Source organism: Hyaena hyaena, unplaced genomic scaffold (genome assembly GCF_003009895.1).
Source record: "Hyaena hyaena isolate Hyena2069 unplaced genomic scaffold, ASM300989v1 scaffold_4, whole genome shotgun sequence".
Lineage (NCBI taxonomy): Eukaryota > Metazoa > Chordata > Mammalia > Carnivora > Hyaenidae > Hyaena > Hyaena hyaena.
In genome coordinates, this window is record NW_024080636.1 from 6,013,137 (window position 1) to 6,080,205 (window position 67,069).

The 67,069-nt window shown below is 59.1% G+C and overlaps 3 protein-coding genes across 11 annotated transcripts in view; 2 read left to right on the forward strand and 1 right to left on the reverse strand.

Moving 5' to 3' along the window:
• Positions 1-2,524: 2,524 nt before the first annotated feature.
• GTSE1 (G2 and S-phase expressed 1) lies at positions 2,525-22,006 on the forward strand. Of its 4 annotated transcripts, XM_039237153.1 has the most exons (12): positions 2,525-2,592; positions 2,935-3,032; positions 9,706-9,763; positions 9,875-10,469; positions 12,418-12,588; positions 13,218-13,344; positions 14,889-15,272; positions 18,642-18,714; positions 19,506-19,745; positions 20,592-20,778; positions 21,181-21,393; positions 21,831-22,006. In XM_039237153.1, exons 2-12 carry the CDS (start codon positions 3,014-3,016, stop codon positions 21,912-21,914), a joined length of 2,151 nt encoding a protein of 716 aa, XP_039093084.1. In that variant the 5' UTR covers positions 2,525-2,592; positions 2,935-3,013; the 3' UTR covers positions 21,915-22,006. The 4 variants fall into 4 exon arrangements, with proteins under 4 accessions (XP_039093084.1, XP_039093101.1, XP_039093093.1 ...); XM_039237170.1 differs by lacking the exon at positions 2,525-2,592 and having other exon boundaries at positions 2,753-3,032; positions 14,889-15,029; XM_039237162.1 differs by lacking the exon at positions 2,525-2,592 and having other exon boundaries at positions 2,753-3,032; positions 9,875-10,433.
• Positions 22,007-26,257: 4,251 nt separating this feature from the next.
• On the forward strand, positions 26,258-42,832 carry TRMU (tRNA mitochondrial 2-thiouridylase). Of its 6 annotated transcripts, none has more exons than XM_039237352.1 (12): positions 26,275-26,363; positions 28,608-28,674; positions 29,095-29,260; positions 31,504-31,610; positions 33,420-33,542; positions 36,688-36,860; positions 38,266-38,319; positions 38,398-38,464; positions 39,743-39,843; positions 41,303-41,447; positions 41,762-41,844; positions 42,332-42,832. In XM_039237352.1, the coding sequence occupies exons 3-12, from the start codon at positions 29,118-29,120 to the stop codon at positions 42,494-42,496; spliced, it is 1,161 nt and encodes a 386-aa protein (XP_039093283.1). In that variant the 5' UTR covers positions 26,275-26,363; positions 28,608-28,674; positions 29,095-29,117; the 3' UTR covers positions 42,497-42,832. The 6 variants fall into 6 exon arrangements, with proteins under 6 accessions (XP_039093266.1, XP_039093306.1, XP_039093275.1 ...); XM_039237359.1 differs by lacking the exon at positions 26,275-26,363 and adding an exon at positions 28,147-28,173; XM_039237335.1 differs by lacking the exon at positions 28,608-28,674 and having other exon boundaries at positions 26,258-26,363.
• Positions 42,833-47,534: 4,702 nt separating this feature from the next.
• Positions 47,535-67,069, reverse strand: part of CELSR1 (cadherin EGF LAG seven-pass G-type receptor 1) — a 134,352-nt gene continuing 114,817 nt past the window's right edge. The window contains exons 21-35 of the mRNA XM_039237380.1: positions 64,249-64,453; positions 62,844-63,011; positions 61,143-61,269; positions 58,726-58,926; positions 54,371-54,545; positions 53,278-53,390; positions 52,803-52,882; positions 52,156-52,282; positions 51,368-51,493; positions 50,784-50,878; positions 50,413-50,516; positions 50,021-50,170; positions 49,429-49,662; positions 48,620-48,881; positions 47,535-47,885 (exon numbers count right to left, since the gene is read on the reverse strand). Of these exons, the coding sequence (XP_039093311.1) occupies positions 47,861-47,885; positions 48,620-48,881; positions 49,429-49,662; positions 50,021-50,170; positions 50,413-50,516; positions 50,784-50,878; positions 51,368-51,493; positions 52,156-52,282; positions 52,803-52,882; positions 53,278-53,390; positions 54,371-54,545; positions 58,726-58,926; positions 61,143-61,269; positions 62,844-63,011; positions 64,249-64,453 (2,192 nt within the window). The 3' untranslated portion in view covers positions 47,535-47,860. The remainder of the gene's footprint in view (positions 47,886-48,619; positions 48,882-49,428; positions 49,663-50,020; positions 50,171-50,412; positions 50,517-50,783; positions 50,879-51,367; positions 51,494-52,155; positions 52,283-52,802; positions 52,883-53,277; positions 53,391-54,370; positions 54,546-58,725; positions 58,927-61,142; positions 61,270-62,843; positions 63,012-64,248; positions 64,454-67,069) is intronic.

The following is a 67,069-nucleotide window of genomic DNA, read 5'->3' on the forward strand; positions in this document are numbered from 1 at the left end:
TGTCCGCCCCCTCCTGGTTCCAAGCAAGACACAGTGTGGCCCGGGGAAGCTCCTCTGGGGAGCCCTCCACTCATCCGCCGCAGGCTGGCGAGGATGCCCCTTCCTCCCCTGCTGTGACCTCCTCAGGTCAGGGATGGGCTCTGTCTCCGTATCACCCAGCACTGGGCTTGCCCTGAGGACCTGTCAGGGAACGTTGGTGAAGGAACTCATGAATGGATACATAAAAATATGACGCCGAATCTTACTGGGGGAGGGAAGAAATGTTTTCTGATGGGCAGGCTCATGATAGGACAGATGGATGAAGACACTGTTAAGACTCAGCAGCAACAAGCTGTTGATAATCGGGGCTGATACTGAGCACCTCCTCTGTGCTGACATGATACAGGGGGAGGAGCATTGGGAGTGGGTGTTGGGGGCGCTCACCCCCTGCACACATCCACAGGGCTGTGGGGACCTGACACCTGGGCCAGGCGCCCCCTGAGCTCTCACAGCAACTGCCCTGGGGGTTGAGTCAGGCAAGCCTAGGCCTTGGTAAGTGAAGGGAAGCCTGGGGCTCCCAGGTTAGTGGGCGCAGCCTGCCGGAGGGTGTGCAGGACCCCATAGAGGCAGCTGGGAGGCGACCTGACCCTGTGCCCTCCTTTGAGCCCCTCTTTCTATCCAGAGCTGAAGCCAGGGCCATTCCTGGACTTCCCTATTCCTTGAGCTGGTAAATTCTCTCTCTCTATTTTTAATGTTTTATTTATTTTTGAGAGAGAGAGAGAGAGAGAGAGACAGCATGAGCAGGGGAGGGTCAGAGAGAGAGGTAGTCACAGAATCCGAAGACAGGCTCCAGGCTCAGAGCCAGCTGTCAACACAGAGCTTGACGCGGGGCTGGAACCCACGAACCGTGAGATCATGACCTGAGCCGAAGTTGGACGCTCAACTGACTGAGCCACCCAGGCGCCCCTAAATTCTCCTCTTTCTAAAGCCAGCTTGAAGCTGGTTTCCGGTTTCTTGCGACCCAAATGCTCCTGACTGACACCTGCGGCTGGGATTTGTACCTGGGTCAGCTTGGCACTGTCTTTCTTCTGTATTTAAGCAGGAATCTGAGCAAAAGACAATGGGATTCAGAAAGGACCCACTGGACAGAGGCTCCGGTGGGAAAGGCAGGGCCGGGGGGAACCAGCACATCAGAGCACACTGGGGAGTGAAGACAGAAGCTGAAGGCAACAGAGGGAGCCCTTCAATAGAAAAAGAGGTGTTGGGGACCCCAGGACCAGCCAAAGGGGATGCGGAGGGCCGGCTGGGCTCCTTCCAGGCTGCTAGACTCCCCACCTCCCTTCAATACCCAGCTCTCACACTCTCAGCTCTTGCCTGGGGCCCGGCTCTGGGTTGGGTGAAGCTGGGGACATCACATGATTGAGACCCCACCCTGCCTTTTAGGGGCTCACAGTCTCACGGGGAGCTGAACTCAGGATCAGAAGTGAAAAGGGACCACAGCAACATGGGGTGATTGGTGTGGATGGTGTGAAAGTTCACATGCCAGCTGGCCTGGAGAGCCGCGGCCCGAGAGCCGGGGATTCCGGTGACCCCGGCCGCGGTGTGCAGGCCCGATTCTTGGCATAGGTCCTGGGTCCAGGATGGCTGGTTTCTGGACAGTTCTCCACCCAACCTGTCCCAAAGAAATAGCTCATTATCACGCCTGAAAGTGGTGCTCTTCCTCCTGGAGCTCCCTCCTTCTCAGGGCAGACCCTAGGCGTCATCCCAGGCTCCTCCTTCCCACATCCCGCGACATCGACCAGTCCCAGACACCCAGAGTAACGGCTCCATGACGCTGCGTCCTGAGCGGACCCCTTCATTGCACTGTCCAGCGCATGAGGCGGACAAGGCTCAAGTGAGACCAGTCTCAAGCTGCGCGGATTGACCCGTTCCCCAGTCAGTGCCCCGCGTCGCTCAGATGAGAGCCCTTGCTCCAACGTGTGCACTCCCCATGCCGACGCGATCACCGGGCCACCGGGCCCTGCGCACTCCTACAATCTGCCCCTGCACCTGCCCTCCGGACAAACCCGGCTCCCCAACGGCTGTAAAGGCCGCAGTCTCAGGCCTCTTCACTGTCCTCCGCCACCACTCAACTTGCGCCCCAGGGTCACAAACCAGTCGCCCGGCGCGCTCCCCGGGGCAGGGGCCCGGTCTTCTTGCTTATTAGCAACCGGTGCGCACCGCTTTACAAAGCAGACAGGTGCACCTACTTCGTTCGGTCTTCACATCGACATCCTACTGTAGGGAATGAAGTCCCTCCGTCTACGGATGAAGAGCGGGGACCGGAACCAAGTCTCCGGTCACGCGCACCGAGCCGGAGCCAAGCCGGCCGGACGCCGCACGCGCTCCAAGGAAGCCCCGCCCCGCCCCGCGCGCCCACCGCAGGCGCAGCCCGCACGCGCGCGGAGGCAGTGCGCACGCGCGCTGCCGTCGGCCGCAGCCCCCAGGATGCACCGGGCGCGGCGACGCTGCGCAGGCCATTCAAACTCGCCAATGGGCAGTCGGCGCCGCGCTCGCCGCGCCGCGTTTAAATTCCGGGCGGAGGTGCGGCTGCCGGGCGTCGCCGCCGCTCGGGTGAGGGGCGGGGAGGCTCGGGCGGTGGCGTCTCCTCGCGCGTTCCCTCGGGGCTGCCGAGGGCCCCCACCACCGGTCCGGCCCGAGAGCCGGGGATTCCGGTGACCCCGGCCGCGGTGTGCAGGCCCGATCGGGCCCCCGGAGCTCCCGGCCTGGGGGGCGGCGCGGAGGGTCTCGGGCTGTAGCTCAGGTGGCCCCCGGCCGCCATTGCCCTTCCTGGCCCGGCCGCGGGCCCCTCGCTTCCTGCGCCCCAGGCGGTGCTGCAGGGGGGCGGAGGGGCCGGAGGTACGGGGAGCCCGGGCCCCGACGCTTGCTCACCTGCTGGCCCCGCCCTCCCCGCAGTGACTTCCTGACAGCCCTCGCCTTGGAAGGAGGACACGCCGGCGACCGACGCGCCTCCAGCCAGTCGGGAGAGGCAGGGATGGAGGTTCCCGAGGATGGTAGGTCCTTGTGGCCGCAGCGCCGCCCGGCAGGGAGCTCCGCGAGGATGCGGGTGGCGTTCCCGCTTCTGTGAGAACGGAGGCCTTCGTTTAGTCGGCTCTGTGCCAGTGAGGCTCCCGGCCCCTGTCTTCATGGGGTTGGCGTCCATCCAGCTTCTTTTATTTTTCCGTTTTCTGCAGCCGCGTCCCCTGTCCCCCCGCCCAGCTTTAGATTCCCATCTAGTACCGGGGTTTCTCTCCAGTGTCACTCGCTGTGTGTACCCAGCGCCCAGAACACCGCCTGGCACTTCGTAGGCACACACACCTGTGCGAGGGAATTCGATGCGTTCTTTCCGTGTATGGCCCGGTTTCTGTTTGCCAAGGTGTGTTTGGAATCTTGGCAGCTTTCCTCTCTGGCTCTGTCCCCGCCTGGTTCCAGCATCAGGGGTGAGAATGCAGCCTCGCAGAGTGCGGGAAGGGCTGCACCCTCCTTTTCTCTTAAAGCATCTTGACAGCCCGTATCCTTTGTTCCTGACGCACAGGGATGGGGCAGGTAGAAGGGGTACCCCGGTCACTTCTGTTTTCCTGAAACCCTGTTAAGGACTTTGCCCCTCTCCTCACTAATTCATTGGGTCTAGAAAGGGATTTGCCGCTGCAGCCCCTTCTCCTCCCTTTCAGATACCAGTCCCTTCCCTGTGCGTGTAGAATCCCCATTGCGGCTCCTGGGGACGCCTCCTGTATCACCCTCTCCCCGTAGCCTCACCTTGTGCCTTTCTGTTCATCCGCTTGTGCTCGTCATTGACACAGATATGTTCTGTTCCGTGACTTGTCCCGGTATCCTCCACTCCCTCTCAGAGCCCGCCTTCCAGAGCTTTCTCTGTTTGTTCTGCTGTTTTCCCGCGTTCTTCACCTCCTGCCGACCCCGGGTTCCCACTGCTCTGTTTAAGCTGCTCTCATCAGTTACAACATACGTGTTGCCAAATCTGTTGTCACTTTTTTGTTCTTGTTTAATCAACCTTTCGATGACATTTGACCTCTCCTTCTGGAAACTTCCTTCTCACTTGGCTTCCAAGGCAGCCTTGGTTTTCCTTCCGCCTCTCTGGCTGGTTTATCCATCTCTTCTAGGCTCCTCTTCCTGAACTGTCTTCTGAAGCTGATCGTACCCAGGACCTGGTCTCTGGGGTTTCTTTGTATCCACACCCCAGGGTTCTGAGACACTCCCTTGGCTTTAAACCCCATCTGCAGGGCACCTGGGTTGGCTCAGTTGGTTAAGTGTCCAACTCTTTTGTTTGTTTGTTTTTATTGTTTATTTATTTTTGAGAGACTGAGAGAGACAGAGCATGAGCAGGGGAGGGGCAGAGAGAGAGGGAGACAGATTCCAAAGCAGGCTCCAGGCTCCGAGATGCCAGCACAAAGCCTGACGCGGGGCTCAAACCCACAAACTGTGAGATCATGACCTGAGCCGAAGTCGGGCGCTTAACCGACTGAGCCGCTCACGTGCCCCTACAACTCTAGATTTCGGTTCAAGTGATGATCTCACCATCTCGTGGGCTCAAGCCCCGTGTTGGGCTCTGTCTGTCCCTCCCCTGCTTGCGCTGTCTCTGTCTCTCAAAATAAATAATAAATAAACTTAAAAAAAAAAAAAAGCCATTTTCTTTCTAGTGGTGCCTGCCTTTTGTCTTGGGTGCAGCCTCTCCTCTGAGCTCTGGGCTGTGTATCCACCTGCCTATTTGGGGTCGTCACCTGTCCTGCACTTCATACTCAGTGTGTCCCCCCCCCCCGATTCGTAGGCTGCTCTCTGTCCTCTGGTGAAAGGAAACGGCCCCTCCACTTACTTAGCTGTCTAAGTTGTGAAGGGGCCATGTTTGTTCAGTCATCATTTGCTGTGATTTCCACCTTCCGAATATATTTTGGATCCATCTACCTCTTTCTCCCTCCGCCCAGATGCCGCCACGTGTGCCTCCAGCCATGTTAACTCACCTTCACCCACCTGGACATTTTGCACTTTGGCCAATGTGTGCCTTTGTGATTTCAGGAGGTGCTGCCTTCCTTTCTCATCCACTCTACATAGCAGCCAGCGTAACCTTTTTAAAAAACACCAGTTAGACTCGGCAATGAGAAGGAATGGCATCTGGCCATGTGTAGCAACGTGGATGGAACTTGAGGGTGTTATGCTGAGCGAAATAAGTCAGGCAGAGAAAGACAGATACCATATCTTTGCACATATAGGTGGATTAGGAGGAACTTAACGGAGGACCGTGGGGGAGGAGAAGGGGAAATGGTGGGGGAGAGGAAGAGAGGCAAACCATGAGAGACTCTTGAATGCTGAGAACAAACTGAAGAAGATGGGGGAGGGGGGGTGATGGGCATGGAGGAGGGCACTTGTGGGGATGAGCACTGGGGGTTATATGGAAACCAACTTGACAATAAACTTTAAGGAAAAATAAATAAATAAATTAGTTTGCAAGAATTGCTGATTGATAGCAGAGAAAACGAGAATTTACTAATAAGACTTCAACTAAAACCTTTGCAGAACTGGTTGATGGGACTGGAGAAGAAAATGAGTAATTTAATAGGTATAGCCAACAACAGTGCACTTCTTCAATATAAATCTAAATAGCTTTTTGAAGTACCTTTTTCAGCTATGACAGCTATTAAAATGTGATATCCAAATAAGCTAAACTTAGTACCAGATCTTCAAATCATTATATCACAAGATATTAAACCAGGATTTTAAAAAAGTAATGAATTACCGAGTAATAAAGCATCAAATGAAAAAACAATAAATATAAAAACACCAGTTAGATCATAACTCTTACGCTTAAAACCTTCAGTTTTTCCTGTCGCGCTCTGGAGGAAATGGGAGCTCCTTGCCTGGGCTCACAAGCCCTCCAGGGTCTGACCCAGCCTGCCTCCACCTCCTGCAGCTGCCCCTCCGAAGGCCATTGATGTCTTTGGTCTGTTTGATCTTCCAGAGCTAATCTGGGCAAGAGGAAACCAGTGTGTGTATACACTGTCAGCCGACTGCCGTCTTTCCCTAGCAGATGGGGCCCTGTGCTGCACCCCGGTTTGGGCATCTCATTTATCTTGATCTTTGTAAGTCAGCACACTCGGGGTTCCCATTCTCTTTTGTAGTGGGCTGTCTGGGGGTGGGGGGTGCTGTAATTTCTCCCATCTGCTGTGGGTGCACATTAGTTAGTTTGTGTCCAGTGTCGCTTTTGATCCGACGTGACTGCCTGTGGGTTGCCTGCTGGGCCGGGGGGACACCTGCTCTTTGTAGGTGCTGCCGGGGGACTCAGGAGGGCCCTGCCAAGGGACACCTTCCCCAGCACTCTATGAATTACCCACAGCCTTGCCCGCACAGCACCAGACTTTTTGATTTTTGACAACCTGATGGGTGAAAACTGGAATCTCAGGATTATTTTGATTTTATTTCATCAGTCATTTTCTCTGTTCGTGTCCTCTGTCAGTTCTCCCATTACGTGACTGGGTGTTTCCTTAGCCGTCTATAGACCCTGTTCCTCAAGAGCCCTTCGTGATGTGAGCTGCAAATACTTCTTCCCCTGCTGCTTGTTTCTTTAGCTCTGCTCATGGTGGTCTCTGCCGTACAGGGTTTTAAAAGTGTATTTTAGAGGAGCGCCTGGGGGGCTCAGTCCGTTGAGCATCTGACTTCGGCTCAGGTGATGATCTCTCGGCTCGTGAGTTCGAGCTCCGCGTCGGGCTCTGTGCTGACAGCTCAGAACCTGGAGCTGCTTCTGATTCTGTGTCTCCCTCTCTCTCTGCCCCTCCTCTGCTCACACTCTGTCTCTCTCTCAAAAGTAAATAAACGTTGAAAAAAACATTAAAAAGTTAAAAATTGTTTTTTAGATACTGTACTATCAGTCTTGTATTTTACGGCTTCCGCGTTGGTGTCATAGTTAGACCTCCTCACTCCAGGTTATAAAATAATTTCCTCATGGTTTCTTCTTAGTCCTTTTATACATATTTTCCTCTAAGGGAAATACCATTTATTGAATACTCCATTTCCTCCTTTTACTTGGTGTGCCACTTTTATCATCTTCTGAGATGTCCTTACTGGAATCTTGCGTGTTTCCTGTTGGGTTTGTTCATACGTATTGTGTGGGTTTTGCTGCTAACGTAGGTCTTTGCGGTGAGGTCTTTTCTTCCATCGTGTCTTCGAATTGTTCTTTGTAGGTGTGAACGCCGTAGATGGCCGTGCGATGATTTTGTCCTCAGCCACCTCCTTACGTCCTTTCACTACTCGTAACAGTTACTCATGTGATTTTTCTGGTGTCTGTAATCTTAGCACCTGTGCCCTGTGGTATTTCTGCCTCCAGATTCTTGCCTTTTTCCGTGTTAGTGTATCCGGATCTGTGTCAGGAACTGTGACAGCAGACATCTGCTCCATCTGCCTGGCTTTCCTGGAATTTCCCCCTTAGATTTCCATTGACCCCCATGCTGGCTTGCGGGTTAATTTACATAGAGATGGCAGTTTCTGGTGCTGTTTATCTGTATTTCTGCTCTTTTCTTTTTTCCTCCTTTCTACTTTTTTTTATTCCCCTTCCTCCTGGGTACATGATAGAATTGTACTTGGCCGCCCACTTGAGGCAGGGTTCAGCTCAGGGGACTGGAACGGCAGCCAGTGAAATGGGAATGTGGCTTGTGTGTGTGTTACTTCCGGGCCTTTGAGAACTGGTTTGGGATTTGCTCTTTCCCTTCTTCGACACCAAGACCAGGCTCGCCAGGCCCCTGGGTTGTGCAGAGAGGAGGGCGGGGAGCAGGGCCACGCCCACCCTCAGCAGGATTGAGGCTGAGACTTGGGGGTGGTCGTATCAGCGTGGGTTAACCTGTCCTGACCGATCACATGTACCTGCTCCTGACTGTGGAAGGGGGGCTTCCGATGGGATTTCATTAAATCCCAGTTTGGCTTTGGGCTCCTGACAGATGCTTCCTCGTAGGTAACACATATCCGGTATGTATCTATGTCTTTTTAGGAAGAGCTTTTAAAGTCAACAAAGCAATTTTTTCAAGTGTCTTGTTCGCATAGATGGCTGTGACCCATGACTTTCCTTTTAGATCCAGTAATAGAACCATTATGTTACCAGATTGCGTGAAGTTGAACCATCCTACCATACTCAAGTCCTGAAACGAACTTTGCTTGGTCACGATCTGTTTTTCTTCTTCTCTTGATGTGTCGGTGGATTCTGTTAGCTAATATTCCTATTCAGGATTTTTATGTTAGGAGCCTGGTCTGTGGCTCTCTTTCTGAACTAACTTTAAAGGCTTTTGGTATGGTTATACCTGCTTCATAGAAGTGAGTTGAAAGGTTTCTTTTTTCTATCCTGGGGAGCAGTATAGTTTTGGGATGATCTATTGAAAGACATGACAGAATTATTCTGTGAAACTGTCTGGGACTTGGGTTCTCTTGAGGAGAATAGCCCTTGAATAAATCAGTGCAGTTATTTTGTGGTAATTGAACTGTTAAGATCTTTTCCCTTCCTTCTGGAGTCCGTTTTAGAAATAAATCAAGTGATTTAAATACAAAAAATAAACTCTGCTTTCTAGAAAAATGATCCATTTCAGCCAGGTTCTTAGGTTTATGTGTGGAGCAGACTAGCTTATGAATCTTTTCATTTCCTCTCTGATTATTTCCCATTATATCTTTTGTGCATTTGTGCTTTCTACCTTTTCTTTGATTGGGTAATTAAGAATAATTAGAGTGACTAACTAGGATCTAATTAGGATATTAGCATATGTTAAACTTTTATGGTTTTAATAAGTATGCTGCATTGTTTATTAGGATCAAATAAGATGTGATTTGTGAAAGTGCTGTATAAACTTTACACGGTGGAAATACCCGTTCAGAGCATTTCGATAATTATTTGCCAAGCGTCCAGGCCCCCCGCTGGACATGAGGGGATTTGGGAGAGCGGGCGACATTTGCTGTCTTGGAGGAGCTCACGGTCTAGTTGGGGCCCCAGGAGGGTGAAGGGACATCTACAGAACAGCAGGGCTAGTGCAGGGACAGAGGTCAGGTCAAGGTGATATAGGAGTGGGGGAAACTGAGGGGAGCAGGGGTGGGTGGGATGTTCGAGCTGGGGGAGGGAGAAGTTGCCTGAGGCTTGTTGGAGAGAGCAGGCTTACAGGCAGGGCTGGTGGAGGTACTGTGGGGGTACGGAGCCATGGGGGGTACAGAGTGCCCCTTCTGGGGGCAAGGCGGGCTCTGAGAAGAGATGGGAGTCAGCAGTATGGAGGCGCGACTGCGCATGTGAATAGTATTGAATTTGATTTTGAAAGAGCAGTAGGCGTTCAGTTCCATAGCTGTAAGGGAGGAATCTAATTCTAGGAGACCTGAAGCAGGTGGCCTTTTGAAAATGCTCTAACCTGAAAACGGCTTACCTACTCTAGAAAAGCTAGTTCAATGACTTGGTGAATGCATTTGAGATTAGACCTAAGAGATAAGGACTTAGACTTTTGGAGCAGCTTAGCAAATACGCAGTGGCTGATGCTATTTTAAAAAGAAACCGAAAAAGCCAAGATAATCTTGTGACGAGGTGACTGTGAGAATCATGATAAGGCACACTTTGGGGGGTGAAATGTTGTCATTGTTTTTATAGCTGTAGACACCGGTAATGTTTTCTCTTTATCAAGCCCAGCCCTCAGATAACATGGGACTTTCTCTCCACAGGCACAGGCGTGCTTCTCTTGGCTGATGAAAAGTTTGACTTTGATCTCTCATTGTCTTCTTTAAGGTAAACAGATGAGTTTTCTTCCCTTGCCTTGGGCTTAACCACGTTTCTGTAAAGTCTTCCATTTCACGGCCAGTGTCATTAATGATCCATGATCCATTTATTTTAAAACAGTGGAAATGAAGATGATGAAGTCTTCTTCGGACCTGTCGGGCATAAGGAAAGATGCGTTGCTGCCAGTTTAGAATTAAATCACCATGTGTCCGAAGAACCTCTTCCAGCCTTGGAAAGTCACCTCACCTGGAGCCCTCCCACCGGGGAGAAATTTGTGGAAGTGTACAAGGAGGCTCACTTGCTGGCCTTACAGATTGAAAGCAAAAGCAAAAACAGGGCAGCCCTAGCAGCCAGGCCTGAAGACCTTTGGAGCCAGGGCGTGGAGAGATTCATACAGGAATCAAAATTAAAAATAAACCTGTTTGAGAAAGAGATGGAACTGAAGAAGAGCCCCAGGTCACTGAAGAGGGAGACGTATTACCTGTCGGACAGCCCCCTGAGGGCACCACCCAGCCAGACCCCCTTGGGCGGGGTCCCGGCCCAGGCCAGCCAAGCCCTGACGCAGGGACTGTCGCATTCGCCTCGCCTGCCGGTGGACCCCAGTATTGCTCCCCCTCCGAACCAGGCAGGGCCCCAGAAGAAGGTCACCAGCCACTGGGTTCGGCCCCGAGCTCCATCGGTGAGAGGGAGAAACATCCAGGCGGCCGCGGAGCAGGTAGACGCGTCCACGTGCCAGAAGGCCTGTCTGTGGGGCTGGGCGCTCCCTTGCCCTTAGCCCTCTCGGGTTATGGCTCTAGAGGAAGCCGTTGTGGCGAGAAACTCGGAGACGTAGCTGCGATGAGGGCTGGGAGCGTAGGAAGGGCAAGTGGAAGAGGCGCAGCAGCAGCTGCACGGGGAGCTGGGCTTGGGGAGCGCGTGGACGCGGGCGGGGCTGCCTTCCCGCTGGGCTGACTTAGGCACACCCCTTCCTGAATGCCACTGCACGTTTTGTTTCTTTACAGCTTTGGGTTTTCTGCTCCTTAGGGGTTTCATCTGCATTAACAAGCAGCTTCAAAACTTCCCCTCCCGGAACAGCCAGTAGCCAGCTCCGGCCCCCTTACCCGTGATTTTGTTTACATCGTGCTCCTCCAGGAATGAAACGGGGGAGCCGTCCCGGGCAGTGCTAGCGGATGGGCAGGTCTTTGGGGTGCGGTCAGCCCTTGGAGGTTTGCGGGGCAGGGCGCTCGGGTGGGAGAAGGGGAGGGTCACACCACCAGGCTTGGCTGAGCCAGCCTCACTCAGGGGAGGGGGTCCTGCCCCGAGGAGAGGTGGCAGGTCAGAGCCCAACATCCGCTTCTCAGCTCTGCTCTGGACCTGGGCCCGGGCCTCAGCTCTCTGAACCGGTTACTGAGATGCTCTGTGGGGTTGTGACAAGTCTGGGTCCCTGCAGAGCCGCCGTTGAGGGCCCGAGAGCGCCTCCCCCTCCGGGCACATCTTCCGGACCGTGCAGCTCCCTGCTCTCAGGGCCCAGAACTGATCCGAGCTAAAGGCCCTTGTGCGTGGACAGAGGCGGCGTGCTGGCCATCACCTCCCCTAAGTAGCGGGGCCGGCGTCCCTTGTGTCACACAGACTCCTCCTGCCGGAGCCCATTTGGATGCAGATTTCCAAAGTGATGTCCCTGGAGTGAGAGGGACACAGGTCTTCTACGTCATATGTGGCCCCGGGCACGGATTTCTGTGTGTAACAAGCACGTGGGCTGGACTCAGGCAATAAAGAAGTGCAGTATTAGTGCATGTAGGACATGGATGATCCCAGAAGGCAGCCAGACACCAAAGGTCACCTGCCGTACGATCCTATTTACGTGAGGGACCACAGTAGGTGGATTGTATTGGGGGGGCGTGTAGGTGAGCCAGTGTTCACGCGGGCAGGCAGAGGGACTCGGACAACAGGGACAACAAGAATGGTCTAAAATTAATTACACTAACGCTGGCCGTACAGCTCTGAGTGTGCGACAAACCGCTGACCCTGCACACTTTCAGTTGGCGAGCTTCTGTTATGTGGGGTAGGTCTCAAGTCTTAAAATGCTGTAAAGGGAAAGAAAGTGATTGTTTCGTTGCTCTGACCGTATGAGCTGCTGCTGCTTCTCATTAGCGCCCCTTGTTACAAGGGGTTATTTATATCATAAGCAGGGTTAGGAGTGCCCTCCTACCCTACGTCAGAAATGTATTCTTTGTTTGACTCTGCTCTCCAAAGAAAAATGGCTCTCAGCACCCTTCCAAGAAGATTCGTTGCAACTGAGTGGCGCCTCTGGTGGAGGAAATGACCTTTTAGTGAGCGATTCCTTTCCATATGGCATTTACAATTTTTTGTCACTAGAATCAGTTTTGTCATTACCGTCTTTAAATAAGAATCCTGATTATGGAATAGCTTTAGACGGTCTCCTGTAACGATCTGTCTTAGTATTATTTTGCTGTTTTTAACGAGGAGGCAAATGCCACCATCATTTTTGTCCGTGGTAATTCGGTGGAGGAAGCGAACTGCTGTGCTCGCCTCGATCCAGCTGATGAACTGAGCGTGTACGGACAGCATCGGGGACACAGCCGGTGCTCGAAATCGAAGCCGTGGTGCCTCTGCACATCGTCCGAGGCCAGACACTTCTCTCATTTCAAATTATAATTTTTCAGCCTATGAAAAGGATCCCAGCCAGCCCCTCCAGCGCGAGGAACCTAAACGAGACAGAGTCCCATGGGGACGTGCCCCCTGACAAACCCAGCGCTGCCCGGGAGGGCGCTGGCTTGCTAGCTGGGGGCGGCCACTCGGTCCAGGGCAAGCGGTCGCTCCCTGTCCCCAACAAGGTGGGTGTGCTGGGGAGCGAGGGGAATAGAGGGTCGCTTTGTGGATGCTGTAAGTGCCTCTGACTGAAGTCAAGTTGAAGAAGGGTGAAAATGGGATCCGTGAGAGGCAGCTTGCAGTGATGCAGAGAACAGCCCAGGCGTGCGCGGGGCTCCGTGGCCGGGGTCAGGTGTTAGAATCTGGGCCCCACAGATAAGGACTCTGCGCTGGGGTCAGAGCCCCAACATCTGCATTCTAGCAAGTTCCCCACGTTTCTCATGCAGGGCTTTGAAGAGCACACTTGAGAAGTACTGCTTGGCCTTTTACTTTACATTTAAGATGATAATTATTCAGTTATTAAAAATTATTTTTGGGGGGTGTCTGGGTGGCTCAGCCTGTTAAGTGGGCTACATTGCTCAGGTCATGATCTCATGGTTCATGAGCTGGAGCCCCATGTCGGACTCTCTGCTGTCAGCGAGGAGCCGCTTCGGATCCTCATCCCCCTCTCGCTCTGCTCCTCCCCTGCTTACTTTCTCTCTCTCTCTCAAAAATAAACATAAAAAAATATTATTTTTAAATCCTGTTTTTGCATAAAAAAAGTAATGGGTAGATAAAATCTTTGATGGCTCTGTTTTTTAATATTTCCTTTCAGTTGGGGCTGAAGAAGACCCTGTTAAAAGCACGCGGCTGTGCTGGCGGTCTTTCTCGGAAGTCGTCTTCCTCGGGGTCTGGGTCGGGTGGGATTGCCGGCGTGTGCGCCTCTCCCGCCGCCCGCAGAGGTAAGCTGGCCAGGGTCTCCTGCCTGGACGCCAGGTCTAGCAGTCTAGCGAGGCAAGGCCTTGAATGCCGTCTGACCCTCTGGGACTGTTTGCGCAGGGCCAGTACACTCTGCCAAAGGTTCTGGAGGGTTCGCTGTGGTCCAGGGCAGGGGACCTTGTGTCGGGCCCCTGCCCTCACGGGGTTTAACCTCCTCTGAGAAGGGACACACCCAGGCCAGCGGTTTTCATTTGGGTCGTACCAGCCATCCCAAAGCTGGTGGACGCTCCACGTTCCCTTGACACACAAGGAAGCCGAGACCAGCCTGCCCCCGCTGACATGTAATCACACACAGGTTTTAAAAATAGGACTGTTCCGGATAACTTAGGGCACGTGACCCTTTTAAACTGCTTTTTTAAACCCCTGACCCAAACCCGCCTCTGGCTCCCTCCAAGCTTCGCAGGCCGAGGGTGCCATCTGGTGGTAAAGGGGAGAAGCCCTGGTGCGCTGTCGGATTCTCTTCCACGTGTGTTTGCCATGCAGGCATGTGTGTGTTGTCCGACTGCAAAATGTGACCTCTGGGTTTAGACTGATGTGACCTGGAGTCCCCACTGCCAGGTGGTGGTGAAGAGGACTTCAGTTGTTTCTGGAACCAGACAGACCTCAGGACTGAGCCACTCCAGCGGTGCTCTCCCGGGCATGAGAAGGAGTGTATGGCCCACAGCCAGTGTTTGGGGAAAGGAAGTTCTGTCACCTTAGAGGTTGTGAGGCCTGAGTGGCCGCAGGGGTGCAGGGTGCAGGCACTGTTGCACTGAGCGCTGCATTCCTACCTGCTGGAGGTTGAGCCGGATTGAATGGGCCTGGCGGTGTGTATTTCTGCATCATACACACTGGGGAGGCTGGTCACGCAGGACGGTGAGGGGGGAGCGCCGTGTCACTGTTGTGCACTGAACGGTACATGCTGTGGCGTCCGCCTTCCCCTTCCAGGTTTTCTTTGGGAGCTCAGCAGGCTGACTTCTGCCCGGGGCCAATTGGCACCTGAGAGCCTGCTTTATCCTCTTTTGGTTTTAAATGGCTCTCAGGATTGATGTGACCCAGTCTCCTTGGGATTTGAAGGACCCACCAGTCATGGATGCACCTTCTCCCTCCCGCTGGTCCCTCCCCACCTCCCTGCCCAGAGGCATGACCGGACTGTCCACTTCTGTCCACTCAGCCAGTGTAGATGTCTGCTGTTGACATCATGAAGACGGGAGAATTCATGTACACTTACATGCATCCTGGTCATTGTGTCTGGAGTTAGGACCTTACGCTAGGCTACGCCACGAGCAGCCTGGCTTGTCCTAGTTGAGGATGGAACCTGATGGGCGTACGGGATATGCTCACAGGTCCTGTGTTTCTCTTATATGGAGATCATGCCATAAGACAGAAGTAAGTTTTCTTCACTTAAAGACGCTTTAAGGTAGACACGCTAAAGACGGCGTACCTTGTATGTGTTTGTTAAATAACTTCATAATTTAGAAATAACCTAAGCCTCAGCAATAACCAGATTGCATGTCTCCTCTTCCAGCTAAATCAAGTGAACCTGCAAGTCCTCCTGCAAAGAGCAGTTCCCCGCCCGTGTCACGCACCAGCCAGTCAGGCAGAGTGGGACCCGCCGTGTCTCAGCAGTCCCTGCAGGCAGGCCCTGGGGGCGCATCCTGCAGGCAGAGTAAGCGGGCCTCGGTGGCGGAGGTGACGGGGGAGCTGGCCCAGGAGCCCACTCTCGCGGCTCTCGCCCAAGCCTGGACTCCAGAACAGGGAGGCCTGGGGCTGAGCTCTCGTTCCAGCCGGTCACCGCTGCCCCAGTGGAATACAGCCGGGAGCGTGCGAGGGCGTGACTCCCAGCGATCCTTCGGGACGAAGGCGATGCCCACCCCTATGAGTCACTTTAAGGTCCCCAGGTTTTCTACTGGTAAGGAAGGGGGCATTTTCTATATGTTCTTAGATTTTTTTTTTTAAACGCTCATCCATTTTTTAGGGGAGAGAGAGTGTGCACAAGCAGGGAAGGGGCAGAGAGAGGGAGACACAGAATCCAAAGCAGGCTCCAGGCTCTGAGCTGTCAGCAGGCTCGAACTCATGAACCTCAAGATCATGACCTGAGCTGAAGTTGGATGCTAAACCAACAGCCACCTGGCGTTCCATGTATGTTTTTCAAGGGCTGAACAGATTCTACTTAGTTTTCAAAAAAGTATTTGGTGATGGTGGTGTTTGGCTTTCTGTTAAAGTACTTTATTTATTTGTTTTTAATGTTTATTTTTGAGAGAGAAAGAGCACAAGCTGGGGATGGCGGTGGAGAGAGAGAGAGAGAGAGAATATCTGAAGTAGGCTCCAGGCTCTGAGCTGTTAGCACAGAGCCTGACATGGGGCTCGAACTCAGGAATTGAGGTCACAACCTAAACTGAAGTCAGATGCTTAACCAACTGAGTGACACAGGCACCCCTATTAAAGCACTTTAATTGTGTTCTAGCACCTTCTAGCTTGCATGATTTTGGATGATCACTCAGTGGAGTTCCCGTCCTACTTTCTTCCCCTCTGTCACAGCACTGCTCCTGGCCTGCTCTTAGGAACTCCTCTTTTTTTCTTATTTTTAGCATTTTGATTATTATGAATTTTGAAGTGGCTTTTTGAGGGTTTATCCTTCTTGGGGTTTCCTGAGTTGCTTTGATCTGTGGGTTGATATTTCTAATTCATTCTGGAAAAAAAACTTGGCTCTTATTTCTTCAGATTCTGTTTTCTTGCTTCCCCTAGTTACAGGGACCCTAATTGCAGGTGTTCTAGACCTCTCGATGTGTCCTGTAGGTCACAGAGGCCCTGGGTTTCCCCACCTTTTCTTGTGTGTCCGTGTTGATGGCCCTAATGTCCTGTCTTCACGCTCACCTGTCTTTCTCTGCGGTGTGTTTAATCCATAGTTCTGCCCATTCAGTTAATTTTTCCTTTCTGACATTATAGCTTCCCCATCTTTGTCCTTATAATGTTTATTTAAATTCTTGAACGCATTTATGATGGTTATTTTACACTCTGTTTTTTCTAATGCTGCCTTCCTGGTCATTTTGGGGTCCGTTTCTAGTTACTGACTTTTTTCCTGATCACAAACACATTTTCCTGCCTCTTCACATGTAATCGTTGTTTAATTTTTTGGGCAGTACAGTTTAAAAATTTTGGAATATCTGCATTTTGTTGTCTTGCTGTAAGGAGTAGAACCTTGCCTGGGCAGGCATTTAAATTTTTTTTTAATGTTTTATTTATTTCTGAGAGAGAGAGAAAGTGAGCAGGGGAGGGTCAGAGAGAGAGGGAGACACAGAATCTGAAGCAGGCTCCAGGCTCTGAGCTGGCTGTCAGCACAGAGCCCAATGTGGGGCTCGAACCCACGGACCGTGAGATCATGACCTGAGCTGCAGTTGGATGTTTAACCAACTGAGCCACCCAGGTGCCCCAGGGCAGGCATTTAAATCGCAGGTCAACTTGATCCTTCTGAGGATTCTTTTAAAGCTTCGATGGGGCAGGTCTTGAGGGCCTGTACCCTCGGAAGCGGGCAGCCTGCTACTGACATGTGCCTGCCCAGTCCCTGCCAGATGTGCTGCGTGTACCCGAGGTCCCCACTCTGGTAGGTGGGACGTGGGCGTTTCCCAGCCCCGTGCGAACAGTGGCCGTTGCTCCCAGTGGCTGTCCTCACCTTGGCCTTTTGGAGTCTCCCTCTGCATGTGTATTTCCTCTGCAGTGGGGGTCCCGGGCCCCCTCCCCATCTGTGCCTCCGCCTCTCTGGTCGGGCCCCTCAGCCTGCCCAGCCGGGAGTGACCCCGGTGTGACATCTGGCGGGTAGTAGGTGGGTGCTTGGTCGAGGTAGGTTAATCCGAGAAACCCACATAAAGTGGGAAGTCGTACAGAACTGGCTTAAGGGAGAGGATAGTTGTAGCTTCGCTCGAGCAGCTGTGCTTTCTGGGCAGCATAAGTGTCTTGAAGTCCTCCGTGCTGCCAGCCAGGACAGGTGGCCTTCACTGCCCCAAACCCTTTTGAGGCCCCAGCCCTCCTCTGTCTTGCTTTGCCGTGACCGGTTCTCTCCCTCCTGCCCTCGTGCACTGTCCTCCCCGGCGGCACGAGCGTGGGCTGGGCGAAGGGGAGCACGTCCCCACCGTGTGTGCCGCCCTCGTCCCCTCGCTCAGGCCGCAGCCATGTGGCCGTGCTTCCCTGGCAGGGTGCTGGGACGTGCTGTCCTCGACCCGCTCAGCTTTCTTACTGAGGAGCCAGTGGGGATTGAACAGACACCAGCAATCTCAGCCAACCTCAGTGAGTGAGGGGTCACGGGAGAGGAAGACTGAGGCAGCCAGGGGCCAGTGCAGGGGTGCTGCAGGAGAGGGTTTGAGGCAGGGAGTCATGGCCTCCAGCAGATCCCTCCTCCGAGGGACGAACAGGCCCTCGGGGGCAAGAATGGCAGCTGGGAGCCCAGCGGTGATGTGGACGGGAGGTCATGGGGCATGGTGGAGCACACGGCAGTGTGAGAGGGGACACAGAAGCCACCCAGAGGCCTCCGCGGGGCACCCGAGTACTGCGTCCCGCGACCGGGGGTCAGGGGAGGGCTGGAGGGAGAGCTGCCTGGGCGGAGCCCGCTGGCCAGCTTCAACCTTTTGAATTTGGGGTGCAGCACCTCAGGGCGGTGCTGGGGGCCGTGCTGAGCCGGTGGTGGAAGCTATGAGTTTGGGTCCCCTGGGAGCAGTCAGCCCCGGAGATAAAATTGAGGTTTCCAGGGCAGGGGGTTCAGCGTGTCGGCAGAAAGCGGGGCGCGGGGTGTCCACGGGGCGGGGCGTGGGGTGGGCTCGGCAGCGGTGGCCTCCTTGCTTCTTGGACGCCCGAAGCCATGGCTGCCTTCCCTCCAAATGCATGGTCACCCGCCGATGTGTCACCTTGTACCAGTCCCAGTGCCCGTCGGCTGCTGCCCTCGGCTGCCCTTTGTGTGCCCCTGATGACACCTCACACTCCTCTGAAATCGGTTTCTCTTTTCTTCACGGTGTCAGGGACAGGGCTGTCCGTGAACACGGTTCCTCATTCACCCTGGGCCAGACTGTGCCCGTGACCTGAGTGCCGGCGGGGCCGCGGGGAGCCCCCATGCGGTGGAACACACAGCCCTACGACCGTAGCAGCCTGCTCCCTCTGGCCGAGAGCACTGTGGTCGTGACACAGCTGTCCTCGTAGAGCAGACCCGGGGACAGTAGGGACAGCGCCCTGCGGCGGGTTTGTCACTTGATGCAGGTTTGACTGACGGCACCCACTTCCTCTCTCGCCTCAGGTGAGCCCACAGATAGTGCAATGCCCAAGTCCATCCGAGCACAGAGGCCGCACTCCTGCACGTCAGCAGGAAGGTGAGTTGTCTGCTTCCTTTGATTTTACTTTTTTTTTAATGTGTGTTTACTTTTTAAAAATTTCTTATCGTTTATATATTGTTGAGACAGAGACAGGATATGAGCGAGGGAGGGGCAGAGAGAGAAGGAGACACAGAATCCGAAGCAGCTCCAGGCTCTGAGCTGTCAGCACAGAGCCAGATGCGGGGCTTGAACCCACAAAGTGGGAGATCGTGACCTGAGCTGAGGTTGGATCCTTAACCACTGAGCCCCCAGGCGCTCCTCGGCTTATTTAAAATCGCAGTTGACCCCACACAGACCGCCCTTGTCAGTAGCCGCAAAACAGACGGACAGGCAGGACTCACTGGCAGTCACGGCCACACGTACCGCCGGGCTGGAAGGTGGGACGCGGGAGAACTAAGCCGTGGGTGCCCGGATTTACCCCCGTGTGCTCACGTGGGGTCAGGTGGCCTGAGCACTGGGAATGAGTGAACACGCAGTGCCGGCCACCCATGTGCACGCGAGCCCGGGCCGCCCTCGCCGTGGTCCTGGGCTTCCTCGGGGAAGTGCCTACGCCGTCCGAGGCGACTTGTAGATGCCTCCCACGCGGCGCGGTCGCGTGGCACCGCCCGGAGACACGGGGTTGCCCAGGGTGCCGGCGGCAGCCCCGCCTCCCCAGAGCCGACCTGTGGCCGCTCCGCCGGCCGGAGGCTCTTCTGAGATCACAGGCCTTTGTCCCGTGTTAGCGAACTGGGGGAGTCGGATCTTCTCTCTGCTTCTGTCTGCTGAAGCCTCTCGTCTGGTCCTTCCAGGGGGGCCGCCCCCAGCACCCCTGCCGGGAGCTCCTCCGGGGCCGCCTCACCAAGACTTGGAGGCGGCGTGAGGACGCCCGTGAGGACGAGGCGCTTGCCGGCCTGGCCCACGCCTGCCGGCCGCCGGCTCTCCAGCCTTCCGCGGGCGACCCCCGCAGCCGTGCCCGGGGCTCTGGCCTCTCGCCCGTGTGCGTCTGCTCGGAGGCCTTCCTCTGAACTCCGGGAAAAGTCTGCTGCGAGGTAAGAGGTGAAGGCCACGGCCGCAGAGGCCTGTTGGTGGCTCTCCAAAGTGACGGAGGGCACTCGCTTGCTCTGCCACCTCGTTCCCACCGCGCGTCCTGTCCCCCGGCTGGGCTGAAGGGCCGGGCAAGCAGGGACCGTGACGCTGGGCCACGGGCTCTCTGGGAGGAGGAAGGTGCACCCCATCGCAGCTCTGGGGTCTGGGGGGGGTTGCGGCTGGGCCCCCAGGAGAGCCCCGCAGTCCTGCCGCTGGCGTCTTGGCCAGGGGTGACCCCGACTCGCTAGGGCGTCTGTTCCACCCTCCTCTCCTGCCTCCCTTGCCCCCGTCACTTTGCGCCAGCCGCTCTGCCCCCTCACCGCATGGCGGACCCTCCTGACCTGGCCACGCTCTCCGTCTGGGGTGCGCTGTGCCTCCACGATTGAAGCCCATGTTCAGGGGCCAACCTCGGGGACCTTTCCGGAAAGCCCTGCCTCCCCACCCGGTCACTCTCCTCCGTTATCCTGCCTGATTTTGATCAGAGCATTTCTCTCCTCCCTCCCTGAACGTGGAGTGAGTACGTCTCTGTCCACTTCGCAGACTGAAGGAAAGGGAGCAAAACGGCCTGTGTGGGCAGCAGGCCGGTAAACTTTTAGAGGCGAAAGGACCTCAGAGGCCGTTTGGTCCTTTTACTGTATTCACGAGGAATTTGGAGGCTGGAAGGGACTCACGGTCAGAGCTGTGGCGATGGAGCTGGAGCCGCAGCTGGCGCGCTCGGCCCTGTGTGACACGTCTCCTCCAGGGACGAGCCCAGCCCCACAAGCCAGCACCGACAGTCCCTCGTGAGTCCTCCCTTCCTCTCCCAGCAGGGCCGCGCCAGCCAGGGCGAGCAGCAGCCTGGCCGCCTCCCGACGCGGGTCCTGTTCCCCTCCGTCAGCCGTGCCTCAGGCGCTCAGCTTTTCTCCAGAGAAGAGTGACTCGGCGGTTCCGGAAAGTATCAGCGCCGACGTGGTGCTGGGGGCGGCCCAGCCACCTGCAGACGCGCCCCCTCGGGAGGTACCGTGTTCGCCCGCACCACGGACTCTGCGCCCAGGCCACGTGCTCACTCAGCACAGCGGTCCGGCCTCTGCGGGGCTTCATCCGTTGTCCCCGGGCCTCCAGGGCCAGAGGGAGGGAGTCAGGACCTCCGGCCTCACCCCTGCCCCTGTGTGCCGCCAGAAGACGGGCAGTAGGAAGCAGGGTGGCAGTGAGAGAGGCCGGCGGGCTCCCCGGTGTGGGCCGTTGGCCAGAGGGCGGCAGACGGGGTTGGGGGGCCCTGTGGGGGCAGCCGAGGAGGAGAGAACGCCACCTGCCAGTACGGGCGCACCACAGCTAAAGGCCCCCGCCCGTCCTTGGGTTTCCTGTTTGCTCAACATGGACAAAAATGCCAGAATTGCCTTTAAACCTGTTCTTGTCTAGGCTATTCTCGTGGATCTCAGCCTGGATCAACTTGCCATCACCCCAAAAGCCCAAAGCCCAGCCCCTTTCGACCTCCCTCTCATCGACCTGTGTGACACTCCAGAGGCCAGCGCGGCCCCGAGATCTGACAGCAGGCCCCTCAGTGACCTGCTGCTCAACACTCCGGACACCAACAGAGGCGCCGCGTCCAAGCCCGTCCACGAGGTGGCGCAGGTGAGCAGCAGGAGTTGCCGCGTGGGACTTGGCTGCGCGTGGGGGTGGGGGGTCTCAGTTCTGGACTTGGTCCTCCTCCCAGGGCACACGCGGTGACCCTGAGAGCGGCCACTGCGGTCTCGAAAGTGACGTGTCTCGGCGCACCCCAGTGGTGGCACGAGCTTAGGATGCGGCCAGTCGTGCTGCGGGACCTTGCCTGGCGGCCCAGCTCTCCGAGGGCAGGGGCCCAGGTGCCAACTCCCGGGGCCCCCAGGGCCTGATGTGTGTGACGTGGGGGCACACGTGTTTCTTCCCTGTGGCCTCTTCTCCTTCCGGCTTCTTAGACGTGCTGGCTGCAGTTTCAGTGTCTGAGCCACGGCGGAGTGGGGGGAGGGGGGCACGCAGGCCGGAGGGTCAGTGTGGCCGGTCATCCACCCCCTGTCGCTTCTGTCTTGCAGCTGATAGACTTGACTTCTCCTCTGATCCAGCTGAGTCCCGAGGCTGACAAGGAGAATGTGGATTCGCCACTTCTCAAGTTCTGAGGAGAATGACCCTTCCCATTTTACTCTGTTAAAAGAACTGTCAGTCTTACAGTGGTTTTCAACCCATAGAAATAAATTTTAGGAGCCATTGTTTTGGGGGGAAAAAAGCCAATAACCCTAAGTAAAGGTCCCGGCCTGAGCTCACCGCTGCCCCGTGCGCTGTGCTGGAGAACAGAGTTGAAGTCCCTCTGGGTGAATAATTTTGTGTCTTTTGTGTGTAAAATAGCAAGTAACTATTTTTAAATTGTTTGCATGAAAAGGTAAATATTCTAGGTTTAAATTAAATTGGAAAATAAATGAAAATGTATTAAAGCATAGTTTGATTTTTAAGGTTATCTTGATTTTTAAGCACCGATAACTATTTTTGTCACTAAGCAGTATGCAAGATTTATGTTATTCAAACTGTTTTCACAAGTGATTTTGTTTTAGAAGTTCATTTATGTATTTTGAGAAAGAGAAAGCATGAGCATGGGGGGGGCAGAGAGAGGATCCCAAGCAGGTTCTGAGTGACCAGCTTCAGGGTCTGACGTGGGGCTTGAACCCACGAACGGTGAGGTCATGGCTGAGCTGAAACCAAGAGTCAGATGCTTAACTGACTAAACTACCTGGGCACCCTTCCCCAAGTGATTTTCAAAAGTAAGTATGAAGAAATACTGGGGTTTAAAAAATTTAATTGTTTATTGTTGAGAGAGAGAGAGAGAGACCTGGGGGAGGAGGGCCAGAGAGAGAGGGAGACACAGAATCCGAAACAGGCTTCAGGCTCTGAGCTGTCAGCACAGAGCCTGATGCAGGGCTCGAACCCACAAGCTGTGAGATCATCACCTGAGCCGAAGTCAGACGCTTAACCGACTGAGCCACCCAGGTGCCCCAAAGAAACACTGGTTAAATGCAGACCGCAGGCCCCACCGCCCAGTCGGGGACAGGAGTAGCAATCTGAGCTTTCAGTGTACACTCGGGCGATGCAGGCACCCTGGGTGGCATGGGCCACACCTGATAAGAGGCTGTTGTGGGGAGGGGAGCAGCCAGGACGGAGGGGGAGGTGAGAGAGGTGAGGAGGTGCTCGTCTGAGCACCGAGGCTGTGCTAAAGTTGGAGCTCCTGGGTGGAGGCAGGGCAGGGGCCAAGGGCCACCAGAAAGCGTGTTCCATGCCTGAAGCCCTTCTACTATTTTCTAACGACCAGAGGGCCTGGAAGCCACTGGTGTGCATAGAGGCCTCCTGTTCTGCGGGAACTTCTCAGTCTTAGTTCAGCGGCCTCACTGCAGACGGTAGTACGTGGACCTGCTTTTTGGGCGTCCAGGTCTGCAGGGCTGAGCGCAGAGCCGGGGAGCGGGGCCACGCTTGGAGCTCTTTCTGGTTAACGGTTAGCGCCGGGAACGGGAAGGCGACTCTGTGGTGTCTGCAGAGGGGAGGTGGACTCGCGACGAGCTGGGCCGCACCTGCAGGTGGAAGCTTCTCGGTTAAAGGTTGGGCTGCTCGGAAGTGAGAGTGCCTTGCCGCAGCCGTCTGAATACGCCGCGGTGAGACTCAGAGCGCCGCACTTTGCTGTACGAACACCCCCTCCTGCTGGTGGGAGCAGGGCGCCTGCAGGACCCGGCGACCCCCCCCCCCTCCGTGGATCCTGTGCCTGCGGGCAGCGAGAACTCTATGGTCCCACGGGTGTCTGAGGTCTGCTGTGGCCCCTCGATTCACAGGGGAAAACCCCATACCTGGAACTGACTTGATTCCTTCACATGCTGTTTTTTTAGAAGTTTTATGTATTTAATTTTAATTAATCTCTACACAAACCCGAGATCAAGAGTCACACGCGCCACGGGCTTTGCCAGCCCGGCGCCCCCCATGTTCATGGAGACGCCCCAGGGATGCAGCGGGGAGCAGAGTTCGGGCACCCCTACCTAGTGGGGGAGGGAGGGACGTTAAAACTCTCAGCTAACATAAGGTCACCTAGTGGGGATCTGGGCACCCCCCCCAAAGCCAGGGATGGGCTGAGCCTTTGGCCCTCGCCCCGCTCCCTGGCTCCCCTCATCCAGGGCCCCTCCCCTCAGGCTGCCTCAGGAGTGGCCAGGCTCTTGGGGCCCAGGGGCGCCATCCAATCCACAAGTGTCCCCACGCAGGACAGAAGTAACAGGGTTTTAATCCTCGGATCGGCGGGAGCCGGCAGCACCTCCCGCCCCACGGGCGTCATCCTTTTTCCTTCCTGGCTTGATCTCCCGGTCTTGCTGAAGCCGCTGTCTGGCAAGCGTTCCCCAGGCTCTTTTCCCCCTCCCGCTGCCGGGACCTAAGGCGCCCTGTCACACAGGGGCCTCCACAGGTGCTCCTCGCACAGCAGGGTGAGGACCTTGGCTGCCACTAGAGGGCCACCCTGCCGGGTTTAAGAGGCCCAACTTCACGCACTAATGTGGATTGTTAATTTTCTGGTGCAAGTCTCTGAAATCTAATCTTCCATCGCTCTTAGCGCGTGGCACTTAGGTCATTGTCCTTCCCATCGCTGAACCACCCAAAGTCGCTGAAATACCTGGTCTTTAACTGAAGAGCAGCAGAGAATGCTGCAAATCTATCACATTTCAGCCGCTGTGTGCAGCAGGCCTGGACCCAAACGGCCACACCCAGGAAGGGCGTGGACCCCTAGACTGAGCCCAAACACCCCGTGGTTCGGCCATGGCCACAGACTCCACTGAGGGTTCACCCCCAAATTTGCCGAAGGCCAGGTGGCCAAATCCTGCGTTTACTCGTCTCTTCTGGGAAGTGCGAGATGAAACAGATACTCTCATTGGAGGTTTGGTTGGATGACACCCTCTTCTTCAGAAAAAGCAGTCATTCTTGTTTCCCCGAGGGGCCCGGTGACCTGTGAGCTCACCCTGTGCCTGCTCTTGGCGCTGGTGGCCATGACTTTCCAACTGGCAGTTCTCGGCTTCTTCATTTCTCTCTACCTCAGGGCAGTCCTGGCCTCAGGACATTGGCTTGCCTTAATAATCATTCCAGTTTAAACACTTGTGCCCACTGTAAACCGGTTAAGAAACTATTAAAAAACTAGTGCAATTCTAACCTGAGGCTTCGGTGTGTGTGAGTGTTATGGGCTATTTACTTTGCATTCGCTGTGGCATTTTCAGACCAAGGTTCGAGTTCTACATAAAATCAATATAGAGGACTGCACTATGTTAGGATGAAAAAAACCAAACAGAAAATAATAAAGTACGTGGCACATTGCAAAAATTAAAAACCGTTTAGAGAAGCATTCTTTTTTTTAATTTTCTATCTTTTTACATTTATTTATTTTTGAGAGACAGAGACAGGCAGAGCACAAGTGGGGGAGGGTCAGAGAGAGAGGAAGACACAGAATCAGAAGCAGCGCCAGGCTCCGAGCTGTCAGCACAGAGCCCGACGCGGGGCTCGAACCCCCGAACCATGAGATCATGACCTGAGCCGAAGTCGAACGCTCAACCGACTGAGCCCCCCAGGCGCCCCGAGAGTAGCGTTCTTTATTCTTATTCGTGTAGGTAGGGGTGTCCTCTGCGCCACCTTGTAAAGTGTGACGCTGGGTTTGACGCGAATAAAGTTGAGAGTCGCTGATTTCCAGAACGCCCGTATTTTGCTCGTGCCCCAGCCTCTGCTGCCAGCCCGCGGCCCGGCCGGTGGCCCGCCTGGCGCCCCGCTCGGACCGCGTCTTCACTCCCGCCTCCCCGCCGGCGGGCCCCGCGCCGTCCACGCTTCCTACCTGGCGTCCGCCTCTGCCTCCCCCACCCCTCCCGCCTTCCCGCCGTCTTCCTTCGGGCGCGGCGAGGGTCCCGGCTGAGTGCCTGCCGTCTGTCCCCCGCCCGGCTGCCCTCCCTCGGCGCAGCGGCGTCTCCCCAGGCACCTGACACGCCGGGGCCGACCGCGCAGCCGCTCCCCCGCGGGAACGCACACATCCGGTCCTCCCGCAGCCATTCTCGAAGCGAGGCTAGAAGGTTCTACCTGCAAGTACACCTCTTCCCCAGGTGGCCGAGCTCGTCCCTTGCACAGGGCGCCCAGGAGCAGCTTTCTGGTTCCGGGGTGGTCACTCGCCCCGCTGCCGAGACGCTCCGTCTCGTCGAGTCCAGCGCGTCACGGCCCGCACGCGCGCCCCCGGCCCGCCAGCAGGTGCGCACGGAGGCGGACGCCAGCCCCGCCCCGGAGCCCCTCACGCAGCCGCAGCAGCGAGCCCGAGCCGGGGTGCGCGCGCAGGGGGCGTGGGCGGGGCCTCGGGAGCGGAAGCCCGCGCACGGGAGGAACGTCGCGCGCGCGGACACCCGTTTCCGGCCGGGCCGCGTCTGTGACGCCACGGCGGGGGAGGGACTTCCGGCGTGGCGCGGAAGCGGTGGCCGCTGTTGGGGAGGTTGGTGGCGCGCGGATGCAGGCGGCGCGGCACGTCGTGTGCGCCCTGTCCGGCGGGGTGGACAGCGCCGTGGCCGCGCTGCTACTGAGGCGGAGAGGTGAGCGACCGGTCCTCGGAGACCCCACCTCCGTGCCCCTCACACTCCACGGGGTGGTCGGGGGAGCGCGACCGCCTGGGCGCTGCCCCCCCCATCCCGGTTACCGACTCAGTGGAAGGGACCCCGACCCTGGGGGCCGCGCTTCTCCCCGGCTCCGGAGCTCTGTGTCCAGAGTGACGGCGGCGGGGACGGTGCTGACCGTGGGAGGCCGTAGGCGGCCCCGAACGAGCTGACCCTCGCGGGGCCAGGGGACGCGTCGGACAGCCCCTTGTCCTCGCGGTACCGACCCGGTCTCTGGGCAGCGCGTGCGCCGAGATGCCGGCGGATCGTCCGTGCTCGCCGGGCACTGCGCTACAGCCTTTCCTCCGGGTGCTGGCGGCGCTTGCTGCCGTCTAGAGTTTGCCCGCGGTCGGGAGCCGAGATGAGCCGAATTCCCCATCTGTGTGTTCCTTCCCCTTGTGAGCCCTCAGCCACTTGGCGACATTCATGCTGTGAGCTCTTTCTTTCTGGGCACTTGGAATGCAGGGGTGAATGAGGGGTTCCTGACCCCAGACCCCTTAGTTAAGCTCCCCTTGTCTGTGACATGGCGATAACCCCGACCTCACTGGCTTAGTGGAAGTACTTAACACACGCAGAGGCTCTCCCCGGTGCCCAGCACATAACAGGCGTTCAGAAGACAGTAGTGGTTATCAGCACATGCTAGTAAGTGTAGGTTTTGTGAAAGTCATAGTAATAGGTTCTAAATAGAAACATCTCTTAACTTGAGAACTGGGAGATCAGAGCATCACAGAGGGTGATGGTGTTTGAGGCGAGGCTTGAGGAAGGAAGAGTAGGATTTCACTAAGCAGAGGATCGGGGCATGAAGTACGGAGGAAAGTGCTTCCGGCAGAGTCTGCAGCCGGAGCAGAAGGTCAGAGGCGTGGAGGTGTTGGCTGGGTCTGGCCAGACGGAGGTGGGAGGAGAGGAGGGCAGAGAAGCATGTAGGGCCCTGATTATGGAAGCTGTTATTTTAGGGACTTTAGACTAGGTTGCACAGAAGATGCAGAGCCCTTGAAGGTCCCCGGTGACGTGTGACATGTTTTGAGTGACATGGATGACTAGCCAGGGCAGACTAAATGTACGATTTTGTTCTTCAGGAAGGAGACTCCCCCCTGCCCGTCCCAGCACCTCCCCTTCCAGGATCCAGACTGTGTCACTTCCTCATGCAGCCTTACCTGGGGTTTTCTCCTTAGTGGGGGAAGCCGGCAGACTTGGCAGAGGAAGAGCGCGGTCCCCTCCTGGCATCAAGGGCTTTCCTGGTCTTGTCGGAGGCCCTGTCCAGTGTCCCTGGGAAGCTCAGGACAGGCAGGCGCGGAGGTCCCATCCTAGAGTGCCTGAGCCCCGTGCCCCTGTTAGTGAGTCCTGCCTCCGTGAGAAGAATGAGCAGACAGATGACGTTGGAGATGACTGGATTTTTAAAGCTGTGCACGGAGTTCTCTCCATTCCACAAGCACTTTTTTAGCTCCTGTGCTGTGCTGGGCGCTGCTGGGCGCTGCTGGGCGCTGGGACAGAAGTGCTGAATGAGGCACAGTCCCGGCCCTTTGAAGAGCTCCGTGCTTCGGAGACGTGCAGAAGGGGGCCGGCTGGAACACACCCAGCGGAGCCCAGTGTGGTATGAGCTGTAAGGGGAGTCGGGGGCGCCTGGGGGGCTCAGCGGGTTGAGCATCTGACTTCGGCTCAGGTCCTGATCTCACGGTTCACAGGTTCCAGCCCCCCGTCAGGCTCTGTGCTGACAGCTCAGAGCCTGGAGCCTGCTTGGGATTCCATGCTTGTGAGTGTATCTGCCCCTCCCCTCCTTGTGCTCTCCCCCTTTCTCAAAAATAAATATTTAAAAAAAGAAAAGAGAGAGAGAGAGAAGGGAGTCAGGTGCTCTGGGAAGCAGAGTGGGGAGGGCCGGACTAACTGCTGGGTGGGGGTGGTCTTGCCATGTGTCCCTTACTTTTGCCAAAGCTTTGTCATCTAGTCTCTGTTCTTTGGAATCTGTGTTCTGGCTTTTGTTACAGTTGAGGCGCCCATAAGGAAACATTCCTCCTGCACGGGAGGCACCTGGGTAGTTCACTGAGATGGTGTTGATCTTTCCTGTATTTGGTTGGGGGTTTTGTTACAATAGAAAAGGGGGGGAAATGGGTCATAAAATACATGGTTAGTACAGCCTTTATAATAAAATAGCCTAAATTTTAATCGTCTTCTCGTCTGATGACTTAGAGTCGAAGTCTTAGGTGATCATTGGAAACACGCTTGGGACTTAGTTTCTGTCTCTGATAACTGAACGGTGGGTCTGCCTGCTCTGAAAGATGCTGAGCTTCTGCTCTTTGACTCCGCGCCCCTTTGCCAGCCTCCCCTGGTGCCGGGCGTCGTGCTGACGTGGGGCGGGGAGGGGGATGCAGATGAAAACGCACGGTCTTGCTCACCTCGGGGTGGGGGTGGGGGGGCGCGGGCGGACAGTTCCAGTCCAGCCGTGGTGGAGGCCTTTACAGAGCACTGTGGGGGCGGGGCGGGCATGTTGGCCAGGCAGGCCCGGGGTCTTGCACGAAGATGTGAGTCACTCTGAAGGCCTTGGAGCCAAGCAGGCGTCTCCGGGGGAAGCAACGGGCGCGGGAGGGGCCCCCCGGGAACTGCCGGAGCGCAGAGCCCGCTGCCGTCTGGCCCAGCGCTGACGCAGGACCCCGCTGTGTGCCTCCCCCTTCCCCAGGCTACCAGGTGACGGGCGTGTTCATGAAGAACTGGGACTTGCTGGACGAACACGGGGTGTGCACTGCCGACAGAGACTGCGAGGATGCGTACCGGGTGTGCCGGATCCTGGACATCCCGTTCCGGCAGGTGTCCTACGTGAAGGAGTACTGGAACGGCGTGTTCAGGTGAGCGCCGCCTACAGACGCGGCAGGCTCCGGGCCCTCCTCCCGGGAAGGCGTGGCCCTCCGGCCCGACTGGCGCTGTGCAGCCGGTGCTGTTGGTGGTGGTGCCGGAGGCCGCGGGGGAGGCCCCAGCCACCCCCAGGGCTCTTGTTAGAGGCCATGCCCGGGGCCCGGACACCCTATTACTTCTTTTTATAAAAAAAATTTTTTAATGTTTTATTTATTTCTGAGAGAGAGAGACCGCGTGAGCAGGGGAGGGTCAGAGAGAGAGGGAGACACAGAATGTGAAGCAGCTCCAGGCTCTGAGCTGTCAGCATGGAGCCCGATGCGGGGCTTGAACCCACGAACAGTGAGATCACGACCTGAGCCGAAGTTGGATGCTCAACCGACTGAGCCCCCAGGAGCCCCTCTGGCTCTTACTTCTGTGTCATGCCGCCTGCCTGAAGTCCCTCTAATGCCCCCGTGAGCTGACTTGGGGGAGGGAGCTGAGGCCGAGGTCTTCCCCGAGAGGGGCTGCTCGGCGATTCCTGTGCTCTTCAGTGACCAGGGGCTTCTGGGTAAAAGAACCAGGTGACCCGCTCTGTGCGTATTGAAAATACGAAACGCACACATGAAGACTTTAAAAATCTAATAGGGGCGCCTGGCAGCCTCAGTCAGACGAGCACACGGCCCTCCATCTCGCGGTCATGACGCTGGGCCCCACATGGGGTGCAGAGATCACGCACATAAATAAAACTTAATGAAAATCTTGCAGTCCCAGCAGTGACTGGGCAGTGCCGCATCTGGGGATGTAGAGGTAGCACCCTGTGGCGCAGAGATCTCTGAATCCTGTTCAAGGCCCCCTTGGCCTTCAGGGGTCAGCGTGCAGATGTCCTTGCTGCTTGCCGTCTCCGCCGCGGGGGCAGGGAAGGGCTTCTCCCCCTCCCGGAACAGGCTGTGCTCACTGGTTCTTGTTGATGCCACTGGCCTGTCTTCTGTTACAGCGCGTGGTGAACGGCTGGCACGGCTTTCAGAAACCAGTGTAAACGTTTAGCCTCTTTAACATTCACTCGATGCTTGTTACATAGAAAACGTTCTGGGGACCGTGGACATAAGACTAAAGCACAGGTTCTACCTTAACTAGTTTTCAGTTTAATAAAACTCTTGACAACCTTGGGGGCGCCTGGATGGGTCAGTCTGTTAAGCGTCTGACTCTTGATCTCAGCTCAGGTCATAGTCTCACAGTTTGTGGGTTCAAACCCCATGTTGGGCTCTATGCCGAGAGCGCAGAGCCTGCTTAGGATTCTCTCTCATCTCTCTGTGTGTCTCCTCTGCTTGCGCCTACTCTCTCTCAAAATAAACATTAAAAAAAACCCTCGACAAATGTCTAACAATTAAGACATTGAAATATGGAGCAATGCAAGTTTTAGCCGTTCCTGAGTGGGTCACGGGCGGGAGGAGCGCAGTTTGGCATCGCCTCCTGAGGTTGAAGGTGCAGGTGTGACTGTGACCTTGTGCAGGTTTTTAGTCTGTCTACTCGGTCAGCGTTATTGTCTGTCATCGTCGTGGGTCAGGGAGGAGCGACATGAGCCCAAATGCCCGCAGTACAACCTTTAACTGAGTGCACATACAGATAGAACCCTCCAGAAGTGAGGACCTAAGATGGAAAGCTCTTGCTGAGCCTTCTGCCCCATGCGGTCAGCCAGCCGGTTAGAGCCGGAGTCCCGCTGGTTGGCGAGCCGCTGCCCGGGCCGCATGGAGCCCTCCGCAGGGGCACGGCAGCCACGGTGGAGAAGTGTCTATTGGCAGGTTTGCCCCGCGCCCTGGGTCTCCAGGCTGATGGTGGAATAGCTAATAGAGCCCCGGGTTGCAGCCCTGGCTGATTGCGTTCCCCCTCTGTCGCCAGCATGTTCTTCGCTCAAGCCTCCCTTTGATGGCGAAGCCAAGGGAGGCTGGAGCCAAGAGAGTCACTCCCGTCCCATCCAGCGTGCCCTGTGAGCCTCTGGAGGGGGGGGTGACAGAATGGCTGCCAAGCTGTAGTGGCAGCTGATAGCCTTTCTGTCCAGGTTTATTCGTTATAGATTCAGATGAAAAGTGCTGTGGCTTTAAATGAATGTTTGATGTAAATACCGAAGCTCCCCTGTGTTACAGAAAGTTACAGCTTTGGGAAGCGGAGGAGAAGCTAAGTTAAGCAAGTGATCTAACAGAGTGATGTTTTTGAGGAACGTTTTGCACTTAGAAATGAAAGTCTTTTTCTTCTCTTCCAGTGACTTTTTAAGTGAATATGAGAAAGGAAGGACTCCCAATCCTGACATAGTTTGCAACAAGCATATCAAATTCAGCTGTTTTTTCCATTATGCTGTGGACAATCTTGGTGAGTAGTTTCATTGTTGCCATTTAATCTTTGGAAAGTCAGAAGGTTTTCAGAGGTAGAAGACAGCTCCTCGTAAAGTCTCATCTTCCAGAAGGAAAGGGAGCAGTGAAAACGATAATATCCTGTATCTCACTGAGTAAGAGAGAACTCTCTGGCAATATGCACTGACAGAGTTGCAGGGAGGAGAGCCCGCGTCTTCACTGCGGACCGCGAGGGGGTGAGGAGTGTGCTGTCGATCCAGGAGCCCGGACTTGAGGATGTCCTGAGGAAACACAGGGTCACCGGGGAAGGGCTGAGAGCTGAGGCCCAGTCTGCTCGGAGCCGCGCAGGTTCCGGGCGTGACAATGGTCAGCGGAATCTTCCCGAGCTGGAGCTTAGCAAGGCCAGCGTTTGGTTTCTTGCTGGTCCTCCTTTCTGCTAGTCTTGCTGAGGCTTTCTCTGGCTTTCTGCTCTGCCCCGAGAACAGGTCTGGGTCTGTACCTCATTCCGGGTCTCTGTTTCTCTGGATTTGAAGCCACGTTTTGGTGTTTTGTTGTAAAAGCCCATCGAGGGAGCCTGCGTGGCTCAGTCGAGCGTCTGACTTTTCATCTCTGCGCAGGTCATGATCCCGGGGTCATGGGATCGAGCCCCGCATAAGGTTCCGTTTGGAGTCTGAGGCTGCTTGGGAACCCCCCCCCCACCCCCCGTCCCTGCCCGGCATGCCCACGCGCTCATTCTCAAACAAAAGACCCATCAAGGCCCTGCTGCCTGTAGACAGCTGACCTAAAGATCGTGTCTGTTCTGGTAGTTCCCCTTCCTCATTTCCGTCTGCCCCCTGGGGAGCCCCTCTGCCTCTGCGTGAGCCTCCCCCATGCTGACCTGCTTGCTCGGGCCACCTGTGGGGTCTGCCGCTGTGAGGCCCACGTCTCGCTCCTGAGTCCTGCCCTTGCTGGGGCTCCTCATTCCGGCCCCTCCGTTCGTTCTGTCCTGTGCGGCTCACCCTGCCATGTCCGCCACGTGCCAAGACATGTTGTCGTGACGGTCATGGGCCAGTGGCCCAGTGGTCGCTGGACTGCTGGCCTCTCTGTCCTGTCAGTGCTGCATAGTGACTGGCGGGTTGGTGGCCCAGAGCAGGCTTGCAGATCGAGTGTACAAGTGACCGCAGCTGAGGGGACAGCAGAGCATTGGTTCCCAGGCCATGATGATGCCTGCAAAACAGACTTCAAAAGTCTGGATCGATTTGAGTGACTAATGTGAGACATGAACGACGCAGAGATAAATGCAGATTTGCTAACCGGGCTCAACGATCAATTCTCGTAGGCGACTGGGTGCAGATCTGGGGCCCCCGCCGCCTGGAGCGGCCGGGGAGCCTGCAGGCTGGTGTCCGCCGCCCGCCCACGGCCTGAGCTCACCTGGTGGTCCGGTGTCAGGAAGGAAAGGCATCTGCCATGCCCCGCCCCAGTGGGCCACGTCCGGGGGGCTGACATTTAGCTCCGGTTTATTCCGGCAGGGAGGGACAGGTTCCTGGATTGTGCGTTGACTTTGATTTTGAGTGTGTGGAGACAGGCATCTGGTGTGTGATTGCTGTGGGCTCTTAAAGATTCTTAAAGCTGCACTGAAGCCTTGTAGCCGGTTGGTGTCAGTGTAAATGCAGAGTTAAAGGTGAGCCTCCCTCCCCTGGACCGACCTCAGTCGGGACGCGGACCCTCTGCAGACCGTCCAGTCCGAGGCCTGGCGTCTGCGGGCGTCATTAAGGTCCCCAGGCCCGAGGAGGCCACGGCCGGCCACTGCACGTCTGAGGTTTGACCTTGTGCTTTTAAAACCTCACAGGAGCAGATGCAGTCGCCACGGGTCACTATGCCAGAACGTCGCTGGAAGATGAGGAAGTCTTTCAGCAGAAGCACATTAAGAGGCCAGAAGGGCTTTTCAGAAACCGATTTGAAGTTAGAAATCGTAAGTGTACACGCCCAGGTCAGCCCCGAAGTAGCTGCGCACAGAGGGAAAAGTCTTGGGCAGGGGCAGGCGAGCCCTCCAGGTCTCTGTGTTCCGGACTAGCTTGCAGCTTTCTTGTTTTGAAAAAGAACGGTTACCAAGAGGGCTGTGCTCTTGGAGCCCGGGAGTGGGCAGCCTGGGCACCCACCGGCTGGAGCCTGCATCTGTGCTGGACGGCCCAGGTCTGCACACTGGGTGCCAGTGGTTTGAGGGTCCCCGTGATATTGGAGGAGGTATCTGGTAGCCGACATGCTCACAGGCCCTGTCCCTTACCGTCAGGTTCTCGAGGGCTTGAGACTGAGGTGCGGATTCAGTGTGGCGCAGGGGCCTGGTGCTCAGGCGGCAGAAAGTCCCCGTACAGAGATTATGTGTGCACATCAGTGTGTCCGTGTTAGAGGGAGCACGGTTCCACCTTTCTAGAAAAACGCCCAACTGCTGGCTTGCCCTGGTGTACGTCTATGCATAGGAAAGAGGAATTCACGTCACTGCAATGAGAGGCAGAACGGGGCCCAAAGCCGTGTCTGAGGGAGAAGTTTCCATCGTTGTGGGAGTGCTAAAGAGCTGGCATCTCTGTGCATGTAGCCTGGGGACCGCCTGGCTCACGGCGCCTTCCCCTTCCCCCTTCCCCCCCAAGCCCGGCTGTCATGGGCCAGCGTTCCATGTGGCTCTTTTTAGAGCGGAGGTGGATGCTCTTGCCCCATTTCACAGATGAGGAAACTGAGGCTTGGATGAAGTCATTTGGCCAGGGTGCCTCTGGTGGTACTGTGGTCGGGTCCCCTCCCTAAGGAAAGAAAGAAAAACCTCAAGGCAGCCTGGCTCTATGCGTACGTGATAACATTCCTCGTGACCTTGTAACATGAGACCACTTAATCAGACTGCATGTTTGCGTGTTACCACGTATGGGGGACAGAGAAGGAAAAATACATAAAAAACCGCCCCGTGGCCTTCGGGGCTCAGATCTTTGGGCACAAACCCAGCTGCGCGGGGCCGGCAGGAATGAAGTTGCTTCCTGGAAAGGAAAGCTTCAGGGCCGCGACTCTTGTGTGCGAGAGCCTGCCCCGGAGAGCGGATCTCAGCCCGGGTCTGCCCGGCATGTCCTCCGTGGCTCTGCGCCTGGCCGGGTTTCCTCGGCCTCCCTCCCGGCTGCCCCACAACCGCTCTTCCAGAAGCCTCTGCGTCGGGAAGAACGTACACCTGCCACTTGGGAACACCATGGCGGGCTTCACCAAGTGAATACGGATTTTAGGGTCCTGAGTGCATGAAGGATTTGATTCCACGGGGAGCAGGCCCGCTTGCTTCTCTCCTAGAGAACTGGGTGCCTTCCAGAGCTGTCCGGACCCTTCTGCTGGCCACACGCACTCTGAAACTTGTGATTGCGTTGAGCTCTGTTTTGTCAAGTAATTTTAATGCGTAGTTGTCGTAATAACATAACATTGTCTTTGATTTTAGCGTGTTTTTTAGGCGCTAGAGCTTTTTATTTGATTCCTATTTAGTTGCCCCGGAGACCTGGGATAGTGCCTCTGGCCTGGGCCCCTGGGGGCAGCGCGCACAGGGCACCCAGAGCGAGTGTGCACACACCCGGAGCCGGCCTTGGGTCCGGTCCTCCCCCTGCCCCGCCCCGTGCAGAGCGGGGGGCGCCGCCTGCCAGCCACGGCCCGGGTTGTGAGGTCGTGTCCAGAAGGTTCCTGGCACGAGCAGATCCTCCCAGATACTCCTTCCCGCCGTTTACGATCATCGGCTTTCTTTTTTAAAAATCCTAGGTTTTGAGGTTGTTTTAAAAAACTCCGAACTGTGAGGAAACGCCAGTTGCTCCCAGGGTCCTGGGGCTTTTAGGTAAATGCTGCTTGACCGGGTTTCGTTTTGAAACAAGGAGCATTAGGCAGATGAGTGTGCCTGCCGACGGCTGGCTGGCTGAGCTCCGTTTTGCGTTTTAGCTGACTCTGTTGCTTTGCACGTGGAAAATTGTGGACTAGGGCCCAGGCGGCTGCTGGTTTCCAGCCCTGCCACTCGGCACCCGCACCGTTGCGTTGAGCCTCTTCAGTGATCCCAACCTCAGTTTCCCCATCTGTGAAATGGGGAGAGTCCAGCCTCTCACAACTGAAGTGAGAATCCTGTTTGAGGTCATGGGTGAGCATGACCTCCGCAGAGCGCATGCTCCTCACGGGACTGGGCCAGGCCGACAGGCGCACGCGTGTTCTCAGGGTGATGGGCGGCCTCGGCACCACATGCTGGGGGCCTGCGTGGCTTTTCCCATCGGTCCCTGAACCTCAGAGCGGGAACCTGACGGTCACAGCTGTGGAAGCGCTGGCGCTGGGCCGCCGCCTCTGACCCGGGGTCCCCGGGGCACTGGCCGGGCATCTGGGCAACTCTGAACGGGAACCGCTGAGCTGAGAAAGGGAGTGTGTTCTAGGGCACCGCTGCTGGCCTGGGGCCCAGGGGCGGCCGGGCGTGGCGCGGGGGCGGCCTAGGGACCCAACAGCTGACCCCACCTCGGGGCTGCCCGGGGGGGGCCCGTCACCCACTTCCCTCCCACACGGCTGCGTTTTAGATGCTTTCTCTCAATACTTAATGTCTTCACATGGTGTTTCAGCTTTAAAATACCCTCATCTAACGTGTGAACAAGAATAAACTTCCTTATCATCTAAAATCTATCTTCCCTGTACTTTTTTTTTTTATGTTTATTTTTGAGAGCGAGAGCGAGAGAGAGGGAAGCGCGCGTGCACAAGCAGGGGAGGGGCAGAGAGAGAGGGACACACAGACTCTGAAACAGGATCCAGGCTCCGAGCTGTGAGCACAGAACCCAGTTGGCGCTTGAACCCACGAGCCGTGAGATCATGACCTGAGCCGAAGTCGGACGCTTAGCCGACTGAGCCCCCCAGGCGCCCCATTCCTGTGTCGTTTTAATGGTAGATGAATTAGGAGGGAGACTTTTCTCCCCTTAACCTCAGTGATTGTTGGGTTTTTTTCTTTGTACTAGTCTGTTTTTGAGTATTGGATTTTGCTTCTGACAGGTCGGGGGTTATCTAAGTAGAGAGAAAGACGTCATTCAGAGCAAAGTACCATTATTTTTATTTCTGCGACATGTTTTGTTCTTTGCTTTTGGCAGCGGTAAAACTTCTGCAAGCAGCTGACAGCTTTAAAGACCAGACCTTCTTTCTCAGCCAGGTTTCCCAGGATGCCCTGAGGAGAAGCCTCTTCCCTCTGGGGGGATTAACGAAAGATTTTGTCAAGAAAATAGCAGCAGAGAATAGACTTCAGCACGTGCTTCAGAAGAAAGAGGTAGGGCCCAGGGGGCTGGGCTCATGTCGCCCTCTCCGCGGTCTGGGGCGAGGCAGGGCCCTGTGGTCACCGCGCCGCGTCCTGCCCAGGCTCGAACGTTGGGAGAGAGCCGGGGTCGTGTGCTGGGAGGCGGCATGAGCGTTGAGAAGGCCGCTGAGACGGGACTTCCTCCCCCCGGCCGTGCCCTCCGCGGGGCCCTGGGCTGGGCCGCTTTCACAGCCGTGGTGGCTTGTCGGGGTCTCTAGGCCCAGCCTGCGGGGGGAGGACGGCGCAGCGGGGACCAGGCCCCGAGACGCCGCGGGCCCGAGGGCGCTGTGCTGCGGGCCTGTGAGGGCGGGTGAGGAGCACATGCGGTCTTTGTTCCTGCTTCGTGGGGCTCAGATGACAGGAGACGGACACAAACCAAACCGTCGTGAGATTAGACGACACCTGCGTGGGAAATGAGGGGCTCCCGTGCGAGGACTTGCTCACACCAGTGGGCTCCAACTCGATCGGGCTCGACCCAGGGTCGGGCTCCAAGGAGTTAACGTTTAACCTGAGACCTCAGGATGAATAGGATTTAGTGTCACAGAGGGGGCTGGGGGGAGGCAGTCCCAGTGGCGGGAAGAGCAGGTGCAAGGGCCCCGCGGCAGGAAAGAGCCTGTGCGTTGGAGTGAAGGTGAGGCGGGCGCAGGGGAGGCTCAGTGCGGGGACGGTGCGCTTGGGCTCACCACACCACGCCCAGGGCCAGGAATGAGCGTGGCCGTGCTTCTCGTCAGCGAGTCGTCCCCAGGGACGACACCCTTGACCCATCCCTCTAGCCACCATCTCCTTTCCTCTGTTCACCTGCTCGGTTTCGGGGCGTGGCTCTGCGGTGGGAGCGGGGGGGGGGGCAGGGGGGGCGCCGCAGAGACGCACCGCGGAGAACAGGCCCGAAAGCCGTGGTGGGACGGAGCGGCCGCGGGACGCGTCTTCTGTGCAGGAGGAAGCCGCCTGGAGGGCGCCCTCCCTTCCTCGGACTCTCCCGCGAGGCTCCAGCTTCTGGCCCAGCCCCTCTGCTTCCTGGTCCTGCTCCGGCCCCCGTGTCCCCCGTGGCTCCGGACGGTGACTGTTGTTCGCTGTCCTGGGGCAGCTGCAGTGCAGGGGCCACACCCGGCCGGGCGGACGTGATGCAGCCTCGCTTAGCTCACAGGGTTTAAGGTCGGGGGCCTTACACGGACGCTGGGGGCTAAGAGGTTCCGTGGGCCCCTTGGGGTCAGTTGGCGGGTGTGACTGGCGTCCGTGGGTGCTGGCGCGGCGCCCGGAGGTGGGCTGAGGCTCAGGGCGGGCGGGGAGGCCCGGCCTCGTTCTCCCGGCCTGGCTGGGCCTCGTACGGACGCCTGCTGCCTGTCTGGTCGCCTCACGCCCGGCCCTCCTTTCGTTCCAGAGCATGGGCATCTGTTTCGTGGGCAAAAGAAATTTTGAGAACTTCATCCTTCAGGTGAGTGCTCTCTGCTGCGTGAGGGGCCGTTTCTGCCCTGGACTTGCCCCCGTTACTCAGGAACTGCTTGTTTTTCAGTATCTGCAGCCTCGGCCTGGTAAATTTATTTCCATAGAAGACAATAGAGTTCTGGGAATGCATAAAGGTGAGACACCGCCTCTGGCCGCCCTTGGCCCTAATCTTGAGTCCGGGGGAGTTTCGGGGGGGTGGGGGGGAGATTCAGACGTGAAGCCTGTAATTCCTTCCACATCTGCCCATGAGTCAGAGAAGCCTGCGGGGTGGGGGTCGCGGGTGAGCGAGGGAGCGTGGTGGCGGCCGTGACCCGGAGGCGCTGGCAGCTAAGAGAGGGGTGCATCCGCTCGAAAGCCTTCGCTCCCCAGTTACGGGCTCTGGCCGCGCACACGCAGTTACCTTCTCTCCGTGTGCAGAGAAAGCATTGGAACACAGAATCCCACCCTGACTGACGCAGAAGTGCGGTCGCTTGATCCCAGAGCGTGAGCTTCTGGGTGTAGACCGAGGAGGAGGCAGGGTCAGAGGTGTCCGCGTACGGTAGCGGTGCTGCCCGTGGGCTGCCGCTTGCTCATGCGCAGACATTTGTAGGGGGCACTGTGAGCTTGCACAGAGCTGGTGTGGGGGGGCTGCGGCCGACTAATGGGGCTCCAGCATTCACAGCCCAGTGCGGGGTAGGCGTCGGGTTGGTGGTGGGTCTGTGCCCTTGGCTGCCCGGAGAAGCCCGCGGGCCCAGGTGGTCAGGTAGCTCCTGACCGGGAACGTGCCTGACCTGCTGCAGGGACAAGGGCTGGCGCTCAGACCCGGCCACAGGCTCGCTTGGTTCTTTGGAATCCCCCCCACCCCAGTTTGGGTTGATGGCTTCACTTTTCTGTTGGGGGTGGGCTTGGCCATCCCTTGCTCCTGGGGAGCCAGGCAGAGACGGGAGGAGGTGACAGCGCTGCTGGGGACAGGGCTGCAGGGTGCTGCCAGCCCGTGTCCAGCAGCGTGACTCAGGGCACTGTGAGCCCCTCTGGAGGGAGGGCGGGGGTGGCGGCTTGGCCCTCTGGTCTGGTGATGTTTCCCTGTGGGGGCGGGGGAGCACACAGAGCAGTCGGGGGGCCGGATGCCAGGGCCCCCGTGCGGCTCGTGCATCAGAGGGGCTGCTCCCACTGCAAGGAGGGGTCGTGGGTCCCGATGACGCCCGGGTCACCTTCTGAAGGACTTTCCTGCTGCTCGTGGTTCAGGTGGCCCCTTCCGGGGCTGCGAGGTCCAGCGTCGCCCAGTCCTGGGCCCAGAACTGGACACGCTCGGCCGGGTGGCCCACGGGGCCTCCTGACTGCCGCCCCCTGCCCTGCCCTCCCCTTCTGGTTGGGAGGGGCGCGCTGTTCGAGGGGCGCTGGTGCCAGGCCCCTGAGAAGCGGTCCCTCCGCAGGCTGGTTCCTGTACACTTTGGGCCAGAGAGCTAACATCGGCGGCCTGCGCGAGCCCTGGTACGTGGTGGAGAAGGACGGCGCCAAGGGCGACGTGTTTGTGGTGAGTGGGCCCGGCCGCGGAGGCAGGTGACGGAGGTCTGTTTCCGGCAGAGCGCGCAGTGTTTGCGACCAGTGTTTGCGACCGGAGCGGCCCCGCAGAGCGGCAGGGATGGACGGACCGCCGTGCCTCTCCTCTGCGCCCTCCGGGGACTGTCCCCAGGTGCCAGAGGGTTTTGTTTAGGGTACTTACTAGGGTCTTGCCGTCCGTCGGTCGCTCAGGCGGTCATGACGTCAGCCGCTGTGCGTAGATGTGGTCTTCCTGAGTTTTACGAAAGCGGCCGGGGGCCCCACAGGGAGGAGGTAGCGTCAGTGCTTGGGACGGGGCCTGCCCGGGCTCCGGCAAGTCACTGCTGAACCGACGCAAGTGGCGGAGTCAGGACCAGACCAGTCTGTGTGCTGCTGCGGGGCCCCGAACTCCCGCGACCCTCCGTCCCCGGGCGCTAGAGCAGGGCTTCACAAAGGGGGTGAGTCTGCCCTGCGCCCCAGGACACTCGGCAGCGTCCCCTGGTGGGTGGAGAGGAGGCAGGGGCGCTGCTTCCATCCTGCAGGCGAGCCCCGCCCCCTGACAGGGACCCTGCCCAGAGAGCGGGTGCCATCTCGTGCTGTCACACCGCTGGGGGACCTTCTCCTAGACCCCAGCGAGAGGCCAGTCAGCCTCGCTCACGATTCTGGGTGTCTCCTTCCCAGAAGAGCTGTGGGCATGGAAATGGGGACAGGGGTTGGGCTCATGTATGAATCAAAGTGGTTCTAGAGGAAAACGTCAGTGGTTTCTTCTGCTTTGAGAAAAACTGGTAGGGTCATCACCTGACGTTTGTCCCCATGTGGCTGCCCGTGCCTGGTGGTTAGGGACAGGTGCCCCAGGGGCAGATGGCCCCAGCACAGCCCCCGGGAGCCTGCCCTGTCCCTTCTTTCCGCAGCCACTTGGTGTTCGACGGGCTTCCCGAGGTGACCTTTTTTTCGTTTTTAACTTCTTTAGTGTTTGTTCGTTTCTTGAGAGAGAGAGGGAGCAGGAGAGTTAGAGAGAGGGAGACACAGAATCGGAAGCAGCCTCCAGGCTCCAAGCTGTCAGCACAGAGCACGACATAGGGCTTGAACCCACAGGCTGTGAGATCATGACCTAAGCCGAAGTCGGACGCTTAACCAGCTGAGCGCCCCTGAGGTGACCTTTTTGAAAGACACGCCAGCAGCGTGGCGGGCCCGTGCCCCGGGCAGGGGATGGTGGACAGTGAGGCTTGAACTTGCAGGCCGAGTGCTGAGTGTGGTCGGCTGCTCGCCGAGTGTGACCGTGAGGAGATGCGCTGCCTCCTGGGCCTTCGTTTCCTCCCTTCCGGAATGGGGACAGAAAGCTGCGGGACAGTCTCGGGAGCATCCGTGGCAGACACTGCAGTTACCGGCAGGCAGGTTGGGCGGCCCGTCTGCCCAGGGCTTCGGGGTCCTGACCTGCGCGTCCCGTTCCGCAGGCTCCCCGCACGGACCACCCGGCTCTGTACCGGGACCTGCTGCGGACCAGCCGCGTGCACTGGATCGCAGAGGAGCCGCCCGCCGCCCTGGTCCGGGACAAGATGATGGAGTGCCACTTCCGCTTCCGCCACCAGATGGCGCTAGGTGACTGAGCGGGAGGGTCCCTTCAACAGAGGAGTCCAGTTTAGGGCAGTGGCTGCGAGACCTGCGGCCAGACCGTCCCCCACTGTCAGGCTGGGTGACGAGGGGGCGGGGGAGAGGGGGCAGCTTGGCCTCCCCTGCCTGTGAAGCGGGGAGGGCCTCCGGCTGTGGCGGGCCGGCCAGCAGGTGGCGCTGTGCACCCGTGGGCCCCTCGCCCCAGCTGCTTGGTGCTCCTCGCTCCCCGGGGTGTGTGGCCTGGGGCCGGCCGCACGTGGGGAGGCCGGTGCCCCCTCCAAGGCCCCGTCTCTCGTACACAGTGCCCTGCGTGCTGACCCTCAATCAAGACGGCACCGTGTGGGTGACGGCCGTGAAGGCTGTGCGGGCCCTGGCCACGGGCCAGGTGAGTGGGGGACGCCCGGCCTCGCGTGGTGCCGCAGAGGGAGGAGGGGGAGCCCAGCTGCAGGGCAGGACGGGGCCTCACGTGACCAAGCCTGAGCGGAGGGGAGTGGGGTGGAGCGGGGGGCCTGGGCTTTGGGACCCACCAGGCCAAGAGGGCTCTGGCCGGTGGGCTTCGTGCTCCGGAAGTGCTCCACTCTTCCTGGCGGGGCGGGGGCTGACGTGCAGGGTGGGTGTCGGTGCGCAGGGTGGACGCCACGGCCAGCCCCGTGCCCAGCAGGCCCCCCCCCCAGGCAAGACAGCAGTGACGCCTGCTCCTGCTTGGCCACCCAGGGGGCCCAGCTGCCCTGTCTTGGTCCCTGGGGGCTGGGACAGAAAGCCCCAGGGGCAATGCTTTGCCCCTCCCCCCCTTCTTCCCCCACACTGCTGGCTCCTTGTGGGCGCCTGGTACCAGCTCCCACTGCGGGTGACACAGGCCCTTTCCTTTTTAGTTCGCCGTCTTCTACAAAGGGGACGAGTGTCTGGGCAGCGGGAAAATCCTGCGCTTGGGGCCGTCTGCCTACGTCCTCCAGAAGGGCAAGAGCGAGTCCAGGGTGGCCACCGAGGGCCCCAGCGATGGCGCAGGCAGTGGCCCGGGGTCGGGTCCGACGCTCTGAAGGAGGCGGGCGCTGCTGGTGAGCGCTAGAGGCGGACACGGGGGAACAGCCTGGAGGTGGGCAGCGGGGGGGGGGGCCCGGCGGGGTGTGCCGCCCCAGCGCCGTCTGGGGGGGCCAAGGTTCCAGAAAGCCTCCAGAGCCCAGGAGAGCCCCGAAGGGCCTGCCCCGTCTTCTCCAAGTTGGTGCTCTGGCCCGAAGGACTTGCTGGGTGTGTCCCAAGTACCCCACTTGGAGAGTTGCTCTTTCGTCCCCCACGAAAGTGTCCCAGCTGCAGGCACGCAGGGGACCTGCGGACGAGGCGGCGGGGTCGGCAGCCAATAAAACGTCTGGGATGCAGATTCTGACGGGGTCTCCTGGGGGTTGGAAGCCTCGGGTGCCGACGGGCAGGTGACGGCTCAGGCTGGGTGCCGGCTCAGGCTGGGTGCCGGCGGCCTCCCGCCCCCCCCAGCCCTCCCTCAGCTGTGGCGGGTGACGGGCTGGAGCCGAGTCCCCGCCTGCGAAGGCGCATTCGGCGCATGTGAGGGGCCGAGGCCCGGGGCCCCCACCCCCGCTCACAGCTCCGCGCCTTGGCTGCAGTCACAGGGAAGGCCCCAGGGGGCCCTGGCCGCATGTGCCCGTGTGTCTCAGTCCGTCGGGGCTGCTGGCGCCGGTCACCTCAGGTGGGGCAGCTTGCAGACAAGGGATGTTTGCCCCTCGCAGTTGTGGAGACCGGAAGTCCGAGGTCAGGGTACCGGCGGGGTCGGCCGAGCTTCCCCCGTCCTCACGAAGCCAGAGGGTGAGGGGTCCGTCTGGGGCTTCTTACAGGAGCCCTAATCCCGTTTGCAGGCCCCCCCTCCCCAAGTGACCCGAGTGCCTTCCGAAGGCCTTTCCCCGGAACACCGTGACGCTGGGGACGAGGGTTTCGCCGTCCCTGTTGCAGGGGACACAGCCCGTGGCATAGGCACGCGCGTGTGCCGTGGCGTGAGGGCGGCGCAGGCCAGGCCCAGGACTGCTGGGCAGGGGAGAACGAGGAACCTCAGAGCCAGCTGTGCTGAGCGGGGACAGGCACGCCTGGCCCGGGGGCATGTTGGTCCTGGGGCGACCACCACCTGCTCCCTGCTCTGCGCGCAGTAAGGGCCCCGCTGGGCAGCAGCCCCGGGCCTTGGGGGCGGGAAGTGCGGAGAGGCTGTGCCCGCGGCCGTGGGAGTTGTTGTCAGATGGGCGGGCAGGAGACTGTGTCCAGGCCCCACCGCCTCCCGCTTGCCTGCCCTGCCGAGGGGGGCTGGGCACGGGCAGCGCCCCCTCCTGGCTCCCGGTGGTTTGCCCCAAGGGCTCAGCCCCCCTGCTCTGCTGAGGACAGAGCCTGGCCTTCCTTCTCTCACTGGCCTCAGACCCAGCAGAGTCTTGGTGCTTTAAGCCAGGGGCTAGAAGTGTGGTTCCCTGTCTTCTCTGGATAGAAGGTTCTAGACCAGAGCTAGCATAGCTCTCCAGGCATGGTGCTGCTGGAGAAGCACCTCGGAAGGTTGTCACGTGGCCCCTGCCCTTCAGGGCCTCTAGTGGTGACAGGACTAGCCCTGGGTCTCGGTGCCAGGGGTCCAAGCCCCCCTCCCCCCCGAGGCAGATCACAGGCCCCAGAGGGCTACCGTGAGAGGCGGGCTTCCTTCTGCACGGGAGGGAGACCAGGTGGGCCGTGGCTGGGGTAAGGAGGCCGGCAGGGACAGGGGTTAGATCTACGCAGTCAGATGTCGGGGTTCGGGAGGGGGAGGAACGACTAAGACCTGTGTGTAGACGGCGTCCAGCTGCCCTTGGGTCCCCCCGTGCGTCAGGACAGTGCTGCAGAGCAGAGCGGCCGCCGTTCCGCGCAGCCGGAAAGGGAGGCCTGGACCAGGCACCACTCGGCACCTGCCTCGGCCTCGGCGTGGGGGCTTCACTTGCAGGGGGGTCGGCCTCAGGCCTGACCCCACGTCCCTGCCAGCCTGGGGTAAAGGGCACACAGTGCGCTGGGCCCCGTGGCTGGCTTAGTGCGACGCAGTGTGGGGGTGATAGCCTGCGGTGTTGGGGGGCTTTAAGGCCAAGCTGCTGAGTGGGGCTGAGGGCAAGGGGCCAGTCCCCCTTCCCAGAGGTAGGACCAGAGGCCCCTTCAGTGATGGTCAAGGTGCTGGGACCGTGGCCAGAGCAAAGTTTTCACTCCACACCATCTGACAGGGGAAGCGGCACTGTCCAAAGAGCTGAAACCCCCCACTGTCCCCCCTCCTTAGACCAGCCCCCGCCTCGGTCTGCCTTCTCCCCACCCTTAGCCCCACGCCCCCCACCGCCAGGTTGCCACCCCGCAGGAGGCTCCTGGGGCCGCAAGGGGGGAGTGGGCCTGCCCCGAGGTGTCTGGGAGCCATCCTGTGATCCAGGTCAAGGAGCGCATCCCGGGAGGTGGGGCTTGGCCTCAGCTAGGAGGGGACCACAGCTCGCGGCCCTTGCCACTCCGCGCTAGGACTGGCTGGCCGCGGGGACAAGGGACTGGCAGTGGAGGCGGAACTGAAACCCCACCCTTGCTCTGGCCACTCGGAGGGCCGAACGCGGCCCCCCTGGGCCCACGTTTCCCGATTCACTGCCCTGCTGGCTGGGCGTGGTGCCCGCGAGCCCAGCTGTAAGCCGCGGCCCCGCCTGGGAAGGCTCCGCCGCGCCCACCCAACCCCGGGTAAGGGCAGGGGAAGGGGAGGAAGGGCAGCAGGGAGGAAGGGCAGCTGGGTGGAGGTGCCCCCGGCACAGGCCTCCAGGGGAGGGGCTGCCCGAGCCACCGGCACAGTGCCCCCCAGTGGCGGGCCGCCGCCAGTGCAGAAAGGTGGGGGGCGGGGCACAGGCCCAGGGCCACCTTCCAGCTGGCAGTCTGCCCCCCCTCTGCTGCCCTCCGTGTGCCCTTGAGGCCAGGGGCCTACTGGAAGGCCACCTTGTGCATCACCTCCAGATTCAGCAGCAGCTGTCAGCCAGGGGGCGCCTTCGGGCCAAGTTCATGAGCTGGGACACTGGCCTCTCCCACTGCCCTGTCCACGCACCAGAGGGCCGGCAGACTCGGGTCATATCCCCCCAGGTGACCTGCAGAAGACCGTGGTAGGCCAGAGGGGTGGGGGCTGAGAAGTAGGACAGTTGTTCCCCCTGCCCCCCTTTCCCTAATGGGCACCCCCACTGCCGGGCCGTCACTCCCCCACCTGCACCGACCCTGAGGGAAAGGCCCCGGCTGGGCCTCTGCACACGGTGAGAGCTACGTGTAAAGATACCAGGAGACCAGCTCATGCACACTTGTCAGGAGAATGGGCAGAAAGTTCCAGTATAGCTCCTTCCCCCCGACCCCCCCAGCTTGTCCTCAGCATCCTGTCCGCACTCCCCTCCCCAGCTGCCTCAGGAAGAGGGGGCAGGGCGGTGGAGACCAGCACAGCAGAAGCACATGTTCAAAAATCTTAATTTATTGCAGACTCTTGTGTTGTAATTCCAGTGTTCTGAACATTAATAAATAGACATTTGTTAAAAAAAAAATCTCCAGTGTGTCCTCTTAAAAAGTCTTAAGTCACAAAAATAGGTTTACAATTTTTCCTGTCTTAAAACTCGACCATTGTTTTTTGGTAACAATTCTGATCAAATCAAAAACCACCCCAAAGGGCAGGGCCCGAGTCGCAGAAGAGGCCGTGATGGTGTGAAGGTGGGTGTGAGGACTCGAGAGCGTCGTCAAAACTTCCCTCGGCTCAGGAAGCGTCTCGTCAGTGGTGAACACCTGCGGAGACCATCACCTTCCGTCTGCAAACACTCGTGTTAAGGCACGTGGTTCGTTCCAGCACGTGGGCACGGGGCGGTTTCACAGCTGTGAGGCGCGCGGCCGTGGCCCCGTCTCGCGCACGCTGTGCCCGGTGTGAGCCGCGCCCCGCTTTCCGGCAGTGCCGCGGTGCAGCTCCCGGCGGCTCGCTGGATTTTCAGCCCGGCTCGTGGCTGCCCAGGTTTGGAAGCAGCTGTGCTAATAATTTATTTGGGCGCCTGATTTGAAGAACAAAGGAAACGAATAAAACGTGTCTGAGTGGTTCTGGGCCCCGTTCCACAGCCCTCGGGCCGCCCTGTGCCAACTGCCCACAGCGGGACGGCCCCAGCCGGTCCCGGGCAGGAGCTTCCAAAAACCAGCCTGGTAACCATTGACAAGCGTGGCTGTGGCTTTGTCCCTGTGCACAATTGGCCGTCTGACGCAAAATGGAGTAAGTGGTGGGGCCCTGGCGGTGGGGCCCTGGCGGTGGGGCCCTGGCGGTGGGGCCCAGCTGCCCGCAGAGCCTCAGAGTCTAAAAGCGCTGGAGAACTGGCACGAAGCAGGGGGGGTGTCCTGGAGGGCCGCACACCGTGTGAACCGGGAACGTGTGAACGCGGGGAGATCCCACCGGGGACAGGAGCAGAGGAACAGAAGTCTCCACCCGCAGGAGCTCACGGCCTGGGAGGGGGCCGGGGGGGCGCCTGCCTGAGTGGCGCCCGGTCCCAGGCTGCCCTGTCTCGGAGTCACCACCGTCGAGGCAGCTGGGAGCTGAGGGCAAACATCTCGACAACAAACGTGCCGTGAATGCAAGCGGCTGCGGGTACCGCCCACAGTCCTCACTCGCTGGCCGCACGCAGCAGCCGCGGCCTCTGTTCAAAGACCGCGTGGCTCCCGGCGCACTTGCCACCTGCGATCTGCGGGGACACCAGCGGCCCCGACGCACGCCAGACTCGGTACAGCTGCGCCGTCTTCCTTGAGTAAGACCGCGACCGCTCCCCAGGTCTGTCCGCATCAGTGGGCAGTACAGACGCAAAGCGCACAAGGGCTGCTGCCTTGTCAGTTCCATTCAAACACGTGGAAGCATCTACGCCTTTCCAACAAAGGAAAGTCATTTGCTTTAAGACGAGGGATGTCTTTGCAAAGGGCCATCGAGGCCGCTGGCCAGGGAGGCGCCCGCAGGGCCGGCGGACCCTAGTTTTCAGCCTCTGCCTGGCACCCCCAGGCCGGGCGGCTCCTCCCCCTCCAGACCGGCTCGGGCCCTGCCAGCTCTCGTCCCGGGCCCGGTCCTGGCCGGTCGGCGCACGGCTTTGGCTCGGAGTCCGGATCAGGCTGTGCCGGGAGTCCATGCCTCCTCGTGCCTGTGGCCTTTGACACTTGTCAGGGGTCAGCTGGGCCCGGAGTCCCCGGGGGCAGCCCGGAGCTTTGTGTCTGGACTGTCACACTGGCCCTGGGGCTGCCACAGGCCAACCCCCTCCCTCCCCCCCCCCAACAGAGCCTGATTCACTGGAAAGGCAGCGGCCCCTCAAGCTCCAAGCTCCGAGGGCGTGTCGACGCAGCACAGAGGCCTGGACGGGGGCGCTGGGCTCGTACCCCGCTTTCCTGACGGTTCAGATTGAAGTTTCGTTGCTGCCTCTGTGCGTGGGAAGAAGCCAGCAGGCGGGCGGAGGTCACACGGGCAGAAACCCCCCTCCTCAGGGGCAGGGAGCAGAGGTCCCCAGTCGGGACAGGGGATGCCCGGGGAGGGGCCTCCGAGAGGGAAGCTCAAGTGTGGACACAGCTACACTGGGCACGAGAGGGGGCAGGGGGGCCGCGCGGAAGGCAGGGCCCGTCTGAGCGTCACCGCAGAGCGTGGGGCAAGGTTGGCAACTGAACGCTTTAAGGGAGCCACTTTGGAGCACCCGGCTCCCGGTCTTTGCTCCCCTGCTGGGAGTGTGCAGGAGGGAGGAGCTACGGGGAGAGGCCAAGTTCGCAGAGGGGCGGCCCCAGAGTTTCGGTGTCCTGGACACCAAACAGGGCAGTAGTGACCTGGGTAAGACCCTTACAAAGTGCTCAGCCCGGCATGCTCTGGACCCTGAAGTTCGCGGCTGGGCAGGACTTGAGGGCTTTGGCCAATGTAGCCCCCACGGGGCCTCCATGTTGGCAGCACCCCGCCCGCCACCCCTACGACCAGGTCAGAAGTCCACTTAGTCTTGGCCTGGCTCCTCCTGACCCCCCAGAGGCCCCGCCCCTCCCCTGCACCCCACAGCTCCTGGGCCCTGGACCACCACCCCTCTCAGGACTGGACACCTGTCCCACGACAAGCGACAGACGGAAGGCTGGCTGGGGGCTGTTGGCGCAGCCCTGCGGCTGAGTCGGTGGCTACTCACTCGGAGTCAGAGCCGCCGGCCTGGGCGCTCCCGGCACGCACGTTCATGGCCACCCCGTTGAGGTGCTCGCACCCCGGCTCCCGGCGCGGGCTCTTGACGGTGATGGTGCCATCAGGGGCGCGGGCCCCGTCGCTGGAGCCCAGGGAGGATGAGCGCGACAGCGCGGGGCTCTGCTCACACTCGGCCAGCTTCTCCCGGAGCCGGCACTTCAGGGTCTTCTCAGTCAGGGGCGGCGGGTAAGTGACTTTGTTTTTCAAGATGCCTGGAGGTGGGGAGACTGAGAAGGTCACGATCGCTGCCCGATGCGGGGATTCCGGGAGGACTAGTTCCTGCAAACCCACCCACGCACCCCGCAGCCTCTGCTCTTCCCTCCGGGTCTCAGCGCCAGGCAGCGGGGCCCAATGGCGGCCTCTGTGCAGCCCCCACGGACCCCGGGACCCTGATCCGTCTCCACTGGCAGCCCCCTCCCACCCCCCACCCCCTCCCTGTTCCTCTGCAGTCCGCCTGGCCTACACCCCACCCTACCTGCACCTTGCCCCTCCCCCATTGCACCCAGCCCTAAAAGGACCCTGGCCCCACCCGTCCCCACCTCTGCCCCCACCCACTTACCTACCTACCTGCATTCCGCCTCGCCTACACCCCGCCCGCGGTCACTTTCCTCACCTACATCCTTCCACTGGGACCCCGCCCCTGCCTCACCTGCCCCCTGGCCCCAGGACCCCGCTCCCTCCCAGGAGGGTCCTGCTTCTGTCCCACTTCTCGCCGCTGTCCCCCCTGGGCTCCCAGGGCCCTCACCACTCCTGAAGTACCTTTTCTTTGCTCAGGGGGCTGGTTGGGGAGCGCGCCTGCAGGCCTCAGCGGACCCCCGCTCTCCTGGTCTGGGCGGCGCTCGCTGCAGTGATTGCCCTGCTCGTCCAGGTGCAGCTCCACGCTGACCTTGGTCTCCACCTTCAGGTGCGGCTTGTCGCCGGGCTCCTCACTGTCGCTCCCAGCCAGGCTCTCGTGGGGCCAGCCGGCTGGGATGTGGTTGGCTACAGTGTCCGCTGTGTCACAGGAATGACAGTCAACAAGTGGGGTCGCTCCCTGCTTGGCCTGGAGCTACACCCCCTGGAAGGTTCCTTAGTGTCCCTCCGTGGGGAGCTTGCATCCGTGGGGGCCCAGTACTCCCAGAGCTGTGGGCCCAACTGGGGCGCCCCCTCCAGGTGCTCAGAGAGCCAAGGTCCTGACAGTGGGGGCCCATCAGCAAGCCCCCACTGCGCCTCAACACCCTGAGCCTCACGCTGGCGCCCGCAGCAGTGATGGGGGTCAGCCTGTGTGGTCCTTGCAATGAGGACCCCCAGACGTCCCTGCCTGTGTTCTGCACATACTGAGGACTCAGCTCTCCCCCGGCCCCCGGCTCACCTTTGGGGGTGCTGTGGACGGGGCCCCGAGCCAAGTCCCATTTGTCTTCGGCCTCCGCCCCGTCATCCTCGCTGTCAGACGAGTGCGAGGAGGCGTAAGAGCTGCTTTGCTCATCCAGGGACAGTTCGCTGTCTGAGTCTGAATCGTGGCCTGCGGGGTAGACAGGAGGGACGGGGGCTCAGGCCAAGGGCAGAGTAGGGCCAGCTGGGCCCCGGGGGGGCAACCATCTCCCCACCGACTGCAATGTGACCGCAGACTCCTCCTCAGGGCTGCACGTGCAGTGACCGTGAAGCCCGTGGGTCAGGCAAGAGGTGGCAAGGAGCTGTCACCCACAGCCGCCCGGGAGGGAGATGCCCAGGTTGATGGGGGGCTGCCCTCCAGGGGACACCTACCGTGAGGCTTCTTGGAGCTCCTGGGGACAAAGGACGAGTCTGGCTCCCCATGGCCGCCCCGCACTGGCCCAGAGGACACGCTCAGCTTCTGGCCCCCTTCGTCCCTAGAGAGGATAAGCGGGTTGGGCTCGGCACCACCACTGAGGGGATTGCATGGCATGGCCCTCCAACATCACCCAGCACCTTCTGCACGTGCCAAGACGGCCCCATGGGGCTCTGGAAGGTTCTCTGCCACAAGAGACTCCCAGAACACATGGAGAATTCATCAACTGGAACAGCAGGGGCCCTTCCTGCTGGCTTGGCCGCCTCTGTGTGCCCCGAGCGCTGGGCGCCCGTCCCCCCAAGCCGAGCAAGGGTGCCTGCGGCCTGACCTGACGGTGCTGTCCAGCGAGGCGGTGGACTCGCCCAGGGCCGTGCGGAACATGTTGGGCTCATCGCTGCAGGTGTGGTTGCAGTTGAGGGAGCGCTGGGGGAGGAGACACGGTCATTCGCACAGCAGAGGCCACCGGGGTACAGAGGATGGCGCTGGACACCCACAGCAAGCCCCAGCTGGCACCGACTGTCCCCTGCTGGGCACAGAGTACAGGGGCCTCATGGTGGCCTGGAGGGGAGCGTCCCTCGGCCTCCACAGTGGCCAGAGAATGGCTTCCTTCCCACAGCCACGACCTCTGGCCGGGGTTCCACTGTGCTGCCGCCCTGTCCTCCGAGACCCTGGAAAGTGGGGCTGCAACTGTGACAGACGCCATTTGGTGAACTGTGCTCTGTTCCCAGGACATCAGGGATGGCATCAGGCTCGATGCCACTCTCCCAGAGGGCTCTGGGGTGCCCCCTCTGTGAGGGACCCGCAGACCACGCAGCTGCAGCTAATGCTTGGTCTAGGTGCTCACACGGAACCCCCGGCCAGCGGAGCAGCCTGGACCCCAGGCCCTACGTGGATTCCCTGGGGACCGCCTACCGTCAGAAGGGTGGCCCTCGTGGTGGCCGAGTCATCTGGGTGCAGCTTCTTTCCAGCGAGGACCCCCTTCAGGTGCTTCCGGACCTCCCTGTTGAGCGCGCAGTGGAACAGGAGGACGAAGAGACCCTGGAGGGAGGGGTGGCCGGTCAGGGCAAGGACTGGCCCTTGGGGAAGCAGCCAGGGTCCTGTGGCTGCCACACTGCAGACCCACCTGACTGGGGACACACAGGACACAGCCCACCAACATGTGCAGATGGCCGCTGCGGCCCGCATAGACCCCCACCCCCTGCCCAGGGCTCCTGCCTGCTCAGGGGGGCGGGGCCAGGGGCCAGGAAGGCCCCCCTGCTTCCAGGCCATCCGCGTCCCCAACATGACATCCTCAGTCAGCTTACTGGGAAGCCCTCAGTGTGAACTGTTAATGGCTAATACCCTCCCTGAGGACGCACGTGGGATTTACTGTCACCTGTGGAGGGAAAATGTGCCCGTGGCACTGGCTGGGCCAAGGACGGTGCCCTGGGGTCCCTGAGAAGTCCCTGGAGAGAGCTGTGTTTGGGACACTGGGGCCCTTGGGGGCGGGACCGCAGGCGGGGAGGCCTCGCCGTCACCCCTGGTGCACCGCCCCACTGTGGCCCCGAGTGTCTTGAGAGCGAGGACACGCCCGGATGCTGGGTCCAGGTGTCCCCAGGGACGCCCTTGGGGCATCTCAGAGTAGAGGCAGCACAAGTGACCCACGGCCTCACCAAGGCTGGGCCACGAAGCGGCCGCCAGTGTCCCGGACAGCTGCCCACCTGTAAGCAGCTGAAGACGGCAAAGAGGTAGTGGCAGGTCAGCGCGTCGCTGTTCACGGCCAGCAGCCCCAGCAGCCAGGTGGCGCTGACGAGCAGCAGCAGGAGGAAGGCGGTGCGCAGCAGGGAGCTGGGGGGGGGGGGCGTGGAGTGACTCGGCCTGTCCCCCCCTCCACCAGGGGTCCGCCGGGCTGTCCACCGTGTATCTACCCCGTCCTTCCCTTCCTAAAACCGTTTTACAGCACCTCGCCACTTCTCCACTCCTACATCACCATCACCAACCCAGAAAGTTCAGAGGCCCCGCCCACGCCCTGCCTGACCCCACTCTGCTGTGTCCAGGCACCTCGGCTTCTCCCCACACCCGCTGTCATCCTTCTCCCTTCCCTCTCCATCCCGATCTGTTAACGTGACGCTGGTGAGGGGAACGGAGCCCGGACGTCAGCCTTCCCTTCTCCCCTCAGCATATGGACCAGCAAACGCTGCGGGTCCTCCGCCCCAACGTTTCTGGGATCCCCACGTCCCTCTCCCCCACAATGCGCTGCAGGGCTCCCAGCCTCTCCCCACTGCAGCCGGGCCGCTGGGTGACGGGCGGGCGCTCTCCAGACCGGGTGTGCAGACCCGCACCGGGGTCAGTGTGGGCACCCACTCACATGACTCCTTTCCTTTCGTAATAGTGGTGCTTTCTCTGACAGGCCACCTTTGCAGACAGGACAAAGAGGACTGTGTTGACCTGAAAAAAAGTTACAAAAACCAAAGTCAGGCGGCCAGCTCGTGGGTATCGCTTCAACAGATCTCCGAAGACCAAATGCCCTGGAGGGTCTGTGCCGGCGTCTCGAGAGGCTGGAATGGGAAGGCTTCGGGGCCCCCACCCTACCTGCCCACAGCGACCCCGGGATGGGGGGGGTGCTGGACACCGAGCGGCCTCACCGTGGACCTGGATGTGGAAGGAAACCCCAAATCCACAGGCCTAAGGGCAAGGCCTCATCGCCGTGAATCAGCCTTTCCTGCCCAGCAGGCCCCTCTGAAGAGCCAGTGGCCCCATGGACCCCCAAGACCCCTTCCAGCCCACACACCCCACTTCCCACATTTCCCAGAACCGTGGGTTCTGCGGAGTCCCAGACTCACAATTATAACCGTCCCAATGGGCCCAGCGAAGCTCCAGATCAGGGTGTCTCGAAGGGACAGCCAGCAGAAGTCTGGGTTTCCGTAGCCCTGGGGGTCCAGGCCCACAGCGAGTCCTGCACGGGGTGGGGCGGTGAGGCCACACGCGGGGGAGGCCCCTCCTGGGCGGCGCGTGGTCACAGGTGGGCATTCCCAGCCCTGCACACACACGCATGCACGAACACACACACTCCATACAGACCACACCCCCCCCCTCATACCCCAGGTACACCATACAGACCACACCCACCCATGTAGATCACATGCACATACATACATACTACATACAGACCCCATAGACCACACACAAACCACACATATGTACACATGCTACAGACCACACCCCCACATACAAACCACACATATCACACACACACACTACACACCACTTATGACATGGAGAGCACACACCCCACACCCCACTTATAGATCACACGTAGCTCACGTGGCCCAACCACACATACCTTACAGACCACACCCCAGATACAGAACACATACTCTACATACAGAGTGCACGCATACACGGCAGAGCGTGTACATAGGCATGCCCCACATGCAGCACACACGTGTGTACATACAGCACATACAGACCACACACCCCACACAGACCACGTACACACACGTGCATACTACACACAGACCACACGTACCAAACACACACACGCCACAGGCACACACATTCATACCTGCCCACCCACCCAAACAGTGGGCAGACACGGAGTTTTTGTCTGTTAGCCGCCACAAACAGAACCCTGAGCAGACCCGCCCCAGTCCCAGGGAGCCCGCCCCTGACGGGAGATGCGTCCCCGCAGCGCACACTGAATGATCATGCTCGCATGTGCAGACAAGGGCAGGGCCTCCTCTGCCCCGGGCCAGGCAAGCCGGGCACCAATGACAGAGGGGGCCAGGGAGCCTGTTGGCCCAGGACCGGGGTGGGGGGGCAGGGGCGGGCTTACCTGAGATGGGCTCCCCTGTCTGCAATGCCACATGAATCCCCCAAACAGTGGTGGGTTCCCTGCCCACGCCACCCCAGCCGAGCAAGTCCTTGAGTCCTCACCTGTGATGATGGCTGGGACACCCCAGCCCACGACGTAATAGAACCTCATGGGCCCGGCGTCGATGTTGCGCACCTCGGTCAGCATGCGGTAGACATGCAGGCTCTCCACGAAGGTCCAGGCAAAGGTACTCATGTAGACATAGTGCAGGACGATGGCAATCACCGTGCACAGGAACTGCGTGGACAGGGAGGGTGGCTCAGCGCCAGCCCCGCACCAGGCGCCGAGGGCCAAACGGCACCGGGTGGGGAAGCAAGCGACCAGATCAGACCACTCTGCAAACATGAGGGTATGGAGGTCTGAGAAAGGAAGCCAAGTGAGCTGATGTTTCCTGTTTGATCCACCTGGGAATGGCCGGGCACTACCAGTCACGGTGCCTCGGGCTCCCAATGGGGAACGGACGGCAGGAAGTGAGGCAGCTGCGGGCCTCAGGGACCCACTCTGCCACCCAGATCAGTGCCTGGAGCCATCGCAGCGAGGGGGCAGAGGGTAGGCAGAGCCTCTGGTGTTTTCCTGTGAAGCTAGAAACTTGCATTTTCACATCACGGTTCCAAATTCTGATATACTGACATTTAAGGTTAAAAGAAATAGTACAGAGGCAGCTGCTCAGGCTGTGGGCCCCAGGCTGTGACGCTGGCCTTCACCACCACCCTGGACCCTTGTGTGGGTCTCCAGGGTCCAGCAGGTGTGGTCAGAGGGAGGGGAGGCCTCACCCTTTGTGACCTCACTGTCAAATAAGTTCATCCTGCCTGCACTGAGTTAACAGAGCCTTATACTTCCTGCTCCCCAAAAGAAGAGAAAGGAGAGGATTTGCTCTGTGTCTGCCCTCAGCTGCGCAGGGCTGCACCTCCAGCCGGTGGACAAGTGCCAGGAGAAAACCAACTTCCGCAGGGCAGCCAAGGGTCAGCATCCCGGCCTCTCCAGGCCTTGGTGAGCCAGCCCGCCCGGTGTCCCTTCGAACGGGAAGAAAGTGGTATCAGGGAGGGGCTGGGGGCACTGTTTGCTCACAGGGAGCCCAGCCTCTTGAGGCCACCAGTGCAAATCCAGTGCGAGGTGCTCTAGGACGGGCCTTGAACAGCTCTGTGCCTGGGCCCAGAGTGGCCTCACATGGAGGAGCTGAGCTGGCCAGGGGTCCCTAGGCTGGCTGGCGGGGAGATGTGGGCAGGTGCCCCCCGCCTCCAGGTCCCAAGAAGTTGGGCAGGTGCTGAGGGGGGAGCTGTGAAAGGGGAGGGATGAGAAAGTCCCAGACCCCGCCTCTCCTGGCCCCCCACCCCCTTTCCTGGCCCCACCCACACCCAGGCCCTGCTCCTCCTGGCCCCACCCACATCCAAGCTCCACTCCTCTTGGTCCCACCCACTCCTTGCCCCACACCCACCCAGGCCTTCCCCTTCTGGCCCCACCCACATCCAGGCCTGATCCATCCCACCCAGCCTGCCCCCTTTGCCCCACCCAATCCTGGCCACACCCACACCCCCCCCTCCTGCCCCCCCAAACCTCACCTCCCTTGGTCCAACCCACACCCAGGCCCTGCCCCCCGCCCCCCCAAACCTTGCCTCCCTTGGTCCCACCCACATCCAGGCTCCACCACCAGGGCTACCCCTCCCCCCAGGCCACAGTCCACCCCATTCCTGAGACATTCTGTCCAATCATGGCTGCCGCCAAGTCAGCACTAGCTCCCAGGGTCTCAGTGTCCTACCAAGGGGTCCCCCCACCCCACCCAATAGACACAGGAGCAGGAGACCCAGCCACCACCCTAACCCACACTAGAGGCTGCTCCGCTCAGGTGCCAGCTGTTTGTGGGGCGCTCACCAGAACACACGCTGGCTGGGAGCATGTGTGACACCTGCTGCCATGTCAACCTTACAGGCCAGGTCCTCCTGAACCCCACAGACGTGGGAAGAAATGATTTTAGCAGTGACATGTGTCAAACACCGTACAAAAAAGGAAAAACGGCATCTTGGGTTATGAGCGGACATCCTGCCCTTTGCCTCTGACTCAAGAGTCAGGAGACAGGGTGAGTCTGCCCTTAGTGATGGGCAGGGCCGTCAGGATGCCAAGGGTGAGCCCGGGGCAGAGGGGACCCCACACCAAACAGCCCCAGCGGCCCCCGTATGCAGAGCACAGCTGGCTCAGAAAAGGGAGAACAATGAGTTTTGCTGGTGTGTTGCCTTAAATAACGTGATAAGTAAACTCACAAAACCACCTTTGGATAAAAAGTGTGAGAAATACATTTTAAAATTTAACGGGGCTGTACACGTATACACTTTTACACTAAATGTACTACCTTTCGCAGCAATGGAACACAGACAAAATGCTAAAGCATAATAAATCATTTCAGCCTGCCAGTGATCCGGGAGATGAAAAACCTTGCCCAGAGATGGGGCTGTGAGTTTACAGAAAACCATAAAACCCAGGCGCCGAGCCAAGCACCTACGTTATGTGCGGCCGGCACTCCCGCTCTCCGTGCTCACTGGTGCGCGGCTAGCTGGAAAGTTCCTTCCCGGCAGAGGGGAGTCCGTGCCCAACACCAGCGGGCGGCCTCTCTGCATCTCACACGTGCTATTTAGCTGCAAGCAATGGCTCGCTACCGACTCCATATTCCCCTCGGCTGAGACCACTCCAGGGCACACTTAAAGGGTTTTGACGAGAGTCGGGTGGCTTCCCACCCTGAGTCTTCGCCTGTCTGCTGCGCTGGGGCAGAGGTGCACCTGCCTGGCCAAATGTGCGGAATCCCCTCCCGGCACCCCCCCGGAGGAGGGCGCTCCTCCCGGCCCCTCGCTAGTCCAGGGGTCACCCTGGTGGGCAGCCTGGTCTCAGCGGGTCCCTCCTCTGCCGGGCCTGCTGCTACATGAGTCACCACTGTGAAACCCAAGGCCTTCAAGGCTGCGTGTGACACACTGCCTCGACCTACCCCCTTCCTACTGAGGATGTCGGGCCACCTGAGGGGGTCCAATCGGTTGAAACAAATGAGGAGGAGGGGCTCAGGCCTGCATGTGGCCCTGACTGGCCGGCTGGAACATTCCATGTTTTTTTATTCCACTTCCTCTCCTGGGGCTGGTCATGTGCAGGGACGCCTCCCCACACACCTCTCCACGTTCTCCCCAGACCCCACAGGAGTGGCCAGCCATCCTGAGTGTCTCTCTCACTCGGTGGCGTCCTCACCTACTCATCCCCCTTCCAGAGACCTAAGGCACCTTCCCTCTGGTCTCCATGCACACTTGGCCATGGCTCCCACCCTCTGCCCTGTGCCTGCTGCCCTGGCTTCAGTGCCAGGCCTCGCCTTCAACCTGCATACCAAGGACAAACAACCCCACCCTGGCTGCGACTGCCCTTGGTCGTCTTCCTGCCATGCAGCTCCGGTCACTCCACAGCACAATGCTGGCGTGGCCCCTCAGGCTCTGGGTGGTACCCGACTGGTCCCCACTTATCCTGGACCCCCCCCCCCCAACTGCACGGTCAGCCCTTCCTGAACCGGGCACAGCCTCCCCCCCCACCACGTGCCACCATCACACTGTTTTGGCATGGGATACTCGTGAGCCACCGTCTGTGTCCATGTCAGGAAGGTGGGCTCCACGGGCAGGGGCTGGAGGGCCTCTGGGATCTGGGTCTCTAGTGGGTTTGACTGAGTGACAATCACTAAGTCCGTGCAGCATGAGGAATGAAGATGCGACCGCCGTGCCACCAGCACCCGGTGACCATGGTGGAAGGGCCCACGGCTCTGCTCAGCTGGCCTTGCATCTCCCCAGGGCTATCAGGGTCGCCACTTGGTGTTGGACACATAAGGGAACATGCACCGAGCGAGCAGTGTGCCTTGAACAGTCCCTCAATCTCGAGGGTCCTCACCTGTGAGAAGGGATGCTACCACCTCCCGGGGCCCCAGGGGGATCTGGTGGCCCGAGTGTGTGTGCAGAGCCTCGGCACACGGCCTGCACCTCCCCCCTACCCCGTGCCCACTGCAAGTGTGCTGTGACCCTCGTGTTCTGCAAGTGCCCTTCATAAAAATGGAAAATTGCTTTGCCCCCAGTCAGGTGCTGCCTAAGCCATAAACCTCCAAATTCCTAGCGCTTCTCTCTCCTACCTGTCACATCGGCTGTTCCACACCCCACCCCCTGGGGACCTTGCTGCAACCAGCAGCCTGTCCCTCCCTGCACCCCGCTGACACACCAGGGGCTGAGATCTCTCGCATCCCACAGAAGGCCCAGCAGCCCTGGGCCCCACAGCTAACCTCCCACTGTCCCTCCGGGCCAGCCCACTCAGCATCTACGCTACGGTCACTTCCACCCACTCCTTTGTAAGTTACAGGCCCCAGCCTTGGAGAAGGGGGGACCCTCAAGGAGAGGAAGCATGGGGGCCTCACCGGGTTTCCGGTCTGGGTGATCCCAATCACGAAGACCAGCTGGGAGAAGAACAGTGCCACAATAAGGTTCTTGTGGATGCCGTGCAGGTTGGAGCGCAGCGTCCGCACCAGTGTCAGGAGGACGAAGGCCACCAGCAGGGCGGCCAGGGACAAGGACACGGCAGTGTAGGTGACGATCTTCAGGGGCAGGACCTCTCCGTGCTGCGGGCAGGGGGGCAAGGCAGAGGGATGTAAGGGTCTTGCTTGGACGCGGGTTTTGTACGATACACAACAGTGACGCAGTGATTATCACGGACAGAAGCCAACACGACCCTGAAACAGTTCTCAGGCTGGTGAGGAACTGAGAACAAAAGCCAGATGAATTGTTGGGGGCAGAAGGTAAAAAATGAGTCCCAGAGAGGGATGGGGGGCGGGGCACAGCACGGCGAATGGACCGTCCACTTAAACGTGGCTGAGGCCGTGCACCTGTGTTATGTGTATTTTGACATAATAAAAAACCACATCGGGGCGCCTGGGTGGCTCAGTCGGTTAGGCGTCCGACTTCGGCTCAGGTCATCATCTCACGGTTCGTGGGTTCGAGCCCCGCGTCGGACTCTGTGCTGACAGCTCAGAGCCTGGAGCTGCTTCACATCCTGTGTCTCCCCCTCTCTCTCTGACCTTCCCCTGCTCATGCTGTCTCTCTCTCTCTCTCTCGGAAATAAAACATTAAAAAAAATGTTTTTTTAAATAAAAAACCCCCACAAACACAATGAACACAGACACCTCACACGTGAATCCTACGCTCAGGAGATGCTGAGACTGCCTGCCCCAAAGTCTGAGCTGAGAGGGACTCCTTCCAAACAGACTCTCACTTGACACAGAAGACAGAGGAGCCCCAGCTGCACCGACTGGGACACCTGTCCTGCGCCCGGTGCCCTGGCCGAGTTTTGGACCTTGGGAAACAACCAGCGTCGACTCTCTGGTAACTTCCAGAAAGTATTGTTCTGAACTCATGACTCAAACAGATTTGAGAGCTGGGGCACCCAGGGTAGGGCTGGGAGCTGGGACCGGGTGGGGACCGGGTGCCGAGGGCTCAGGAATCTCTCCTCCTGCAGCCTGTGCAGGTGTGGCACTGGGGTGGCCCAGAGGCTGCACCCAGAGGGCTCCGGACCTGAGGCTCAGGAGCAGGGAGTGGGGAGTCCTAGTCTAGTTTGACTTCTCGCCCCTGAATTTTGGCTCTCCCCACCTGTGAGTGTGCTCCTGGCCCCATCTAGCTTCCTGGCTAGGGGAGGAAGGTCCCCCCCCAGCCCGCCCTCACGTAGACAAAGGCCATGAGGCTCCCTGCTCTTAAGTGCCACCTGCTCACAGGGGCTCCATGGTCAGGGAAAGGCTTGATGGCACACCCTTCACTCTTGTCACCCTGGCCACCATCAGCAGCAACCTGTGGCTGTTACTCTCCCAACAATGGGACAGAAACTTGGTCCCCTGCACACCAGAGAGCCTGGGAGGGATAGTGGCCTGGCGTCCCAGGACACATCCCAGGTCTGAAAAACAGGTGACAGGTGAGGCCACCCAGGCCTCCCTTCTGGCTCTGAGACACCAGCGTCAGCACATGTCCGCACCCAGGCTGACGTCGCTGCCATGCCCGCTGGTGGGGCCCGCTGCCCTATTCACCCCATTCACCTGCAGGCTGACAGAGGCTGGGTCGCATTCCCAGGCTGCGGAAAATGAGAGGAGGTCAAACGTCAGTTGGCCTCAGTGCCTCCTGACCGAGGCCCCTCCTTTGAGTCTCTGGGGCAAGTGTGTGAGGTGCTAACAGGAGACACTCCCTTTGTTCCAGCCAGTCGGCTCTTTTCTCCCTTAAAATTTAAATTGGGGTAGAAAAAGGGGCGCCTGGGTGGCTTAGTCGGTTGAGTGTCTGACTTCAGCTCAGGTCATGATCTCCCGGGTCATGGTTTCCAGCCCCACGTTGGGCTCTGTGCTGACAGCTCAGAGCCTGGAGCCTGCTTTGGATTCTGTGTCTCCCTCTCTCGGCCTCTCCCCAACTCATGTGCTCACTCACTCTCGCTCTCTCAGAAATAAAAAAAATAATAAAGCAGGGTAGAAACAGAACACAGAAAATCCTGCTTTGCAGTGAGGATCAATTCCAGGGCTTTCTTTTCAGTCTGGGGCTCAGGGTCTTTCACTGTGGGTTTTAATTTACAACCCAGGCTCTTTGAGAACTCTTTCCCGGGAGTTTTGTTCTGGAAATCCCGGCCAACTCTGGCCAACCCTCCCGAACGGAGTTTTTAGTCATGGCTGGGGTTTGTTAGAAATGCCTGGGAGAGAAGATAGGGCTCATCGAGGGGACACGATGTGGGGGAGGCTAACTTTGAGAAGGGATTCATCCCTGGACACACTTGCCAGAGGGGCAGGGCTGCCCATGGGGCCGCGCCCACCTCGCGTCTGGAGACATCCATGAGCACGGCGAAGCTGGTGGTGAGGCTGCAGCGGCAGGCAACGTGGGTCCGGTTCCGGGACAGAAGCTCGCAGCCCTTGGCCGACCACCCTCCAGTCCCCCCGACGCTGCAGAGAAAAGGCGGGCATGAGGTGGCTCCTTCCTCAAGGGGGCATCTCCAAGGCCCAGCTGCCCCGGGGGAGCCTGAGATAGGAGCCACAGGCACCGGCTAGGCAGACAACAGCCGTCGGGACTGTGTGGACCCTCTCCCTCCCTCTCACGGCTGGGGAGCGCCTCCATCCTCTGAAGTTCACAGTCTATGCGTCATCTCTCAGTAAAACTTTAATGTGATGTCTCAGGTCACCGGATGCCCCCTTTTGTCAAAAATATTAGTGGGTACAATGGCTGCTTTGTACTTTAGTCTTCTTGTGAGTCTGGGTAGTTTTCGAAATAATATCTCACATTCATTTGACACTTTCATCTGTGGATTGCACAATGTTTTATGGCCGTGCCTAGAAGCAGGGGCTGATTATGACTCCCGTTTTACTGATGGGAAACCCTAGATGACAAGCTGCTACGGGCATGTCTCGCCCTCAGAGAGAGCCCTGCCCTGACTCTGGGAAAATCAAGTTAAGCTCTCTGATCCTTAGTTTACTCATCTGTGAAATGGGATGTGAAGGCTAACACATGTTTGCCAAGAGCTCTAAGATCTGGGGATGACAGGGACCGCAGAGAGCAGACAGCATAATTAGAGCAAGAGCTAATTGCCAGGATTCAATCAAGCGACCATGAGAGACTGCCTAATGGATGCCAAATAGGCCTTCACTCTTCCCTCGAGGTGCAAGTGGGTCCTTCTTTCTCTCTTTTGTAAGCCAAGTGTCTATTATACTCCAGACACGATGCTGGGTGCTCATTAACTAGAATTCGGAAAATAAAGGAACAGCCGAGCCTGTGTCCCAGCGTGAGCCCCTTGCAGCCCAGCATCTGCATGCTCACCCTGGTGGCCAGCTCCCAGCATGGCGCGGCCGGAACCCGACTCGATCCACGTGAACCCCAATGTTAAGGAATGTCCGTGTGGCAAAGAAACAAATTCCCAAATGCACAAAATTCCATCCTCGCTTTAAGCACAGGGATGGGGGCGGGTATGGCCTCTGAGGGGTAACAACAGCCCCAGTGGCAGCTGGGTTGATCTCACAGGTGGACAGACTGAGACCAGGGACCCTTCTGTTAAAAGGATGCCACCCCCCCCCCCCACATCTGGGACTTCCTGCTGTTGGTGGAAGGGCCCCTGGGCCCTGTCCCTGACTCCTGCCTCGTATACGTGTAAAACGGGCCCCTGCCTCATTTGGGGGGGGGGGGAGGGGGGGAGGGGACAGGCACTCGGGAACTGCTGGATGGCAGAGTCCTGCACGGCCTTATCCCTGTGCTGACCTTCCCGGGGGACGCCTATGAGTGTCTGTGCACATGTGCACTCCACGTATGCCCATGTATACAGATATGCATGTGCGTACGCGTGACTGTGTGTAGGTGATTCTTCCGACACCCCCAGGACGAGCCTCCTGCCCCATGAGGGGCTGGAAAGGGAACAGCAGGCCACAAAAGGCAGCCCCATGAGATGCTCTGCCGACAGAGCACTGGGGCTGCAGCAGTGAGCCCCCTACACACACACAAACGCGCTCCCGGCTCCTTGCGTCAGCCTCACGTGATGGAGTGGTTCCAGAACACGCAGACCGGCTTGGTGCGCTCCTCGGTCTCCAGCAGGATGTGCTCCACCAGGATGGGCCTCTCCAGGGGGCTGGGCAGCGGGGCCCCCTCACTGTACACGAGCGCGCTCACTACTGGTGTGTTAATGACTGGCCGGTTAGGCAACCTGGAGTGGGGGAGGGAGCGGGAACATAGGGAAAGACGCTCAGAGACACTCATCTAAACCCTGTGCCAGCACCCCTGGGACTGTACACAGGCAGACGTCTTTCCAGAAGGAACAGAGCCGGGGCCTTGGCCACTGCTCCGGAGACGAGCGTGGACCATGGCAGCAGCTCAGTCACTGCCATAGCATGTGTGGGGGACATGTCATCTCTGGGTCTAAGGCGGACGTCGGGCATTTAAAAATGAAGGCAATGAAGGGGCTCCTGGGTGGCTTAGTCAGTTAAGCATCCAACTTCAGCTCAGGTTATGATCTCACATGGGTTTGACCCCCTGTGTCGGGCTCTGTGCTGACAGCTCAGAGCCTGGAGCCTGCTTCCGATTCTGGGTCTCCCTCTCTCTGTGCCCCTCCCCCGCTTACACTCTGTCTCTTTCTCAAAAAATAAACGTTAAAACATTTTTAGGGTTGCCTGGGTGGCTCAGTTGGTTGAGTGCCAACTTTGGCTCAGGTCATGATCTCTCGGTTTGTGGGTTCGAGCCCCACGTCGGGTTCTGTGCTGACAGCTCAGAGCCTGGAGTCTGCTTCAGATTCTGTGTCTCCCTCCTTCTCTCTGCCCCTCCCCCGCTCATGCTCTCGCTCTTCCAAAAACAAAATAGAAATTAAAAATAAAATAAAAATAAAAAAATTTTTTTAAATAAACTAGAACGAAGAGAAGGAACACGTGCGCGCGAGGATGTCGCTGCCCCCCGACGTATAGCTGCAGAAATCCTGGAAACGACCAGAGTGGGAAATAATTACAGCCCATGGTGGAATCTCATCTATCCACGGAGGAGGAGGAGTATAAAGACCCTCAGAGCCAGGGACACGTGTGGAAAATGACACGACAGTTGGAAAGCAAAGCCTCAGTGGGTGCCCAGCTCTGATGGGGGCCATGAAACCTCTGTGGGCATTTGTTTTTCCAGAAGAATTAGGGCGGCTGGCGGCCTGGGGCACACAGGGGCGGGCGGACAGTCCCCCAAGCAGGAATTACACTGTGGAGCCCAGAGTGGCAACGGCATCCATCGAGGCCCGAGTGGGGTGTGTGCTGGGGAGGAGGTGTTCCCGGCAGAAACACCAGGGAAGGTCCCACCTGGAGACCCAGAACCTTGTCCGGGGAGGGGGGTGGGGGGGATCACGGGGCTGTGGTCTGCAGCCTTATGCCAGGGTCCTGGGGTAACGTCCTCATACAGTCGGGTGGCCTTACCGGAGGCTGCGGCGGTCAGGGTCATAGTGCTCAGGCAGGAGCTGCCCCAGGGTCCGGTAGATGATGACCAGGGCGACAGCGAACCGGCCCGGCTCATCGGGGTGCCTCTTCCGCCTCCTGAACGGGGCCTCCCTCTCAGCGCCAGACCCCGGGGGCGCCGTCTGCAGGGCGGCCTTCCGAGCAGCCGGCCTGGCCGTGGGGCCCTCTGCAATGTAAGCCGAGCATGAGGATGGGGGACAGATGCCTGTGTTCCCACCAAACCGCATCCTACGCGAGCAAGCGCTGCCTGAAACTAGATGTTCTGGAGGAACAGCAGGTGGCTCCTCAAAAGATTAAACACATTAAAGCCCCACATGACCCTGAAACCCCACTTCCGGGCATGTGGCCTGAAGAGCCAGCGCAGGGAATACCCATGGCGGGACAGGGTTCAGCCTTACGGTGGAACAAAGTATGGCCACCTGCCACCACATGCATGAGCCCAGAACACACGATGCTTGGTGGGAGAAGCCCAGTAGTGTGCGATTCCCCTTCTGTGGGCATCGGGAAATGCACAGAAAGTATGAGAGGGGCTACTGGGGGGCAGGGCGGCGGCTGAGTGTCTCGTGGGGACAGTTTCCACAAGATACAAGTTCCAGGGCTGATGGTGATGGTGGCTGCAGATTGTAGCTGAACTCTGCACCCACAGGTGCTTAGGATGGGATGCTTTATGTATATTTCACAGCTCAAAAAGAGGCAACGCCTGTCACAGGCTGACCGGCTCATCCTATCCCCCGGGGACAGGGGTCTCTGCTAGGGCTGCCCGGGGAGCATGCAGGAGGGACAGGGTGCCGTTCATGTGGGTCTGTGTCCCACGCTTTTATCCCATGTGACTCACAGGCGTGTTGTAAGTCATATGTGCTCCAGGGATATAAGAGGCCAGGTAGAGACCGCGTCAGTACGTCAGTACACGTACTGTGGGGCATAGATGCTTAAACTGTCTTGCCGCTAACTGGAGCGTGAACCATGGGTGCTGGAGACCCTGGTCCAAACCTTCCCCAGTCCCAGTGTCCACACAGGGCCACAGGACGCACTATTGGCCCTGCCCGTCCCACCAGCAAAGGGACACTCCCCTGTGATGCTCTGTGAACCTGACCACACTCGCCACCATTCTCAATGGCTGACAAAATGCCCCTGGCAGCACTTGGTGGTCACCCCCGCAGACATCCAGACCATCCAGCACTGAGCACGTGTTGCTGAGCACAGGCTCCAGGGAGGAGAAGGGCTGAGCCCTAAGAGGAGGGGCCCTGGGAGGGGCAGGGCCCCGGGAGACAAGCCTGTGGAAGGACCATGAGGGGCGGTGGGGGCGGGTCTCATCCTTGCCCCCCATCCATGGAGGGAGATGTTGCACACTGAAAGGCCCCAGCCCAGAACAGCTAACTGATCCCGGCACACCACCATCTGACCACTGGTGTCTGCCCCACCGAGGGGGGCACACATACCTTCAACCTCCCAGCCCTGCTCAGCCCCACTGGGGCTGTTCAGCGGCACTGGCTATGGGGGCGGGTGGGGCAGGAGGCTCTATCTCCAGGGTCACTGTTTTCCAAGGTCTGTGCTTAGTGGCTTTCTGGAAGGTCAGTGCAGGAAGCTGTAGCCGGGCCTCCTCACCGGGCCAGCTGACCCTGCCTGGGCCTCCACTGCTGGGCTCAGACTTGACCTGGATGGATGCTTCACACGGCAAGAACATTTACAAGGTCTTCATTCCCGATGATCCCACACAGTGGGGACCAAGGAAAGATGCAGACTCAGCTCCCTCTGGTCCTGCCTGCCGCCTCATCCAGTTGCTTCTAGAAGTAGGAGACAGTCTGGCTGCCGGCAGAGGCTCGCCAGGGCTCCGTCCTCCTCCTCCAGGAGGGCAGCCACCTCCATGGAGTATTGCATCACGCTAGAGGCCGCAGTGGGTGCTCTGGACAGCGTCCCGGGTCATGGTGGCCTCTAGGGAGTGCCCCGGCCCTTCCCACTGTTCGCTGGGGCCTCTGTGACGGGCTGGCTCCGAAGCGTCAGGTCTGGACTGGGCTCACTGCATCTCTGACTAACCCATCAGCTGGCAGGTGGGTCCCAGAGGCTCCCCTCGGGCAAGGCATCTGGGCCAAGGGTATGCCATGGCACGGGGACAGAAGGGGCCCAGTGTCCAGAGCTGGGACGAAAGCCTGTCTAGGGGACAGTCCGGGCAAAGAAAGATTGGGGCCAAGGTGGGAAGGTCAGGGTCTGGGCCAGCCGGGCAATGCCTGAGGCGGCGGGTGAAAGGCTGGCAGAGGCCAGGCCTTGGAGCCAAACCCTAGGTGAGAAGGACAAGCGGGTCCTCCAGGAGGGACAAAAGCAGACAGTGGGGCGCCAAGGGGTCTGGGCGCTGGGCACCCCCTCCACTTCCTGTAAGCTCTCCAACCGCATCTCGCCATCATTTTTGGCTACGAGCTTAGGATACTTTTCCTCTGCTTCCCTGCCACGTGGTGAGTCAGGTGCTCTCAGAACCTGGAGGGCGAGGGAGGTCACAGGAGCCCGGGGGCCGGGTCTTCCCATCAACAAAACAACTGTCGGGATTTACTACGTGGTGGTGATGGTGTAGCTAACCGACAAGTTGAATAAAACACCACGTATGGGGCAGAGGGGCCCTGAACGTCAGCCAGCAGCTGTCCCAAGGGCAGCAGGTACCAGAAGTTTCTCTCATGGGATCTTTGAAAGCCAATTAGGCTCTTGCATGTCCTTTCCTGATGCCACAGGACTCCGTCCCAGTGACAGGATGACCCGGGGGTCAGTTCAGAAGCAGAACCACTGACAATGTCAG

Bases quoted from the DNA above. Each gene is read 5' to 3' on its own strand.
- TRMU (XM_039237335.1), top strand. From the start codon at position 26,282: ATGCAGGCGGCGCGGCACGTCGTGTGCGCCCTGTCCGGCGGGGTGGAC. The intron at 26,364-29,094 runs GTGAGCGACCGG...CCCCTTCCCCAG, and splicing joins GCTGCTACTGAGGCGGAGAG to GCTACCAGGTGACGGGCGTG. The intron at 41,448-41,761 runs GTGACTGAGCGG...TCTCGTACACAG, and splicing joins CCGCCACCAGATGGCGCTAG to TGCCCTGCGTGCTGACCCTC.
- GTSE1 (XM_039237153.1), top strand. The intron at 9,764-9,874 runs GTAAACAGATGA...ATTTTAAAACAG, and splicing joins CTCTCATTGTCTTCTTTAAG to TGGAAATGAAGATGATGAAG. The intron at 13,345-14,888 runs GTAAGCTGGCCA...CTCCTCTTCCAG, and splicing joins CTCTCCCGCCGCCCGCAGAG to CTAAATCAAGTGAACCTGCA.